The 71,537-nt window shown below is 49.3% G+C and overlaps 4 protein-coding genes across 4 annotated transcripts; 3 read left to right on the top strand and 1 right to left on the bottom strand.

Annotated features, from left to right (window-relative positions):
* Nucleotides 1–465: 465 nt before the first annotated feature.
* On the top strand, nt 466–4,850 carry ETH_00017905 (GTP-binding protein, putative; the record flags this gene model as incomplete). Its single annotated transcript, XM_013373889.1, has 10 exons — nt 466–511; nt 766–889; nt 1,322–1,520; nt 1,773–1,903; nt 2,271–2,526; nt 2,674–2,733; nt 2,947–3,057; nt 3,473–3,670; nt 3,996–4,129; nt 4,700–4,850. The coding sequence occupies 10 exons, from the start codon at nt 466–468 to the stop codon at nt 4,848–4,850; spliced, it is 1,410 nt and encodes a 469-aa protein (XP_013229343.1).
* Nucleotides 4,851–7,178: 2,328 nt separating this feature from the next.
* ETH_00017910 (uncharacterized protein) lies at nt 7,179–9,053 on the top strand (the record flags this gene model as incomplete). Its single annotated transcript, XM_013373890.1, has 1 exon — nt 7,179–9,053. One exon carries the CDS (start codon nt 7,179–7,181, stop codon nt 9,051–9,053), a length of 1,875 nt encoding a protein of 624 aa, XP_013229344.1.
* A 4,827-nt stretch (nt 9,054–13,880) lies between these two features.
* On the bottom strand, nt 13,881–15,221 carry ETH_00017915 (uncharacterized protein; the record flags this gene model as incomplete). The annotated part of the gene is made up of 1 exon (XM_013373891.1): nt 13,881–15,221. One exon carries the CDS (start codon nt 15,219–15,221, stop codon nt 13,881–13,883), a length of 1,341 nt encoding a protein of 446 aa, XP_013229345.1.
* A 9,183-nt stretch (nt 15,222–24,404) lies between these two features.
* Nucleotides 24,405–30,575, top strand: ETH_00017920 (uncharacterized protein; the record flags this gene model as incomplete). Its single annotated transcript, XM_013373892.1, has 6 exons — nt 24,405–25,236; nt 25,670–25,812; nt 26,025–26,117; nt 26,224–27,066; nt 28,046–29,757; nt 29,927–30,575. The coding sequence occupies 6 exons, from the start codon at nt 24,405–24,407 to the stop codon at nt 30,573–30,575; spliced, it is 4,272 nt and encodes a 1,423-aa protein (XP_013229346.1).
* Nucleotides 30,576–71,537: the final 40,962 nt, after the last annotated feature.

The raw sequence follows: 71,537 nt of genomic DNA on the forward strand, positions 1-71,537 counted from the left end.
TGTTTAATCGCTTGATGCAGCAGCAACAGCTTAGAGACTTGCTGCTGCAGTAGCAGTGCAGCTATTTACCTTCAGTCCTATCTAATGCAGCCACAGCAACACCTGTAGAGCTGTGTTGCAGCAGCAGAGGCAGCAGCAAGAGCGCTGTAGAGCGGAGCAACGGAGGCAGCAATGCCATAGACAGCAGCAGCAGCAGCTGAGCCGACTGAATGCTGCAGACGGTGCAGCAGCCGCAGCAGCAGGAGTGGAAACATCTCTGGGACGAACGACTGCATGCAGCAAAGCCTGCAGCTCTACTGGCTGAAACAGCAGCATCAATACTGAAGCAGAAGCGCCTGCAGCAGCAGCCACGGAAGCAGAAACAAAAGCAACTGCATTTACTGCCGCAAAAGGGCAGCTAATAGCAGGACCAGCGACAGCACTAGGAATAGCAGCAGCAGCTGCTGCTGCAAGCAACAAGCAAGCATGGGAGGCGATTTCATAATTGGCTGCGTGGGTAAACCCTCAGCAGGTCCGTCGAGGCAACTAGGGCCAGCGGCTCAGGCTGTAGGGCTGTGGGTACTAGGGTTTGTGGGCTAGGGTTTAGGGTTTAAGGCTTAGGGTTTAGGATTTCCTGAGGCCTGCACACAACTACAGCGCCTACGCACGTCTGAGCAGTCTCTGCTAAGTGCATCTGTCGCTAACTCGAATGAAGACTCTCTCCCGGCTCCAGACTTTAGGGATTAGGGTTTAGGGTTTAGGGTTTAGGGTCTAGGGTTTGTGCAGGCAAGAGCACGTTTTTCAACGCAGCCACAGAGGGCTCAACAGCCAAAGTGGGCAGTTACCCCTTCACTACAATAACTCCGAATGAAGGCATCGGCTACTACATCACAGACTGCCCCTGCAAAAAGTGAGTTGTTGTTGCTGTTGCTGTTGCTGCTGGGTGCTGCTGCTGTTACGGCTCTGGGTACTCTTGTAGCTGCAGCAACCGTTCCTGCTGCTGCTGCTGTTATTGCTTCCCGCATTATCGCTGCTTTTGTAGCTGTTGCTGCTAGATTTAGTTTTCACAGCGGTGTCAATTTTCCTGCCGTTGCTGTTGCCGCTGATGCCCATGTTGGTGCTAGCGTCACTGTTGCTGTTGCTGCTAATGGTCCTGTTGCAGCTGCCGTTGCTGCTGCTGCTGCGGGTGGCGAGAACTACGTTACTGCTGCTGTTGAAACTTTGCAGCGTCTGTTTGCGGCACTGGCAACTTCATCGCAGCCACTGCTTCCCAGCGAGCAGCTGCAGCGCTGCTGCCACTGTGCTGCTGCCGCTGCTGCTGCTGCTGCTGCTGCTGTTGCAGGTACGGCGTGGGCTGCAGTCCCCGCTACGGCCGCTGCGTCTCGGGGCGCCGCTCTGTGCCCATACGGCTGCTGGACGTGGCCGGCCTTATCCCCGGGGCCAGCGAAGGCCGGGGCCTGGGCTGCAAGTTCCTTGACGATTTGCGGGTGGCGGATGTGCTGCTGCACATAATAGACGTCTCGGGCACCACCAATGAAAAGGCACGGATCTGCTGCTGCTGCTGCTGCTGCTGCAGCGGCTTCTGTCGGTCACCAGGCGGAGCTGCAAAGGCTGCTGGGTCGACGCCGCGGCGGCTGCTGCTGCTGCTGCTTTGTTGCTGAGATGCTGCTGCATGGGCTTGTGACGCTCGTGCTGCTCTGGCTGCTGTTGGCGACTGTTGCTGTGGGAGACGCGTTGCTGTTGCTTCTGCTGCTGCGCCGCTGCGGCTGCTGCGGCTGCTGCTGCTGCTTCAGGGAGAAACCACGACGGGCTACGACCCCAGCGCAGACCACGAGTGGCTGCTGAGCGAAGTGGAACTCTGGATCTTCAAGAACATTTGGGGAAAATGGACATCTGTGGCTCGCAGGCACGCGGCAACGAACAGGTGACCCGCTGCTGCTGCTGCTGCTGCTGCCACTGCTGTTGCTGTTGCTGTTGCTGCTGTGGCGTTTGGGGCTGCCCAGCCTTCGCTCAAGTAGATGCTCAGGCGATACGTCAAGACGCTGCGAGAGTTGTTGTTGCTGCTGCTCATCGTGATGCTGCCGCTCTCGTTGCTGGACCTCCTATTGCTGCTGTTGCTGCTGTCGCTGATGCCGTAGATCACCGCGATCTGCAACAGCAGCAGCATCCCTAGCAGCGCAAGCGCCCTGTGGCTTGCCTGCACGTGCTGCAGTGCTCTGTATCCATCCTGGTCATTCCCTACTACTGCTGCTGCTATGCTGCTATTGCTGCTGCTGTTGTTGCTGTTGCAGCTCTCTGCTGGACACCTTTTCGGCACAGTTCAGCGGCTATGGCGCCCCCCAGACGCTTGTGGCTGCGGCGCTTCAGGAGTTGCACCGCAGCAGGAGGTCGCGCAGTCAGGCCCTGCAGGAAGCAGCAGCTCCAGCAGCAGCGGCAGCAGCAGCAGCAGGAGTCTCTGCGGGAGCAGCGGTAGCACGAGGAACAGATGACGCTTCACTTCTGCCTGAAGACCTCACCAAGTGGGCTTCTGAAGACGTCATGGAGCTGGTATGTTAAACTAGAACGCTAAACTGGAAGCTGCAGTAATGGATTTTAAAAGACTCTAGAGCTTAAGAGTTGGTTTCTGACTAAGACTTTAGAACTTAAAATAATTGGTTCTAAGTCTACGGGCTTGTCTTTGCCTGGTGCCTGCAGGTGAAGACTTTTGTGAAGATTCGATTTCCTTTTGTTTTGGTCCTCAACAAATGCGACGCCGTGAGGCAGCCACTGGATCGGGATCGGGATGGGAACAGGTTGTGGGGCGTGGGGATCGGCATCGTGGCGATGTGGGGTCAGTAGAGTACATACTGGGGTCAGGATGAAGTCTTTGGGGGTGATCGGGCTGCTGCTTTTTTTTGAAGCTGGGATCGGGATCGATGTTCGGTGACGAGGATCGGGATGGGGATCGCATGTGTGGGGCGTGCGCAGGGGGGCGATGTGGACAAAAACGTCTTGCGACTGTCTAGCAAGTTTCGGGACAGCCCTCTCGTGTTGACAAGTGCTCTCGCAGAGTGTTTTCTGCAGAAACTCCAGCAGCAGGTGAGGCCGAGTCAAGCACTACAACAGCTGCACGGCAGCAGGTGCCCTGTGCAGCAGCTGCAGCAGCAGCATCAACACCCGGCGAAAGAGCAGAGGCAGCAGCACGCATGCAGCTCTCCCGAAATGGCCAATGGAATACAGTGCTTCAGTGTTTGGCTTCAGGCCCTAAGGTTTTGTTTCTAGGACTTCTTAGGATTTTGCTGCGCAGATGGCAGCATGTCTGGAAACCTTTAATCACAAGCCTTTGGCCCCCCGCTCTCACCAGTTGCAATCAGAGCACTTGTTCTGGATGGCATATGAAATGGGATCTTTTGTGATGGGCTCTTCACGGGTTTCGACTTTGTATATTCTTGATAGTTTCAAGTCAGGGCTGAGTTTTAAGGGCTAAAGGTTTAAGGCTTATGGCTGTGTGTAGAAAATGATAGCATACGACCCGTGCAGCGGCACGGCGTACTGCAGCGAGGACTTGCGGGGCCCGGGAAGCAGCCGCCTGAAGGAGGAGCAGCAGCAGCTAATTAAAAGCCTGAAGCCAATCGACCCTAAGGCGTTCCACAGACTGGAGAAAGTTAGGGATCTCATGCTCTTCAGACACGGAGGGACGGGGGTGGCAGAGGTCTGCTGCTGTTGGTGCTGCTGGCGATGCCGGTGCTTATGCTGTTGGTGCTGCTGGCGATGCCGGTGCTTATGCTGTTGGTGCTGCTTTTGGCTGGTGATGGCGCTGGAAGCGATGACACTGCCACTGCTGCTATTTAGCTGCTGTAGAAGCAGGTGCTGCTGTCGCTGCTTCTTGTCCTGCGGGCACTCGTTTTGCTGCCCCAGCTGATTGTGAGACTACTACTGATGATATTGCTTCTACTGTTGCTGCTACTGCGTTGGCTGTAGCTGGTGCTGCTGGAACTTGACTTTTGCCTACCTTTGCGCCTTCCCTTTGTTTTCAGGCCTTGCGAGTTGCTGTAGAGGTCCTAGGGCAGCGAATGGCGGTGTATCCGGTGAAGACGTTGCAGCTGTCCGCCGTGGACAAGAAGGGAAGGGGGCCGTTTGTGGAGTGTATGCTGGTTAAGAAGGGAACCACGTAGGCGCTAGTATAATGTTTTCTTTTCATATTCTTCCGTATTTTTGTGTACTCCGTCTTCTGCTTTTACTCAATCTGCGTCGTCGGTTTAGGCACAAACCTACATGAACACGCATGCGATATGCGTTTCCATATAGACATGTCCCCGGTAGTATCCACGTTACATGTGCACGTGCATACTGAAGTGCTTATAAGGCTTTACATAGCTAATTTTACAGATGCAATTGAGCCTATGGCGACATTAGCGCGTGTAGGTCAGGGCTCCCGCCCAGGTACAATTGCGTACAGAGGCAGACACAAAAGACTTTTCACACAAATCCGCAAACGCGAATGCATGCGAACTTGCAACGCTAAGCATACAGCAGCATTTAGTGCATGAGTATACGCGTGGCGCTTGCGTGCTTTCGATATTTGTGGCGAACGCGCTTCGCCGCCATTTTTTGTTTCTGCTGCATCCCTGTCGCAGCGCTGGTGCTTTCCTTCATCTCTCTGCGTTAGATTTTGGGTTTGTTTGCCTGCCTATGAAAGCACTTTTATGTTTTTGAATTCATACTTTTGTGTCAACTTCAGCGTCGGCGAGCTCGCTCATTTGTTGCACCCGGCGATTGCCCGCAATTTCCTCTTCGCCGAATTGCCGGACGGCCGACGCGTTGGTGAGAACGAAGTGATGACTCCTGAGAGCAGTATAATTCGCATTACAACAGACAAAGGTGCGCAATGATCACAGTTAGCCACTCGGCTAGTCACGCACCTGGCCTTGAGGACCGCGCAGGTGGTGGGACCTCAAAGCAATTAGCTGCGCTCACTTATCGTAGCTACTCAGGTAGCTCTGTTAGCTGGCGCTACGGGAGCTGTAGGGTCGCTTAGCAAGCGGCGGATGACTGAACAGGTCAACCGTAGCCTACCTCGATTTAGGAGAAACATTATAGCTGACTGCAGCTAGAGGCGAGCCAGCTGCCGCTTGCCCTCGATACTAGAACCAAAAATGTCTAATTTGTGTTTCAAGCGTGTCAGGAAACACATCTAGTCCCAGCATAGAAAGACAAACAGAGGAAAATGCAAGTAGCCTCCAGCTTAGGGATTTGCCGTGCAGTTTGTTGCAACTTCGTCACTTTCGCTTTTTCCACTCTGCCTTTTGCTGATATTGCGGGAGAGACGAGAATGGCCCTGCTCTGAGTTTAGTGATAAACTCGCACTAGGCTTCGTGCATGCTTATGCAGCATGTGCCAAGGCATGAGCACTATAGTTCACCTCTAGCGGGCCTGAAGGCCCGAAAAACTTGGAATTTGCTGTGGCTAGCGCCGCAGCGGGTCTTCCACGGCGGTCCTAGTTGATACCATAACAGTGCCTTTGAGGAAGCTGCCAGCAGTACCTGCCTCTTCGGAGAGGCCAGTTCACTGCCGGAAACAGCTGGTGTTGACGAACAGGTCCAGTTGAGTGACGGTGGCTGTTATTAATATGTTCATTGGGGCATTCTCATGGGGGAAAACTGGGTAAATTCCGCTCTATTGCCATGCATGGCCCTCTAACGACAAGTTAAGGATGAATGCACTCTTCAGAAAACGAGGCCAGATTCTTGAAAGTAGGAGCTTTCACTGCACTCTAGTAAATTGTGGACTTCATACATGGGGGCAGCCTTCTGATGCACTTACAAAACGCAGACACGGCATTCGAAGAAAGTGTCGCAAGCTAGTCAGTTGCATAGCAGACTCCTTAAAAACATGCCTGAGGAACTCAGAGGGCAGTACTGTTGGACAGTCCTATCTATGGGTCTGGTACATGCCGTGGTTTGAGGGTGTTGCCCGTAGAAACGACTAAAAGTAAATTAGAGAGGGGTGCCTTCCAGCGGACGAGCCTCCCATTAAAGCCTAGAGATCACGGCTTGAAATATTGCAGACCAAAACGGCCAGGAAGTGATAATAGATGCTACAGAGAAGGTGACATATCGTCTGGACTAAGGAGCGACGGCTACATCGTGAAGCTCCAACTCGCCAGCATTTCTTCTATGCGAATTGGCGCCCCTATATAGGGGCCACTGAAGAGAGCGATTCTCCCCATAGTGTTGGCGGGCAAGCAGCTGAGGCGCGACGCCTGGGTGACCCTGCTGCTACTCCACCAGATTCACGATCAACCATTGCTCTCTCATAAGTCTCCGACGACGGCCAAAATTGCCTCTCAGTCATAGAGCAGTCTCTATACAGAGAGTAAGGCAACGGCGGGCGCTGGACGGCTTCACGTAGTGCGTTTTTAACTTTTTTCCTTTGTTGCCCGTGTTCGCACGTTCGCGTAATATCTGGTTTCAGTCTTTTCTCCTGGGTCAGCTCGCAACTAGTTTGTTCTGCATTCGTCTGAAACCTACGGGCGATGACCTGGGATGTGGAGCACTACACCGCAAGTTCTTGCTCCGCTACGAGCGAAAAGGTACATCGTTCTCACAAAAGCCACTCAGCTTACCCTCACTATAGTAAATAAATTCATTTCTGGCAGCTGCGCTATCTAGGTTTCGATTTGGCGCATTCGGGCCATTCGGGCCGATGTAACTGCGCTCTCAGAGGACCTCGCGAAAGCATGAGGAGTCAATATTTTCACTACTAAAAATAAAAGCCCAGATGTAAAAAAAAATGTTAAAATGCGCCTAGAAATGGCGAGAGCAAACAGCATCCATCCTCATTGTCCGTCAACTCCTGGGCCTTGTTCCAAGCTGCCGGCGTCCCCTTGTGCGTCCTCTTTCGGGGAACCTACGCGGCCCAAGTTTACAAATGAGTTGCAATATGAAAAAATGATAAAATTTACACGAATAATTAGAGAAATATTGCGTCTCACGCTATATGAAAAGGACCACCTGCATGTGGGGCGGTTTGGCTGCAGCTCTCCTTGTTGAGCCCCTGAAACTCCTCCGGGCTTGATGAAGCCAGATTCTCTCCAGATTGGGATATAGGATTTGCGCACATGGTGAAATGCGCTTTTACATGGCATAGTCCCCAGAGGACCTGCACGGCCTCAGGGGCCCGGGAGAGGGCGCGGAACAGCGCGGCGGCGTCCTTAGACCATGGGACATTCAACTGAGGCGGCGGCACCCTATAAGTCTGAGAGGGGCGCTAGTGGCCTCTACGATAAAGAGCATGGCCTGGGGACTGTGTGGAGGGGCGTGCCCTCCTCCGCCCCCACGACGCACACTGGTTGGCTCTCAGCAGACGAAGAGACACTCCAGTACACAACTCCTTCAGACGATACAAATATTCTTCACGGGAGCCCCCCAAGGGTCCCCAGTATAGTCTACCGGGGCCGCTTGTCGACGCCCTACTGGAGAGTGCCCAACGCGTGGCCTGTCGGCAGCCCCGAGTCAGTCACTGTCACCAACGAAACAGCGTTGCACAGTGGCCAGAAGGCTGGACCGGGGGCCTCCACTGAGCCTGTTAAGGGCAGCGGCAAGAGGCTGAAGGGCCTGCTGCTTCTGGGGATCATTTCTCTATGGGCGTTCCTGGCCGCCTCGTTGGCGAGGAACAGGCTGCTGCAGCGCGAGGACAGGAGCCGCCTCAAAGGCATGGAATTAGTGGAAGCAGCAGCAGGAGCAGAAGATGCAGCCCCCGCGTCACCAACAGCAGCGCCGCTCGAGGCGGAGGAGGCGTCTTCGCTGGGTCTGAAAACGCCCAAGGAGCACAGCAAACCTTCCAAAGCCAAGCCGAAGCTGAAGCTGGCCCTGCAGCCCGGAGTCGAGCCGGCCCCGTCAGGGCCCCTGCGAAAGTTCAAGGGGCTCCAAGGGGGCCCCCGAACCGCTTCTGGAGTCCCTGTTGCCCACGTGGGCCCCATGCCGCACGTCTCCAACTTGGTCACAGAGCCCCCCTCCACAGTGAGGCCAGAGGAATTCCCGCTGGATATAGCCTGTGACGCGTCTAGCCTTGACCACTACGAGAGAGAAGTGGGCAAAAACCTAGACAAGCTGGACAAGATCTGGCGCGGGGTGTCGGAGACCACCCGCATGGCTTTCTCGAGGCACTTCTTGCCAGTGGTCGAGCCTGGGGTGGTGCTGCCTGCCCCAGTGGCTCTGTTCCAGAGGCACGCGGAGGCCCTCAGTGCGATTCGCAGACCCAAGGATGCAGACAGTGCAGCGGAAAAGAAGATGTACGCCTTCAGGCTGCAGCTGCTGGACACTCTCTACACCGCAGCTGGCCGCCGCCTGCTGGCCCTTTCCGCCCTCGAGGCCTTTTGCAAAATGACGGGCGTGGGCTCCGAGCTGCTCGGCCTGGAGGCCGAGCCTCTGATCCGCGGGACCCGCAGCAGCTGGGGCGGCATCAGCAGCAGCAGCAGCAAGGCTGGGGAGGGCGCTGCGGGGGACGAGGCGCCCATCTCTTTCGAAGGATTCGTCAAGCTCCTTGCAGGCCGTCCCACCAGCATGATAGAGAGGGAACCCGAAAGCAAAACAAATGAGGGGCTCAGTGCTTCTGGGGCCGAGGCAGGGGAAACACCAGTGGTGCCGAAACACCTGGCAGTGCGCCTCGCAAACGTGCTGCGGCGCGAGGACCTTCTTGTTGCCCAGGAGCTGATGAACGTGAACATATTCCGGGCTTTGCTTGACAGGCTCGACGAGCGGCTGCTGAGCCAACAAGGAGGCAAAAGGGAGGCCTGGATTGTGCCCATGTCCCCAGGGCGCCGGCCGTTCCATACAGACTTGTTCAGCGACACGGTGTTGTCTTTCGACAAGTGGGCTAGGCAACAGGTGCTGCCCCCAGAGGTGGTGGGCAGCTGGAACGAGAGATGGACCGAGAGCGGGGTGCGGGCGCTGCTGCATTCGTTTGAACAAAAAGAGAGGGAACGGATAGAACAGAGACAAAGCATGAAACATGTGGCAGCGGGCCTCGATACCACCCCAGGCAACGTCGCGCCGCTCTACGACCTCTACACCCTGGCCATATCGCTCCTCTAATTGGTGCTGCGAGCCAGTAGTGTTTCTTGAGCAAAGTAAATTCGGCGCATTTACTTGAACTGGTTGCCCGTTTAGTGGGCTGAGACTGTGCTTGGCCGAGACGTTCCATAGACAACAGAAGGAAAGAAGAAAAGAATAACGAGAATTCGTGCATTGTTGCACGGAGCGCTTGTTCTTCCAGGTGTACGTGCTGCAGGCGCTTGCTAAGGATACTACTTGTTTGTTCCGTCTAGGTGCTTCGTATCCTTCTCGCTTCTTCAGGCGTGCGCCTAGCTCCGGTCTTTGGTACTTGCCGCAGTTGCAGGTCTGTGCTTTTATTACCACCCGCAGAACATGTTAATGAATGTGTTCGTATCTACACATGTATACTCATATGTGCTTAAACAAAGGTGCATGCTATGTCTAGGTATGTTTGCTTATATGTGTATGTGTATGCACGTATATACGACAAAAATGCATATAAACGTACATATATTCTTCGGGCAATGTGCAACATGTATATTTTTATGCATACGTATGTATGGACACACACTAGACACACGTAGCATACCTATATGTTTATGGTATTTCTAACGATGGCTTCAGTAAGTATAAGAATTGGTTGAATGCAATGTAGATGTTCAGATACGTAGAGAACAAACGCATGTGCACCTGTTGCGCTAGAAGCCAATGCTGCTTAAATGGGCAACGATCTAAGGGTTTCTTAGGCCTTCGCCCTTTTTATTTCCCCTTCCTTCCAGAAAAATAACTAGTTTCACTGCTTTATTGCTGTCTTCCCGTCCTTCTGTTGGTATTGTGCTCAGTGTCATTACTACTCTTCGTGTAGTGTTCGGTTCTTTCGGCAGCTGGGTTGACTGTTCATTTTTAGTCCACTTTTCTGAAATTTCATCAGCTGGCAACAGCGCCGAATATAATTTCCTGCTCAAACCTTTTCTAGATGTCCAACATGATCATTGCTCTCTGGTATTTGTTAGTGCTATTTATAGTTCTTGCAGCTCAATAGCTGCGTGGTTCTGCTGCCTCGCTTTTTAACGTGTCAAGATACACTGTGAAGGGGATGTCTAGTCAGGAGACCTCAGGAATTAGGCCACTGCAGCTGTCGGCTCAAGCCAGTTGCGGGTTTAGGTTCTGTGCAACACGTTTGTGTAGGGTCGGGTTGCGGCTTGGAACAACGTTAAGAGATTAAAAATTGGGGGTCGCCCAGCGCTAGTGCAGGTGCATTTTTGTGGATCTGCACCTTCCACTGATTTGCATTTTTGCTGAAACTTGTGAAGACGAAAAATGCTGAGAATTCAGGTGGCAGTAACAAGCACAAACACGATTTATTCTGAAGACACGGAAGAGGTGTTACTTGCTTTGTGTCGGCCAGTGCCACTACTTATATGGCGGCAAGTTTATTCAAACTACTCCTTGTTTCTGTACTTCTGGCTAACCGAATGACGCAAGTGCACAGAGTTCTACAGTGCATTTTTTCGTGTTTTCTGAATAACAGAAGCACGCAATTTCATAGAGTACAATGCTGCAGTCTGAAAACCTTCCTCTCACACATAAATTACTGGCGCCAGACTTGGTGACTTTTTTTCCCTTCATGACTGCCATCCCCATTTATACGTTGCAGTTTTACCGCGCAAGGCGAACCCAGTAGCAGGCAGCAAGTGAGTATGACATGAATGAGAAGCTCCAGGTGGGCGGCTTTCCTGGGCTAGTCAGCCGCGAGACAAACGCTGCTTTGCGCACCTACTCAGCAGAGAAGGGTTATTTAGACTTAGTAAGGAAACAGCATTTTCCCCTAAATATGGCGCGGAAAGATTGTTGCATATTAGAAGCCGACTTGTTTGACACAACCTTATGTTCAAACGCACGCCTGCAAACGCTTGGATGACTTAGTGTAGTCTAGAGTTGTCTGCAGTCACGTCCGGGCTACACCGTGAGGGTGGGGGTCGTCCAAAGGATACAAGAAGTACCTTTGGTGCTCATCATTTGGTCAGCTACAGAGTTAAAACATACGCCCGAGGCTTTCACCGCAGCGAATGGACGGCTGCTGCCACGCGCGTTACAGGTACGATTACACTCTGGAAAAGACGTTTCCAGCAGCCCCCTTTGATTAAAAAGCTGACCCGTGTTGGAGAGCGGATATGTTAAGAAATGGCATGATCGCAATGGGGACGTATGTATGACAGTGGCTGATTTCTCTTCTACATTGCACGCGGAACTCCAGCTTAGTGCGTAATTTGAAAGGCGCAGGCTCGATACCGTCTATTTCAACATACTCGCTGAATGTGATTCACTCACGGTGATGTATCACAAAGCAACTCTGTCACATCAGACAGCTGCTCGCACATCAAAACGAAATATGATAGCTGTAGCTGCAGCCGACGTGTAGTCTGCGTGTTCTTGAAGACTGCGTGTCATAACCAACAGTGCAGCTTCGTCACAAGACTAAAATGCTCAAATAACTCGAATCAAACGTTTTTCATCCTCCTATGAACAAGGGAGATAGTGCTCTGTGGCTATGAGCCACCTTGTACATAAACAAAGCTTTTTTTCAGTACGACCTTGTTGGGACGAGTGTATTGGTCGGGTGTGACGAGCGCGGACATCTGGAGAGTCGTACCGGACACCTTTATCTGGAGTGTCATATTAGCGGTGGTTGATCAGGAACAATTGCACGGAGTTGTGCATTTGATACACTTGCATTTTGCGAACAAGTACTGCGCCTCCTTTCATATTTTTGCGCCTGCAGCACACAACAGCGATCAATGCAACATTGTTTATAAAGCCCTTTCCGTAACAGTGAATGACGAGGCATGAAGCGTTTTTTTTGTGCACCTGACGCTCCAAAATCAATTGAAGAACGTTCACTTGTAAATGCGCACACTGCGGCACACTCGATTTTTTCGGACCAAATAAATCGCCATACACGGTGCAACAAAAAGCAGCATGAGGACACGTTAACCATCAGCATGGGAAGTGTAGGAGTCTCACTGGCGGGAGAAAATGCAGCACTTCCACACCTACGAGCTACCGACAGAATTCGTGTTTCCAACGACGTGGGGCAAGAACACTTCACGACGGCCTAAGCCACCTCGAGCCCTTTTTTCCGGCAGCTACTGTCTGCCAAGCTATTCGCCTAAAATCACCACGCGTCGTACGCGTCCACCGTTTTTGTGAAGGCAGGAGCACCCGTGTATGTTGCCGTATAGCACCTTACAGTGACATCGCAACGGGTCGATGCAGTAACGCAACGAGGGTAACACAAAAAGTTTAAGGCGAGTCCCAAACGTAAAATAAGCGCGCACAGCATGCATCCCAACGCATTCTTGCAGGTGCTTAGCAACCTTTTAAGGCTGCCTTTGGTGACGTTCACCTGGAAATGTGCGCGTGTAGGGCCACCCCAATGTTGTTTGACGAACTTCACCGCTGCATATAAATCACTGGCGCCGAACTGAATGAATGCATTTTTCTCCGTTCTGCGCAGTTGATATGCTCGTTTCAATAACAATCAGAAGAATATAGACAAAATGAGCAGGTCGTATTACACCTTAAGGAGCAAGGAGCTTGCCATTTCCTACTGCTGCAAGCACTATTCTTCACAATGTTTCCCACCGTAACAAGCTCCCTTGGTAAGAAGGCACCGCATGATCACTTTATTTACACACACAAACAGGAAACGCACGCCCATACATTTTCAGCCTGTTCTATACAAAGTAGAGAAATTTACCTATTTATAAGCACTATTTGAGTTAATATGAATATAAAAAAACATGGGCCTTGCATGCAGGGACCATCATAAATGTGCGAATAATGAAACGTATCTATTCACGTATCTCTGTTGTACGCTGGAAGTAATGCTGTAAATTGCGTGCGATAGCCGCAGCTTTTGCAGTGTATGCACCAAAGTAAGTAAATGACTGCGTGGGAGCTGCTGGCCTGCTACTTCAAAAAAAAGAAGCAGAGAATATGTAGTAATGAATTCACATCCAAACCTGAGAGAGCACAAAGGCATGAACATGATCTTACATTAGAACAATAGAGCCTTTAGGGGCCAGATGTGTCCATTTCAACAAAGTTGCCGTCAGCCTTACATCTGCGCAGAGAAGCATTCATGAGGCTCAATAGTACAAGTGAGTGGACGTTCGGGCTGGAATACACAAAAACAAGTAGTGCGCGCAGAATTATCTGCGCGAATATGTGCGAAAATATTTGTGCGAAAATATCTGCCTCTACTCACTAAATACTTTCGTCTGACAGAATAAGTCTAGTTCCCTATTTTTCCGTTCTCTGCCTACGTTGCTTTCTTTGAATTTCCCGCGGCCATTTGTCGTGTGCTATCCTCTATTTCTACCGCCGCAGGACTTTCCCTTGGCTTCCTCTCTGCCAAATTTTGTTTTATGCTATCCTTTACGTCTACCTTTTTCTTTTTTCTGTTGTCCCCTGCAGTTTTCAGATTGTCCGGGTGCATATTGGCCCTTCGTTGCATTCTCCCACACGTATGCCAACACTAAAGCAACAAAAGCTGTATCGAGTTGTACAGCAGATTTATTGACACATGCTACATAGGCTCGGTTCTTCCGAGCTAGCATGAAAGGATACAGATTTCTGCACAGGCGTCTGCTCAGGAGCATATGACAACCTGTAATGTTGTCGTATGTTCCTGAGCAGACACCTGTGCAGAAATCTGCCTTCGCCTATTGGATGCTTGTTCCCTCTCTGCTCCCATAAAAAGCAGCAGTGCCTCATCTGTTATTGTTGCAAACTTTTCACTAGTAATGAGTAGTGCAATGGAAAAGTTGTTGCACTGAACCAGCACTTCTCCGTAAGGCACCCTCAAAGCAACTTTAGTGCTATGAGAAAAAAATCATCTTGTTTTCTTTCGAACCCGTCTATTTCCTTCGCTTTGGCAAGATACTTCTCTGCTAGCTTATCTGCATTCTTGCGCACCAAGGCCTGCCTGTCTTCTAATTCACGTAGTGCAGACAGAGCGCCCTCTATGGTCCACTTCTCTTCCCACGCCTTTATCGTTTCCGGCGGCACGGGCCCCACTGCGTGCTTTTCAGCTTCCCGTAGAGCCTCTAGAAACAGTTCTACAGGAAAAGGAGCCTGACAGGAAGGCAGCGTAACCTCCGTGAGCCCTCTTTCTGCTGCAGCTGCTTCTGCTTCCGTTGCTGTTTTTTGAAACTTTCGGGTTCCCACAGTCGCGGCATCCATTGCATCGTAAAAAGAAGAAAAGATGTATCGTATCATTGTGTCTGCTTGGTTTCTTTGGACATCCTGTCCGATCATATGTCTGAGGCGCTCCGTGATGTCTGTAGGCAGACTGGTTGCTCCTGCAGTTTCTTCCATGTTCCTTAGTGTGTTATTGAGTCCACTGTAGACGGGCCCCAGGCTTGCAACAAATTCTTTGAAGGGCATAACACAAGGCTGCCTTCCGAGCTCGGTGGCATGCAGGGTGGGCGCGTGCAAAGTCAGGTCGCGCACCGGATAAGAACTTCCCTGTTTCAACCAAAGATCAAAGCTGAGCTCCAAGTAATCTAATCGCCGCATCATCGCTTCCACAATGCTGCTAGCCAACGCAAACTTCAGTGTGTAGTCCCTGCGATTCACGTATGAGTCCGTCTCACCGGGAGAGGGGAGTTCCAGCAGGGCTCCAATGTGTTCCATAATCACATCCGTGGGACCACGCCATGAACTCCGATCCGTTGCCTTAGGAAAGAAGGAAGCAGTGAAAGCAGAGTGGATATTGTGGTCGGCTTGGTTCCACCGATAGTGCAGTCGCTCCGTCTCCAGCTGCAGAGTTTCCTCTATTGTCAAGAGGTTCCCTGAGGTCACCTTCGCCGACCCCACACCGCCCGAACTTAATCGATGGCGTTGGGACTTGCGGATCCTTATGCTGCTGATGTTAAAACGTACAGCCATTGCCACCAAAGCAATGAGCAACGCGGTCACAAAGAGCAACCGGAAGCGTGACTTCGGCTGGCTACGGTGCGCTGTTAAGGATGTTCGAGTACTCATAGCGGCACTGTCTTCGACTAGTTCCCCATCCTCTGGATCTGCTGAGCCAGGGTACCTGAAGCTTGCTGATTTTTCAGTGTAAGCTATCTTTTCTTCATCGTTGAGAGTCAGGGTGCTGGCAGCAGCTGTAGCCGCTGCTGGATTTGCAACAAACATCGGCGCTGAAGCCACCAGGTCAAGCGATTATCAAGATTCATATGCAAATTTAATGATTCAAAACACATACATTCAGTAATCAAGAGGGCGTTTTCATTCAGCTACGCCAACAACAGCCCATCAAGTGTGCTCCCTTAGAGGCAGGGATCGATTCTGTCTCTTCACGTCGTAGGGAGGAGGGGATAAGGGCCCGGAAAAAAAACTGAAAATAAAATATCATACATTTATAAAGATATAATTTGCTCCAAAACAGGAAAAAACACCTCGGTGTCCCTTTTCTGCCGTGAAAGGTGGAGCAGCCTCTTGGCCAGCGGCGGCTGCAACCGGGGAAAAAACACACAGCTCCACGAGCAAGTGCTAAGCGTGTTCTTTCAGAATGTCTCAAAACAGCCAGAAAGTTCAATTTTAGCATTAAAATCACGTAAAATTATCTCTGTTTTCTTCTAGATGCACGATTCCCTGATTTCAAGGCCTTCCTATAGAATTGCCAGCGCACTTCGGCTGCACGTTGAGGAATCGCGCGATGTGAATTTAAAAGCGGTCTCTTGACGCTGAGCTAACCTAGCCCTGTATGCATATTATTCCCCCTTTTTCTAGGCTGTGTCGGTATTTGCTTTAACTTCAGTGTGCGTCGCAAGTGTTCTGGCTCGTTGATACACCGCCGCGAATTTCAAGGAGCAAACACTGATTGCCGTTTGGCCTTAAATTTCTCATGCCCTCCCATATGCGCTGTAATTTGTGCGTACTCTGCTCGTGTTGCTGTCTGCGAACCTTTTTGGTGTGGTTCGCGTCTCGCGCGTTCCATCTCCCTTGCGAGTCTTCTTCTACGAGTAATGCAGACTGCAGTTCTTGTTCCTGCTCTTTTGCTATGAAAGCTATGAGTTAGAGCACCTGTCTTGCGTTGCAAAGGCCTGCTGAAACACCTGCGGTTCTTCGCTCTTAGAACTCGCCCACTGCAATATCCTTGCCAGATAGGTATAGAGAAGAACGACAATTGCTTCAAGGCAGCTGAAAGTGTTGTAAAAACAGAAGCACTGTGAAGTGGGAAGGCAGATCTCCGACAGTGCCTAGATGCTGTACGTTCAAGAACAAACCTGACGGCCGTCCCGTGTGCACACAGCGGGGTTGGGCGCTTAGAACAGGGCTCAAGCCTACGTTGGTGACAGTTCGCAGACTCTTCTCCATCAAGACAAATAAGTGCTTTTAGGCCGATGGCACTTTCTCACTGTAGTGTTCCTTCTTCAACCAAAGCAGGGATAGTGTGCGAACCAGGCGAGGCTTAGTTTACTAAGTGTGAAACTGCCTTGAGTGCTTGAGCTTCTTCGTCAGAGGTCAAAAATGTCGTGACTCATCAGAATCGTGACGTGCACGTTGGCAGCCGTCAAGTCACAGAGTGCAAACACGTGGAAATCAAGGATTCCACTAACTAGGCCAAGCGAGGACCGGAATAACGGCTCCATAGATATTCAATAAGGATAAGCCACACTACCTCTCCCACAGCGCCAGGAAGTGGTATATCAGCTCCTAATGTTTTACAGCCAGTTAACTGACAAAAATGCTGAAGGGAAACGCTTGTTCGAAATGTCGAAGAAATTAGAGTCAACGCACGAGCCACACCACGCTCCCCAGAATCACAATGGCGCTGACCTTGTGAGAGTCACCCTGCGCCTCTTTGAGATCTTGCCCCGTACGGTTAGTAGGCGGCTGTCTACTGATTTACCGATATCTTGCGCATACTCCACTGACATCTGTACTAATGAATAAGGCTTAGGAATAAAATTAAGCTGCTGGTCTGTCAATTTGGCAGTGTAGCGCACTCACTCGGGAAGGCCAGCGATATATTTGGCGCTGATTCTCACAAAATTATTCACAGCAATCCAGTCATTTCTCAAAGCAAACCTGACACACAGAAAACGTTCAAAGTTTTGGTACCGAGCAAGTGGCAAGTGCTGTCCCTCAAAGAAGCGACGGTGGTTCTTTAAGAACCGAGCAGCAGTTAAAAGGAGATGGGAACTCCCACTGATTGCTTTGAGGTCGTTTTTCTCAAGCGTAAAGCCAAAAGATGCACGGAATAGAAGAACTTGTTTTGGTCGGTCCAGTGTGGCATTGTAGTTGCTACTACGCTAGGCAAGAAGGCGCGCTATCTGTCCAAGCTATTAGAATGGCGCAAGCAATACAAAAAGCTTAGCGGTTGATTGCCAAGTGCTCGCAAAACTCTTACAGAGCAAGAGTGCATTTAGCTAGAAATTCATGCCGCCAGAATACTAACTCGCTGAATCATTCTTCATCATCGCTTTTCAGTTAAGAGAGTCAATTTTTGTAGAGCTGAAAAGGGCAGCACAGACCGTGTCCATAAGAGTGGTTTGCGCAACAGCACAACGGGCACTTAGTTATATGTAACACTTTTAGTTTCTGGATAAGAACATGAATGCCCCTCTATATATCTTTCACTGTTCTCGTGAGAGGTAAAATTCTTGATATGTGATGCAAAACTTTTAGTTTCTGAATAATAACATGAATGCCCCTCTAAATATCTTTCACTGTTCTCGTGAGAAGTGAAATTCTTGACATTAGACTGTAGGGCCTGCTGACACCCAGCCTATCTCTTGCGCTGTGGTCAATGGAGCTCTATACTTGTTGGTCGGCACCATTTGCTGGACGCTGGCTGTCCACTGTTTCACCCCTCCAGGATAGTTCTTCTCCATAAATTTGAGTCCATCTTTCATGATAGTCTGCCTCACAAAAAAGTTCAGCAGAGGCTCATTCTAATGAACGGTGCAAAGGTATAACTTCACCTGTTTTCGCGAAAGGAAGAGTGTTGAGTGTTGTTTTGCCTGCAAGCAGCACTGCTGCAATTCGTTTTTCGTGGTTTTTCCAAGTGCAGTTGAACATGTGGTCGTAATTGCTTCTAAGAAAACAAGCACACAGCCGAAGCTCCTCGGGGTAGGACTAGGAGTCTGGATTTAAGGATCGTTTGCCGTGAGAAGAAGACTCTAATTTTGGGTTTTAAGTGCATATTTGTTTTTTTTCCGTTTACTCGCGCTATCTTCATATGTGTCCATAAGAAAAGACCAATTAGTCTGCCAGTCCGATGCAGATTTTTTCTCCTTAATAAAGCGTTCCAATCGAACTCTGTCTTGCCGAGTCGTGTGCAGTTGCAGCGCCTTGTCTCTAAAATCTTCAAGCGCCATTTCCTGGCACGTACGTTTCATGTAAAGTGCAAAAGGGAACAAAAAAATTCCAAGCTAACACGTACGAAAGCTTGAAGATTTAGTGTTACGCCATCTTACGGGTTTTTCGGAAAACACAGCGAATTTGTGCCGTTACTATGGCTAGCAAATGTAGCTTCTCGTGCTCCCATACAAGACAACTTAGTTAGGAATTCGCCAGGGATTGGGTATATCCAAAGCAACTGGGTCCTCTTCAATAATTCGTGTTCGTTTGTGATTTACCGAATGTTCTGGTTTTGTTTGCTTCTGTCATGCGATATTTTATGCTGACCAAGCTGACTTTTCCTGTTTTTCATATCAGAATGTGCACTTGTTGTGTTTACTATGCACCTATTGTTGGGCTGTGTGACAATGGTTTTCGAAGCGCATTCTGGGGCTGCGTCTGTGTGTGCACCACGTGCATTCACAGGTAGCATGCCGCACCAAAAAGCCTGCTTCCCCTGAATTCACTCCTGTGGTACGATGTATTAAGCAGGAAAGTGGATGGCGCATGGAGTATTTCATTTAGCTATCCTGATCACGGGTGCAGCGAAGAGGACGGCTTAGCCCCTGCATGTGCTAGTGCTCCCCGTTTGCTTGGATGAAGCTCAAACAAGCAGGACTAACTGCTTTGCATTTGCAAAAAGAATTCGAAAAATTGTTTGACAACTGGGTTTATCGAATACCATCAGGTAAAAGTGGACTCCCATCGCTGCTGCAGTGCCGCTGCTAGCCCAAACTTGGCTTCTCAGCAAGGCGCGCATGACTACGCCGCCGTCACGCGCCGTGTTTTCGACTCATTGTAGCGCTTGATGCTTTAAACGCTTTCAGGTTGTTTCTCTCCGCTTCTAAGGACGGCGCTTATGCATCTTTGTAGTGCTGAGCACTATAATTCTTCGCATCTCCCCACATCTTTCTGGAGCACCGTGTGCAGCTGCTCGCATTTCCTATACTTTTCTTCCGCGCATCTTTGGTGCTCGTTGTGACAGTGCCGCGCTATTTTCTGTGTTGGTTCCAAGTGTTGTCCCTTCCACTGCTTTGTCGGGTTGGCGTTACCAGCACAGCTGGCGTCACCGTGCAGCGGAAACGTCCCACGGCGGTGGGCTGCATAACTGTTCTTTTCTGAGGTGCATTCTGTTGCCCGATTGACTTCGGCTCTCGTTGTTGCCGCCGCATATATTCCATATATGTCTCTGTTGCTTGTGTGCACTCAATGCTCGGGCTACTACATTTGTTCTGCTGACTAATCGGTGGCTGCTGCCGGAGTTGCGTTTACGGATGCATTGTGTTGATTGGATTAGCCGCTGCCACTGCCTTTGCTGCTGTTCTTGTGTCATATCGTTTTTGCGAGTAACATGGCAGCTGCTGTGAATTTTTATGCCGCCAATACCTTGTTCGCTGCGGCTGCTGCAGTGATTCCTGCCGTGGCATTTACGGCAGCTGGGGCACGAGCTGTGGGCGTCACGTTCGCTTTTGATGAGATCGTTGTTGCCGCATCTGTTTCTGCCGCTGAAACTGAAGTTGGGGTGACCTAGTTTACTGCTACTATGCTTGGCTAGGCTTCGTTGTTGAATCACAATTCCGCGCCGAAAACATATTTGCCTTAATACTAGGTTGAGTCTGCGTGTGCCCTTGTCGGCCATTTAGCACGTAAGAAGTGACTAAAATCCAGGTTACTGAACAAGTGAAAAAACATTGCCATGGATGGGCGGTAGAGTGAAGGACCAAAGCACGAGCAATATCCAGGGCAGCTGCTGTAAGGAGGTCCGGTTATTGACTTGAAGGGAGTCAGCTCCTCGGAGGAATTACTTATCACGCTGTATAGTACTAAGAAGGGACAAAACAATCATGCCCATTCATGCTCATTCGATGAAATTGGAGAGCCGAGCAGCTTGTCCTTGAGAGCTTTTGTGGTCAAACACTGCATGAAGGACTTTGTAGTACAGATCCGCATCCCTAGGCAAGCCAAATTTTTGCATGGAAGAAAATTTCCTCCTACCAATGGTGGCCTGCATTCACGTGACGAGAAGGACAAAAGGGCATATCGTGGAGCCAGTCAGGAGAATGTAAGAAACAAGCGGATTACATGCCCAAGAAAACGTCAAAGTACACTTTTTCGAAAGGAGACCAGCCCATGGTTCTGAAGGACCAGCTACGCTGTCATGCCCGATGTTATATCAAGGGCAATGATAAGCTAGCATCTTGCGACGCAGCTGTAGAGGGCTCACGGAAAAGTGGACAACCGTGAGTCATCGAACTAGTTTTTCGCAGGACCAACGGGTGGCAGCTGAAACAAAAAAGAGGACTTCTGGACGCTTCTGCCGTGGAGTCAAGCCTAGCTGATCTTCCGCTTCACTGCGTACACGCGTTCAATAGAAGATATGAGAGAAGCTCATACGACAAGTGCTAGCTCCCCAGGGCCTGTTACTGCAGGCTACTTAGTGTCTTGTTAGCGCATCACCCATCTAACTCTGAATAGCTACTGGACAAAAGCTGCTAAGCTGCCGAAGGTTCCGACCACGTAGGGATTAGCAGCAGTTTAGGCTTATCAGAGCCTGATGGTCAGTGTATAGGAGGCAACTGATTTCTCCTTGCCTGTGCTGAAGTCACTGCAATTGCTACCTACACGTACCAACTCTTTTGCAGATCAAAAGGCCCTGTAGCATGAATGTCACGTACGCGGCTACACTCCTCGTATAGCTTCATGCTGAGCCATTGTGAATATTTGCCGAATAAAAGGACACACACAATCTTTTCGATGAGGCTGACGGGGGTAAGGTTGCACTCAGCAGGAATTTGGCAGTACTTCAGTAAAACAGGGAAAGCTGGAATTGCTAACAACCCAAGGCTGGGATAACGCGTATCTGCCTTGTTTGCTGTTTTCACCCTCCGCTGGCCTAACGTATATCTGCCTTGTTTGCTGCTCTACATCCGTCGCACTAATGGCGTAAGCGAGAAACTTATGTGAGAAAGTACCCTACAGGCGGAAAGACCATCTGTGGGGGGCTTTGAGCAACGGGATCAATGAACTAAGTGACTCACGAGCACGAAACTGTTGGCTCCTAATTTATTGCCGCCCCACTGATCCACCTTCTTCAGCAAAATAACTCTCCAACGAAAGGTCGTTCCCAGAACGCCGCCTTCTGCTTTCCCACGATACAGTACAAGACGCACGATTCTACCATGCGCTAGTCTATAGTGTTGAGGTCCTGGGACCGGACTGAGTTGCTGTTCTTGGAAGCTGAACGGAGAGGCAACCAATCAATGAATCTTCCAATTCCTGGGAGCACGTAACGCACCCATAAATCAGTATCAGCCTGTGGTAAGTGAAATGCAGTTGTACCAGTGTAGCAAAGGGATGTTCTCTAAAGAAGGAGATCCGTCTCGGAGGAGGAATACGGGGGCATTTGTCACTGCTCGGCGCTGGAGAGCCTCTAGCGCCAGCTTTAGGCACATAGCAACTATGGTATGTTTGGTTGTGTATCAATTTTGAACTATGGTAAGTCGAGAAGGCTTATCACAGGCGGGAAGTGTCCGGTACTGAAGGCAGGGCGGTCACACCCGCCCGACCTAATCGTGTACTCCCTGAGACGGCTGATTATGAGATTGAATGACACGCCAGTCCATCTGGAGACTTCCCGGCAGGTCAGTTAAGAGAGAGAAAAGCGGGTTTTCACGATGAACGAGGCGCCTGGGCGCCTCGCCCATTCTGAACCTGGTGGACGCTCCGCCTGAGCTTACGCGAGTGGCCACGCCGGTCTAGGGGATCTTCTGATGTGATTATTTTCAACGCATTGTGGAGCCTAATGGGCGTTCTATGTCAGGCGCCTTCTCAGCCACAGGCGGCGATGTTTGTCCCTTCTCACATCACCTGCGCGGAGACGAACTACCCCCACCAGACGCGGTGCCTTGGATTCTTGCGTGCCGCAAGCACCGAAATTCACCGTATAAATACAAGCTTGTATTGCACAACCCGGAGCAAGGCTGGCCAGTGACAACTGGGCCAGTTAGCCGTCGCACAGTGGGCCACGAGAACCTTCCTTTGCCTCCAGGAGTGACACGCGATTCTGCCCACACGAATAATAGTTCTTGATCCCAAGGAATGATGAGACAAATAGCAAAAATCAATAATCGACGCTTGAAGAAGAGAACCGGGCGCATTGTTTTCTCACTGTTTCACACCTCAACTCATAATTCGTGTCCTGTTCGGCGCAACACAAGGTTCTGCGCAGCTCGAAATATCACTGGATTTTAAACAGCTGGGACTGTGGTGTTCACATTACTTGGTTTGGCCTATGTGGCCTACAGAATAAATCCGTTCTAGGTGTTACAGTGGGCACTTTGTGATACGGCTGCCATTCCGCTCGTACCACAATTAATGTAGTACGAAAACAGGACTGTCTCCGTTCCTCGTCTTATCTGTCCCGTAAACCAGACATACCCTCCTCCGTCTACTGCACTAATACCTACAAAGTGATAGGCCACAAATGGCTATACTCTGTAGTTAGAATCCTTCGCTTGCCCACATCTAGCCAGCGACGGGTCCTTAATGGTGCTGGTCCTGTAGGCCGCGGTACTTTCCGCTAGGGCTATTTATCCTTGGGGCGGCTTGAACAGGCCTCCATATTTCTTAATTGCTTCAAGACAGCATATGCTAGCGTCAAATGGTATGCACGCCCAGGCAGTGAGTTAGCTACGGGCGACGCCAACCCACGATGGCAATCGTTCGACAGTTGGAGAAAAGAATCACCCTTGCTATAGCTGTGCAGCCGGAGCCCTGCTGCTTACAGTGTGGAACTGATAAATTGAAATGAGGAACGCAGCCAACAGCAGAGAAGGCGACCTATCACTGGGTAGGAGGGAGTCCGAGCAGTGCGTTGTTAACTGCACACTTTCCCTTCATTGTAGAGAAGAAAGGAAAAATCAAATGGGAATGTGAGCAGAGGGGCACAATACGATAAGATTTGCCCATGGATTGGCAGATGATGATTAAAAGCGCATTCTTCCAAACACACCACAAGCCCGCAAAACCAAAAACCGGACACGCTAAGCACCAAACCCTAAACCCTCATAGAGGACACGCGCAGACTCAGTCTGAGCTGCACAAAACACCATTGTCAGGGGCGATATCTGAACTGTACAGTATATTCCTGCGGAAAAAATGGCAGTGAGATGAACAGCTGCAGTGGCCGTTGGACCGACAATTTCATGTGTCTGTACACCGCAGGAGGAGCCGACGCAACACCAGCAAGGGGTTTTAGGGCCTCCGATGTGGCCTTTGTGTTTTTGTTGTGTAATTAGGTGTATATTTTTAATTTTTTAGTTGGAGTGTTCCGGTGGTCTCCTGCTCTGCAGCGGCTTCCCTTCATGGGCTGCAGCAGCAGCAAAGCCCCCTGCTGCACTAGCAACAGCAGCAGCAGCAGGAACAGCAGCAGCTACTGTAGTAGAAGCGTTTCCTTCCATTTCAGATCATCAAGGCTGAATTGATCGGGACAGTCAAGAACTGCTTCCAGGCGCAGCTGCATCTTTGTTGGTGTCGTAGCAGCTGCTGCAGCAGCGGTAGCAGCAGCAACAGTAGCAACGGGAAGCGAGCAGCGGAAAGGACTCTGTTGCTGGTGTCGTTCTGCAGAAGACGACCCGTGCCGTCTCACCGTGCTGCTTCTGTCTGCTGCGTATTTTGCTCCCTAAACGCTACAGCAGCAGATCAGGAAGCCAATAAGACTGTTGCCAAACGGCAACAGCAGCATAAGGACTGCGTGCGTCCGCTGGATTGCCCTTGGGTATTGTGTACAAGTTTCCCTTGGCTTGAGTCTCTGGGTCACGGAGGATCGCTGCTGCTGCTGTCGCTGCTGCTGCAGTTGCGGCGGCGCAGTCGCAGCGCAGCACCGGCGAAGCAGCAGCACAGCAGAAGCAGAGCCTGCAGAAAATACCGCAACAGCATGTCTCCGGCTCCCCTCAACTTGCTTAGCTAAAGATGCGGCCCAGGACCGACAACGCCCTTCGCGGCGGGGCCGTGCCCCCAACAAGCAGCTCCAGCAATAGTAGTAGTAGTTGCAGCAGCAGCAGCAGCAGCAGCAGCAGTAGTAGTGGTAGCTTCCTCACAGTCTCTTCGCTGTTCCCCCGCAGCAGCAGATTTTCGACTTACATGCGCATAGAGCGCTGCAGCGGCGTAGGGCGTAACGGCGCTGCGAAGGCGGAACAGCAACAGCAGCAGCAGCAGCAGCCAGTTGTGAATATTCATGTGGCACTGCAACGACGGGGCCTCAGGGACTGTGATGTGGAGGAGTTCGTTCAGTGGCTATCTCAGTGCGTGCAGCAGCATGGCCGCAACCGCAGCAGCAGCAGTAACGGCGACAGCAGCAGCAGCAGCAACGCCGGAGCCAGCGGGGGCCGCATGCCGGCGCTGGTTATTTTGTCCATGGACTTGGCAGAAAATAGCATCAGCGGAGCAGGGGTTTCTTGTTTGCTGTCGTTCTTCACCTGCTTCTGCGCATGCATGCGCCTCACCAAAATTAAGCTGTACAAGAACAACATAGGGGATGCAGGCGCAGCAGCGGTGGCTTCCTACATTACCAAAGCAGCATCAGCAGGTTGTCTGCTTCTCGAGGAACTCCATTTGTCCCACTGCAGCATCAGCAGCAGCGGGGCGCTCCTTGTCATGAACGCGGTTGCTGCTGCTGCTGCTGCTGCTGCTGCTACTGCTGCTGACAACGCGGTGTACGTGTACCCCAGACTTGACGCCCGCAGGAAGGCCTATGTCCCCTTGTGGCTCAGAATGGAATATAATCAAATTGTAGATCCCATGGGTCCGTCTCAGAGCGTTTGTGGCGCTGCTGCTGCTCTTGCTGTTGCTGAGGCTGCTGTCTTCGTAGGGAATTGATTAGGTTACTCCTTGCATGCGCCTTTTGCGCATGCAGTGGCATTATGCTTCTTCTGCTGCAGCTGCATGTTCACTGTTGCCACTGAACTCACTGGGGCAGCAGCGGGTCCGTTACTCGTCGAGTGCAGCAGCCATTGCTTCTGTTGCACTGCAGCAGCTGCAGCTGCTGCTCCATGTGTTGCAGCTATTGCTAAGGGCGGATGGACTGGCGTTGCTGTTGCAGAAGTAGCCGGAACTAGCTGGGGCTTTGTTGCTGCTGCTTCTGTCGCTGCGTATTCTGCCGCTGCCGCATCTAGTGCGGCACAGGCTGCTGCTGCTTCATTCGCTATGCTTGTGCTTCCGCTGCTGTGTCCGATTAGCTCTAGTACGCCAATGGACTTCGACTGCTAAGCAGAAGAGAGGAGCTGCCGCTGCTGTTTGCTTTGCGGACAAGCAGCAGCAGCAGCAACACTGCACCCCGGCGCGGTGCTGGAAAACGACTGCGCATGCAACCACACCAGTAGTGAGGCAGAACATTGTGGCTTTGTTTGTTGCCCCTGGAGCCGCTTCGCTTGGTGGCCCCTTCACCCTTAGGCGGGGGCCTCAGTCTCTGCCGTGCTAAGGCCTTTGTGTTGGCGTGTGGGATCCAGGATTTGGGATAGGGGGCTCACAAGCTGTTGCTAAGGGCGTGGGCTTGAGGGGCTCGAGCTGAGGTTATTATGTCTGTGCCTGCAGCTGCATATGTACATGTTCGCCCACCAAGCTCCTACGGAGAGCAGGCGTGGCCAGACCTGTCGTACCCCAGCGGGGAATAACACGGCAAACGCAGTGAGGCTTTAGGGCATATGGGGTTGGAGTTCAGCGTCTAGAGTTTGGCTTTGTAGACGGATTGCCGCTGCTGCTGCATCTGCCGTCGCTTCTGTGTTTGCTGCAGGCGCCCTCATCTCAGAGCAGCAGCGCTGCCCCTCCAGCTTCTGCGTCAGTCGCTGCAGCACCAGCAGCTGCATCAGCACCAGGCGTACGGACAGGTGCAGCGCCAGCGGCACCAACAACCCAGCGTGTCAAGTGCGCAGCAGCCAACACCTCTCGTCGCTCATCAGATGACCCAGGAGCAAAACAGCAACAGCAGCGAGGCAGCAAGGCGTCGCTTAGTAGCAGTAGCAGCAGCAAACAGCAGCAACAGAATGCATCGGCTAGCGCTGCTGGACCTCGCGGTCGCGACTCAACAGCGGCGACAACCGCAGCGCCAACAGGCGCAGTTGAGCGACGGGGAGTATCCTCTCGGGTATCATACGCAGCTGCAGCAGCTGGCGCACATCCTGCTGCCTGTGCTGCAGCACTCCCGGCTGCAAGGGATGGCAGAGCTGCAGAAGGGACAACATTACCAGCCGCAGTGTCAGCATCACCAGCACCAGCGACAGGTTCCGCTTCGGCAGCTGCAGCACCCGCGGCGCCAGCAGCAGTGACAGCAATGGAAACTCGCCGCAGTTCCAGTACATGTTCAACCGCTGCAGCCGTTGCTGCTGCAGCCAAAGTCGCAGCAGTGGCGGCTGCAGCACCGCCAGCCCCGGGCGCAGCCTCAGGGGAGGCACCAGCAGCCGGAGGGGAGGCTGCAGATACGACAATTGCGGAAGCAGCAACAGCAAAGCCGTCAGCGCCAGCAGCGGCAGGGGCTGCTTGCAGCGCTGACATATTGCACAGCCTACCTCTCTACATTTTTTTGGATTCGTCCGCCGTCACGCAGATGAATGAAGGGACTTGTGCTGCTCACACCCATGTAAGTGTCAATTTTGTGAGTTTTTACTTCAGTGCTGTGTATGTGTTCGATGTACATGCCATAGCATCATGTAAATGCGAATGGAGAGCGTGTTAGTATGTGCATGGGACGTTTTAAATGCAGTGTCCTGGAAATCAGGTACGTGAGATTCTTCTGTACTTGGTTGACGATGCGACACGGTCCTGTCGTATGCGTATTATTCCGTGGTCTAGTGGACACACATACAGACACACACACATACGCACACACACACAAACACACACAACCGCGCACACACACAGGCGCACACACACACACACACACACGCACAAACCATAACGCGTAGCGAGAAGGAATTTGCTGTAGCACTGTGTTGACATCCTTCGCGATGCACTTTTTTCCCAACATTGACTAGTAGGACAGAACATTTCGCACTTAAGCACTGCGTACGGCAATGCATGCTCTGAAGATTGGGCAATAGCTTCTCATAAAATGCATCCGCGTGCATATAGCCTTTCGACCACGCGCCCCCACGCCTTGCGCTAACTTATGGCCCACAACACATTGGGTCGGAGACATCGGACTATAAATTTACATGGATTTTGAAATATATTGGTGAAAGGCGTTTTGTGTTCTTGCAGTAAGCATCCGTTCGCTCTCCGCGTACGTCTGCGATCTGCTGTTTGCGCCGTACAAACGTTTTTAATATTCATGCCACATCACATCGTGTACACCAGTGTCCTTGCGGTGCGTAGCAACGGCATTGAATGTATTTTATTTTGCCCGTCTGCTTGATACCACTGCTGTAGCATGTGAGGTGCTGCTTCTGCTGTCTGTACATATCGCCTGTGCATTTGTGTTGCTGTTGATGCTGTCTGTCTTGCTGTCGCCTCATCAGTCTGTCGAGTCCACGTGAACTAGTTGTGCGGCTGTTGTTGCTGCACTCCGGTGTCGCTGTAGTTGGTGCTGGTGCGGCTGCTCCTGCTGCTGTGTGTTCCAGTGCGAGGAGCCATGCCCAATAAGCCTTGCCGGTTTGCGCCGGTTATACAGCGGGGGACAGTTGGCTTGCAGGGAACGGAAGTCCTCAGCAGGAGTTGCAGCAGACGCATCAGTAGCACAAAACTCGCTGTCGGATAGCGACATTTCAGTATTTCTTGTTACGGACTACGTAGAGCGGGAAGTTGCCCGCATGCAGCAACAGCTGCAGCGGCAACAGCAGCAGCAGCAAGACGCCCTGCAGCAGCTGCGAGAGCTTGCGAGTGATTTTCAAGTCGTCGAATACGTTGAAGGGATGAAAAAGAGCGCGAAGCAGCAGCAGCAGGAGCAACAGTTCTCGCTATTGTCGACACAGGATGTGTCTCTGGGTCGGGCTCTGCAACTCAGCGCAGACACTTTAGAAACAATAGACTTCGGACTGCTGTGGAAAAAGCACCTGGAAAAAGTATGGCTGGGATTCAATAGTAACGGCAGTGGCAGCAGCAGTGGCAGCAAAGCCAGCGATGGACTCGTCTTCATGCTGACGGCAGATCCTGCAGTCAAAGTGTTTCTGCAGCGCGTTGCCGCACCTTCCTCTGCTGCTGCTGCAGCTGCTACGGCAGAGAGAAAGCCTCACGTGCCTTGCATGCTGCTTGAAGAGCTCTGCTGTTGCCTGGGGGCGGCATACCCTCACCTGCTGCAGCAGCAACAGCAGCAACAACAGCAGAGACGGCAGCAGCAGCAGAGACCCCTAACGGCAGGAGACCTGCGCAGCTTGATGCTTGCTGCCCTACAGCATCAGCAGCAGCAGCAGCTAGCAGACGAAGCAGCAGCAGCAGCAGCAGCAGCATCCCCAGCAGCAACAACTGCGGCGTCAGGTGGAGCTGCAGCAGGAGGTGCATGTGCAGCGACAACAGCAGCAATTACAGCGGCGACAACGGCAACAACTGCAGGCACTATATCTACAGCAGCAACGGTCGCAGAAGCAGCTGTAGCAAAAGAAGCGGAGGCACGACTTAACGGCGATGCATACGCTCCATTTTTTTCTCCCCTGGTTGCAGCAGGCTTGACAGATGCAACTTATAGCAGCAGCAGCAGCAGCAGCAGCAGCAGCAGCAGCAACGCCATCAGCAGCCTCTGCGGTGCAACAAGCTTTGCAAATCGCACGGTCGTAACGGTAGAAGAGATAGAGGAGATACAACTACGGCAGCGACAGCAGCAACAGCAGGAACAACAGCAACAGCAGCTTCAGCCGGTGCACTTGCCGCCAAGATTCAGCAGCCCACCTAGCAGCTCCGATGTAGCGGCAGCGGCAGCTGCAGCAGCAACAACGGATTTCCTTTTCGCCTCATATTTAGAAGATGAAAGCAAGCACAACGGCTTACGAGATGGGGGGCAGAAAGACCCAACGCTTGCTGCCGCTGCTGCTGCTGCTGCAACTGCTGAACGAAGCGAGCTGAGTTTTGGCAGCAGCGCAGGAGCAGCTGCATCGGCAGACCCGTATGCTGCTTCAGCGGAGAAAAGGGTAACGGACGACGCAACGCCACTCTCAAAGCGCCTTGCTGCTCCTGCTGCAGCGGTTGTGCCGCCTGTGGAACAGCAACGAGCACAAGCGGTGGAACCGCCAGCTGGTACGCAACTACCGCAGCAACTTTCGCAGCAGCAGGTGCCGCAGCAGCCCCGAAGACCGCTTGGAGACTCCGCGCTTCATCAGCAACAGCACGACTGGGAGCTCAAGTGAGCTGTAAAACTGCCGCTGCTGTTGCTTCTGCTGCTGCCGTGCCAGTGTTCCCGTTATAGGTACTGCCACTGCGATTGCTGCTGTTGTTACTGGCGAGGCCTCGCATTTGTGGTTTCGCTGCTTCTATTTTATGACGCGCCGTTGTTGTTGCTGCTGGCGTGTCAGGGATGAGCTGATAACGGCCATTGCAATGGTTCAGGAGCTGGCGACTCGTGTCCGTTTATCGGATCCAGCAGCAGCAGCAGCAGCAGCAGCAGCAGGAAGCAGCTGCATCGGCGACGGTATTCTTGTCGAGGATCTGTTGCGCCGCGCGCAGCTGTGTGTGTATCGGTGGCGGCGGCTACTCCTGAAGCAGCAGGAGCAGCAGGAGCAGCAACAGCACCACCAGCAGTCGTGGGAGCAGCAGCATCACCCGCAGCAACGGATGGCTGTTCAGCAGCGGAACCTTTCCCCAGTGTGTCTCACTAGCTCTTTGCTGGCCCTTCACGATCAGCAGCAGCAGCAACAGGAACAGCTGCACCAGCAACATGCGTGGGAGCCGCCGCACCAGTATGCACGCTGGCCGACAGCTCTAGAGCAGCAGCATCCTATTCCTGGCGTCTGGCAGCAGCAGCATGGAGAGCTCTTATGGCCAGGGGACGTGGATACGTGGCATCCTCACCACGGTATGCGCCAACATCAGCAGCAGCAACCACAACAAGGAGGATCTGCAGTATGGCCACAACAGCAACAGCCTCTGCAGCCACAACAGCAGCCTCCAGCGGTACAGCAGCAAGCCAATCAGGAGAACTGGACCCCAGCGGTGCTGCTGTAGCGTTGCTGGCTCTAACAGCAGGTGCGGCGTCTCTGGTGCTGTGGTCAGTCATGTGCGCCTTGCTGGAAGGAATTCGGTGCCTGGCGCGGTATGGTAGGGAGCCGCAGCAGCAACAGCAAGAGCAGTTCTGGCAGCAGCAACTCCCGCAACAGTAACAAAAGCAGTATGAGATGTAGCAGCAGTGTCAACCCAACAGCAAGGTCGGGGGAACCGAGATCGAGATTACGGATTTTCGCCGTTGTTGCTGACGCTGCTGCTGCAGCTCTGAGGTCCATGTACACCTCATTTGGCAATTCTTTGCGTCGCGTTTCAGTCTGTGTCATCGTGTCTGTGTGTACAGACTAATGAAAGGAATAGGAGAGGCGACAAATTGTATTTATAAATATTTGTATTTATAAATACTGTCTACATTTATAGTTGTTTGTAATTTAAGCTTTTACGTTTTGTTTTGGCTACCAAGTGGAGACCGCTGCATGCGCCTGCCCATACACCTCAACAGGAAGCATAAGTGTGACTGTGTTATTTACATATTTTGCTTTATTGTTCATTGTATTTTTCTACTGCTTATACGTTTAGCAGGACTGGTACTGCATGTACATTTTCTCTCTATTTCTTGTCTTTAGTTTTAGTGCGGTTCGTTTCGTCTTTTGATTTAATCTTAACGTAACGAAGAAAGAGGTTGCGCTGAAACCGAAGGGGCAACAAAAATTACAGCGACAGGAAGAGACAACTACACGTGCTGAACAGGACAACCCAAAAGGCAAACCAGTGAGGCAGCAAATTCACGTGAGAAAAATCGAAACAGGGACGGAATCCGATTAATTAAGACACGCGGCGAGGGATCGAATGAGATAACGAAGCCATAGAACCAGTCACGGCACACAGAAAAAGCAAGTGCAGATGGAGGGGGTGGAGGTAGAGACCAGTGCAAGCCAATGAGGCCATGAATGAAAACGACGCAAAAGCAAAGGCGACTGCAGAACGAACGACAAAGGCAGATGCAGAACGGAGAGCAATGCAAAAGGACGCCGGAGGAAACAACAGAACAGAGACAACGGAAAGCAAAATAGAAAACCTGCTCCGGGAAACTGTCCTAGCTGCTACTTATTTAAGCTCGTTTTTGAGGAGCTTTCTGGAAGAAGCTTAGGGGTCGCACTGGGGAAAGGGTAAGTGTATGAAGCCTACGCCACAAGGGTAGCTGGCTTGCGGTAGCAAAAGGCTCGCAGAACGGAGGCAAACTCAGGAGTTACAGCTAAACGCCCCAAATTAAGATAGAATGCACAATTCCTGTGTGGATCAAAGCACATTAATGCAACCACTGCAGGCTGAAAAGAGGGCAAATTGGCGGGGCTTGTTTGCATGTGCTCGAAGAACTGCCGAAGATGAATGCTACCAAACGACAAAGTACGCAAGGTAGCCAAATATTTGTAAGATGGAGGTAAATTGAAAAGCTACGTCTGAATGCGTCAAAGCAAATTAAAAGATCTGTTTTCTGCGTGCGAAGCAGTGTACTGCAGCCTATGGAGGCCTAAAAGAGGGCTTGCAAGTTATTTGTTTGCGTGTGCCCAAAAAGCTGCCGAAAAAGAATGCTTTCATGCAACAAACTACGCATAACAACAACACCAAGCTCCTTTTAGAGCTGTAGTGCGACAAACTGGGTAAGACTAAGGAGCAAAGATGATGTAAATGCTGGCGTTTAGTGTATAGCGACCCTGCTCACAGAGGAGCATGGACCAACCACGGGAGAAAACAGTCTCATTCACGAAAAGTGGAGCATGGATCGACAACGGGAGAAAACAGTCTCATTCACGACTGAAACCCGCAGAACAAAAACTCACTCACTGCATTGGAGTGAATGCAAACTACCTACACACCCCGTTGAAGAGACACGGGTTAAATTGCACTGCGAAGACACGAAAATGCACGGAGCGGCGCGAATCCGTCGTGCATCTTGGGGGAAAAGATGCACGACGGGAAACACGCTCCGAAGCACTCCCGAATGAGTGAGGTTGTGGGAGGGGAGGCGAAGGGTAGATTTGTAGCGAAGACGCAGCTCTGCACACATGCATTGGAGCCGCTTCATCGTAGACATAAGGATATGGCAGCAAACGAGACACACTTCGGGAAACATCGAAGTTCGGAAGCACTCGTGCGCACATAAGCAGCTTTTCAAGGCCCCCAGCTTGCCACCTCAGATCCCAAATCTTCGAGAGTAAAATGCGAGGATGAATACAGTCGCAGTCGATATGAACCACAAAAGCGTGTCATTGGAGTTGTGCTGTTTCCAAAGTGATTCTGCGCCGGAGCCCTCCACCCCTTTCCACAGGCTGACATCGTGAGCTACTCATCTGGGGATTTCGTTTCCAAATCTGAACAGGGCGTAAAAAGAAACAAAATGTGCATAGCTTCACTTACTGACACCACAGTGAACTTAAGAACGGCCACCATCCTCGGAGAAGCCCCTAGAAACTCGGGACGGCAGCGCGCAGTCTCTAACACTGCTAAACCATTGAGACGAATGCTACGCGCTTTGTGAGTGAGCAGGCGAAGCAGTGAGCATGATAAGATCAACTGCAGTTTTAGCCTATGCAGGTAGGCCCCATAGCGTCAGCCTGAATGCAATGCGAAGGCGCGACGACAACTGGAATGTGTATTGTGAGTGAGCAGGCGAGCCACTGAGTATGACTAGACCGACTGGAGTTTCACGGTATGCAACCTGGCGCATAGGATCAGCCTGGATGCAATGCGAAGTCGCAACAACGACTGGAATGTGCTTTGTGAGTGAGCAGGCAAGGCACTGAGCATGACCAGACCAACTGCAGTTCTTGGCTATGCAAGGTGGCGCGTAGGCTCAGCCAGAATGCAATGCGAAGGCGCGGAGACGAATGCAATGAGCTTCGTGAGTGAACAGGCGAGGCACTGAGCGTGAGAAGACCAATTGCAGTTTAAGGCCATGCACGCTAGCGTACAGGCTCAGCCTGAATGCAATGCGAAGGCGCGACGACAACTGGAATGTGCTTTGTGAGTGAGCAGGCGAGGCAGTGAGCATGACTAGACCGACTGGAGTTTCAGGGTATGCAAGGTGGCGCGTAGGCGTAGCCTGAATGCAATGCGAAATCGCGAAGACGAATGGAATGGGCTTCGTGAGTGAGCAGGCAAGGCACTGAGCATGACCAGACCAATTGCAGTTTTTGGCTATGCAAGGTGGCGCGTAGGCGTAGCCTGAATGCAATGCGAAGTCGCGAAGACGAATGGAATGGGCTTCGTGAGTGAGCATGCGAGGCACTGAGCATGAGAAGACCAATTGCAGTTTTTGACCATGCACGCTAGCGTACAGGCTCAGCCTGAATGCAATGCGAAGGCGCGACGACAACTGGAATGTGCTTTGTGAGTGAGCAGGCGAGGCAGTGAGCATGACTAGACCGACTGGAGTTTCAGGGTATGCAAGGTGGCGCGTAGGCGTAGCCTGAATGCAATGCGAAATCGCGAAGAGGAATGGAATGGGCTTCGTGAGTGAGCAGGCAAGGCACTGAGCATGACCAGACCAATTGCAGTTTTTGGCTATGCAAGGTGGCGCGTAGGCGTAGCCTGAATGCAATGCGAAGTCGCGAAGACGAATGGAATGGGCTTCGTGAGTGAGCATGCGAGGCACTGAGCATGAGAAGACCAATTGCAGTTTTTGACCATGCACGCTAGCGTACAGGCTCAGCCTGAATGCAATGCGAAGGCGCGACGACAACTGGAATGTGCTTTGTGAGTGAGCAGGCGAGGCAGTGAGCATGACTAGACCGACTGGAGTTTCAGGGTATGCAAGGTGGCGCACAGGCTCAGCCTGAATGCAATGCAAAGTCGCGAAGATGAATGGAATGAGCTTTGTGAGTGAACAGGCGAGGCACTGAGCATGACTAGACCAACTGCAGTTCTTGGCTATGCAAGGTGGCGCGTAGGCGTAGCCTGAATGCAATGCGAAGTCGCGAAGACGAATGGAATGGGCTTCGTGAGTGAGCATGCGAGGCACTGAGCATGAGAAGACCAATTGCAGTTTTAGACCATGCACGCTAGCGTACAGGCTCAGCCTGAATGCAATGCGAAGTCGCAAAGATGAATGGAATGAGCTTTGTGAGTGAACAGGCAAGGCACTGAGCATGACTAGACCAACTGCAGTTTTTGGCTATGCAAGGTGGCGCGTAGGCGTAGCCTGAATGCAATGCGAAGTCGCGAAGACGAATGGAATGGGCTTCGTGAGTGAGCATGCGAGACACTGAGCATGAGAAGACCAATTGCAGTTTTTGACCATGCACGCTAGCGTACAGGCTCAGCCTGAATGCAATGCGAAGGCGCGACGACAACTGGAATGTGCTTTGTGAGTGAGCAGGCGAGGCAGTGAGCATGACTAGACCGACTGGAGTTTCAGGGTATGCAAGGTGGCGCACAGGCTCAGCCTGAATGCAATGCGAAGGCGCCGAGACGAATGCAATGGGCTTCGTGAGCGAACAGACGAGGCACTGAGCATGACTAGACCAACTGCAGTTCTTGGCTATGCAAGGTGGCGCATAGGCGTAGCCTGAATGCAATGCGAAGGCGCGAAGACGAATGGAATGAGCTTTGTGAGTGCGCAGGCGAGGCACTGAGCATGAGAAGACCAATTGCAGTTTTGGACCTTGCATCGAAGCGTACAGGCTCAGCCTGAATGCAATGCGAAGGCGCGACGACAACTGGAATGTGCTTTGTGAGTGAGCAGGCGAGGCAGTGAGCATGACTAGACCGACTGGAGTTTCAGGGTATGCAAGGTGGCGCACAGGCTCAGCCTGAATACAATGCGAAGGCGCCGAGACGAATGCAATGGGCTTCGTGAGCGAACAGGTGAGGCACTGAGCATGACTAGACCAACTGCAGTTCTTGGCTATGCAAGGTGGCGCGTAGGCGTAGCCTGAATGCAATGCGAAGGCACGAAAACGAGTGGAATGAGCTTTGTGAGTGCGCAGGCGAGGCACTGAGCATGAGAAGACCAATTGCAGTTTTGGACCTTGCATCGAAGCGTACAGGCTCAGCCTGAACGCAATGGGAAGGCGCGAAGACGAGTGGGATGTGCTTTGTGAGTGAGCAGGCGAGGCAGTGAGCATGACTAGACCGCCTGGGGTTTTAGGCTATGCAAGGTGATCCACAGGCTCAGGCTGAATGCAATGCGAAGGCGCGGAGACGAATGCAATGAGCTTCGTGAGTGAACAGGCGAGGCACTGAGCGTGAGAAGACCAATTGCAGTTTAAGGCCATACACGCTAGCGTACAGGCTCAGCCTGAATGCAATGCGAAGGCGCGACGACAACTGGAATGTGCTTTGTGAGTGAGCAGGCGAGGCAGTGAGCATGACTAGACCGACTGGAGTTTCAGGGTATGCAAGGTGGCGCGTAGGCGTAGCCTGAATGCAATGCGAAGGCGCGAAGACGAATGGAATGGGCTTCGTGAGTGAGCAGGCAAGGCACTGAGCATGACCAGACCAATTGCAGTTTTTGGCTATGCAAGGTGGCGCGTAGGCTCAGCGTGAATGCAATGAGAAGGCGCGGAGACGAATGCAATGAGCTTCGTGAGTGAACAGGCGAGGCACTGAGCGTGAGAAGACCAATTGCAGTTTTGGACCTTGCATCGAAGCGTACAGGCTCAGCCTGAATGCAATGCGAAGGCGCGACGACAACTGGAATGTGCTTTGTGAGTGAGCAGGCGAGGCAGTGAGCATGACTAGACCGACTGGAGTTTCAGGGTATGCAAGGTGGCGCGTAGGCGTAGCCTGAATGCAATGCGAAATCGCGAAGACGAATGGAATGGGCTTCGTGAGTGAGCAGGCAAGGCACTGAGCATGACCAGACCAATTGCAGTTTTTGGCTATGCAAGGTGGCGCGTAGGCTCAGCGTGAATGCAATGCGAAGGCGCGGAGACGAATGGGATGAGCTTCGTGAGTGAACAGGCGAGGCACTGAGCGTGAGAAGACCAATTGCAGTTTTGGACCTTGCATCGAAGCGTACAGGCTCAGCCTGAATGCAATGCGAAGGCGCGACGACAACTGGAATGTGCTTTGTGAGTGAGCAGGCGAGGCAGTGAGCATGACTAGACCGACTGGAGTTTCAGGGTATGCAAGGTGGCGCACAGGCTCAGCCTGAATGCAATGCGAAGTCGCGAAGACGAATGGAATGGGCTTCGTGAGTGAGCAGGCAAGGCACTGAGCATGACCAGACCAATTGCAGTTTTTGGCTATGCAAGGTGGCGCGTAGGCGTAGCCTGAATGCAATGCGAAGTCGCGAAGACGAATGGAATGGGCTTCGTGAGTGAGCGTGCGAGGCACTGAGCATGAGAAGACCAAATGCAGTTTTTGACCATGCACGCTAGCGTACAGGCTCAGCCTGAATGCAATGCGAAGGCGCGACGACAACTGGAATGTGCTTTGTGAGTGAGCAGGCGAGGCAGTGAGCATGACTAGACCGACTGGAGTTTCAGGGTATGCAAGGTGGCGCACAGGCTCAGCCTGAATGCAATGCGAAGTCGCGAAGATGAATGGAATGAGCTTTGTGAGTGCGCAGGCGAGGCACTGAGCATGACTAGACCAGCTGCAGTTCTTGGCTATGCAAGGTGGCGCGTAGGCGTAGCCTGAATGCAATGCGAAGTCGCGAAGACGAATGGAATGGGCTTCGTGAGTGAGCATGCGAGGCACTGAGCATGAGAAGACCAATTGCAGTTTTTGACCATGCACACTAGCGTACAGGCTCAGCCTGAATGCAATGCGAAGGCGCGACGACAACTGGAATGTGCTTTGTGAGTGAGCAGGCGAGGCAGTGAGCATGACTAGACCGACTGGGGTTTTAGGCTATGCAAGGGTACCCACAGGCTCAGGCTGAATACAATGCGAAGGCGCGAAGACGAATGGAATGAGCTTTGTGAGTGAACAGGCGAGGCACTGAGCATGACTAGACCAACTGCAGTTCTTGGCTATGCAAGATGGCGCGTAGGCTCAGCGTGAATGCAATGCGAAGGCGCGACGACGAATGGAATGAGCTTTGTGGGTGAGCAGGTTAGGCACTGAGCATGACTAGACCGCCTGGGGTTTTAGGCTGTGGAAGGTGACGCACAGGCTCAGCCTGAATGCAACGCGAAGGCCGAAGGCAAGTGGAATGAGTATTGTGAATAAGCAGGCGAGGCAGAGAGCGTGACTAGGCCATGTAGAGATTTGTAAATGCATGGAAGCATCGCCACTGCATTGAACCGATGTTTAATGTGCGCATACAGTGTTGGTGCGAAAATAGAGACGATGACAGATTGAGGCAACCATATTGCAGCAGAATGCCTGGACTAATCAGTGTTGCATTTGCAAAGTTATCCCGTCAGCATCCTAGCTGTCGCCGCACGAAGAACCGACGAGCTTGAGCTGGCTATTTGCAGTGCCTTTGATTCATGTGCTTCAACGAGCAGCCTGAAGTTACACAAAGTGAGATGCTGTGTGCATAAACAGCATGGTAGTCCGGAACCGCTAAGAGGACAATTCATGCAAGCATATTAATCGCCTTCTTTGACAGTTTGGGATTGAACATACATTCTGCATTTAAAGGAATGCATCTAGAGAGTTCATGAGGAAACACGAGCGGTGGCACATTGAAGGAGAGCCAAAGATTTATGGGAAGCCAGCAAAGACACCTTCTGCGTATTTGCTGCACAGTGGTGTGCTATGCAAAACAATGGCATAATAAACCCGAATCACAAATGTTCTGCAATTATGACGAAGTGCTCACGCATGCGTATCTGGCGCTCCGCAAGCTTAACGCACGAGCTGAATTTGCACAGAAAGATATTCTGGTTTAAGCATTGCGCCTTCGCAAAACTGTGAGATCGCGTAGCTAGGAATTAGCCGCCTCTATTATACGTCAGCTGCAATGAAAGGAGGAAACGCTGTGCAGCAAGTGATGAGACGAATGCACCCGAAATGAGGAGTCAACGAGATTTTAGAAAAGCATAGGTGCATCTGCTCACTCTCTCGATCTATATAAAACATAGTATTGCAGCAGCAAATGGCAAGAGCTTTTAAAATCATCGTGGTGTGGCAAATGCTATGAACACAACAGCATTTGTTTCTTCCAGGTTGCTCTACCCGGACTGGCATCAGGTATTCAGGTCCGGAAAAGAGATCCATTATCGTTCTTGAATTATTTATGATTGTGAATATATATGTGCTTCCGGAATTGGCGGCTCGACGCAATTTCTTAACGAGCAAAGAACGACAAATCGCACAGCTGTATGGCCACAGCATTTGCAAGGAGTAAGATATGGCGGCCGAACGTCGCAGCGCTGGAGTTCCAGTTTGTGAACGGTGACAAGGACAGGCTCCGACCGTATATTGCAAGGAAATATCAGCTTGACGTTGCTAATAAGCAGATGAGGAGATAGAGATGAGGCACAGCAATACCTGAGGAAGGCGGAAGCGGTCTTGATGTGAGAAGCTGCAGAAGCGACTATTAACGACCGTCTGGGGTTACTAAAAGCTCGCTATTGCAGTAAAGCGCTTTTACGTGTGCATGCAGTATTAGTACGGAAATTGACATTACGACAGATTGAGGCAAGCATATTGCAGCAGAATGCAAGGACTAACCAGTGTTGCAATTGTTCCTTCATCCCATCAACATACTAGCTGTCGCCGCATGAAGAACAACTGCTTAGTCCAAAGTCGCATAATTATCTCGGGTAGTCCTGCCGTACCGAGTTGAGCTGGCAATTTGCAGCGCCTCTGATTCATGTGCTCCAACGGACAGCCTGAAGTTACAAAGTGAGACGTCCCATGCATAAACAGCATGCTAGCCTGAGCACGACAGTCGGAGGTCGCTAGGAGGACAATTCATGCAAGCATATTAATCGCCTTTGTTGACAGTCTGTCTGTATATGTATGTTAACATACATCCTGCATTTAAAGGAATGCATCTAGAGAGTTCATGAGGGAACGCATGCGGTGGCACATTGAAGGAGAGGCAACGACATATGGGAAGCCGGCAAAGACGCTTTCTGCGTATTTGCTGCACAGTGGTGTGCTATGCAAAACAATGATATAATAAACCCGAATTACAAACGTTGGGCAATCGGAACGAAGTGGTCACGCATGCGTATTTGGCACTCCGCAAGCTTAACGCACGAACTGAATTTGAACGGAAAGATAGTCTGTTTCAAACACTGCGCCTTCATTGCGATTGCAAAACTGTGAGATCGGGTAGCTAGTCATTAGCGGCCTCTATCATATGACAGGTGGGATGAAACGAGGAAACGCTGTGCAGCAAGTGCTGAGAAGAATGCACCTGAAATGAGAAGCTAACAAGGTTTTGAAAAAGCATAGGTGCATCTGCTCACATGCTTGATCTATATATAACATAGTGCCGCGACGGCGAATGAAATCAACGTGTTGGGGCAAGGGCTATGAACGTCGGTGGAGGGCCACCAGCGAAGAGTTGGCTTTGGACAAAGTGTCACACTGCGAATCTGCGTGATATAATTGCTTTGAACCACCAGGCCACGGCATTTGCTTCTGTGAGATCGGTTGTCTCCCAAGCCGCAGGTGCATGAGCGCATTGATGAGCTGTACAGAAAGAGCATCTTTCAGTTGACCCACGCGCTCAATTTGCATACAGTGCCGTTGCTCGAAAACATGCAACGCACGTGCTTAGAGCCAACGTAATGCGAAGGCCCGTATAAACACTGGTCCTTTGAACTTCTGGGTGTCTGAGAGTATGCGTGATAGTGCAAGCGTCAACGCACCTGCTGCGTTTGCACAACATGATCACAAATCGAATGAGGGTCTAGATGCATGACGCTGTGACGCGCACAGTGAAGCGATGCATCGCGCGACTGGGGTGCAAATGCATCAGCGCGTCGTCTGAATGTAACTTAGACGGCTGCCTACAAGAGCGACAGGGTCGCGAAGTAGTGACAGGCCTAGGTCCCTCGTGTGTCGGCGCACATCCTGCTCCTGGAAAACGTGAGACTCTGCTATGAAGAAAACCGTGCCTCTTTGGAGTCACCAAGCGGTGACAGATACTGAGGACAAAAAACGTCCCATTTCCGAGGTGCTAGTGGGAGCATCCCGAGAACGACTCGTCTGTCTGAAGTGAATCTTTCAGTATGGGATAAGAGCGCGGTAGCACGCATGTGGGTAACCTATTCTCAGTTTTGCTGTGCCTTTCCGGAGCGCACTCCAGCATCTCCCACGTTAAGATGGCAGCATCATTTTAGACCACTTCGCTGTGGCAGATCGTTGGAACGGATCAATTGCAATTCTCTGCATCCGATGTAACAAAAAACTTCATACGTATGCACAAGAGTGATGCATGGAGTGCAAAAATGCCGTAGGCACGCGGAGTCACTAAGTGTTGGCAACTGCTGTGGGCAAGTCAGCTGCACGTGTTTGCGGCCAATGGACCAACGCACTCTCTATATGCCCACAGGAAAAAGGTTTAAACAAACACATGGGACAGTCATTTTAACCCGTCTAAAAATGGAATAAAAAGGCATCCGCGCCTGCAGTCCAGGTATCTTTTCGTGTCAACGCACGACCTGCACTTACTCGCAATCGCACGCGCCAAGTGAATGTGCTTTCGCTTTTGGTCTCCTTTTTTGTATCTTTGCACTTCATTACTCCGCAAAAAATTCCTTTCACCCCTAACAGACACGCAAGATGCTCCAGTTGCATGTAGGAATCTAAATTTCCAACCGGAAGACACCTCTCGAATAATATGTTGTACACTGGCAAAGGCATAGATCCTGCATTAGGAATTTGGTAGATTAAATACCAAATTCCTACTTTAACACAGTATTACAAATTAATTAATTTAGCATTAATGTGGCTTATTAAGCAATAATAATTAGAGGATGAAAACCTTTTTGAATATTTAAGTTTATAGCTTCTTCTTTAGAATTTTTAAATAATTGGTTAGCAATACTATAGAAAAATAAAACAAACAAGGGTGGCATTTCAACACAAACAAAATAATTAATTTCCCACAAATATTACATGTAGTGTTTTACCACCTTAATTATGTAGTAGGTAACAACTGCGCCTCACCGCATTTCGAGAAGAGCCAGCTAGCTCCGAATTCGATAAGCATTTCACCACATTTAATTTTCTTGTTAAAATTTAAATTGTATTTTTAATTTCTTTATCTCTACCTATTATATTGGAATTTTTATTCCTTTGGACCGTCAGTTTACAGCCGCCGTTTACCCTAGTTTTTATGTCATGTTGAGTTATCTCTTTCAAGAATATCTATTTCATTTCATTTCATTTCTATCCTCACAGGAACCTTTCCACGCTCTACCAATATTCGTTATAGTTTGTGAATCTGATGCATTTTGAGTAAAGACACTAGCTGTATAACTGAATGTATAACCGAATATAGACTCTTGAAAGTAGAAGAATCCACAGATTAATCCAATAAACGCACCAAGAAATAGTACGAAATGGAAGTCGGCAGTTACATGTATCACGTAGAGCAACATCTAAAGCAGTATTACCTAATAGTACTCCAGTGGTGCCTCCTAGAGTAAATAGGAAAATAAAGCTTAGAGCATACCAAATATCTAGTAATACTGTACTTAGTGGATTTCCCATATAAGTACTTAAAACCAGTTAAACATTTTGGGGGGTGCCGCAAACCATGAAGAATTAGGTATTTACTATGTATGGTTTGCTTTCCTTTTCTCGATTGTAGGCACACTACTATCAGTCTTAATAAGACTTGAACTAAGCTCTTCTGGTTTACGTGTTGTTGCATTAGAGGATCAAAATTTCTTTTATTACTGTTGGAGCTCAATTACCTCAAGAAGTATTTATTTCATATAGTAGATGAAATATTATAACGAATATTGGCAGAGCGTGGAAAGGTTCCCATGAGGACAGAAAGGAAATAGACATTGTTGAAAGAGATAACTCGAGTAGTATTAGGTAATGCTGCTTTAGATGTTGCTCTACATGATACATACTATGTAATTGCCCGCTTCTATTTCGTATTATCTCTTGGCGCAGTTATTGGATTAATCTGAGTCCTGGTCACTGATCCATGAGCGTGTCACATTTCAAATAGAACGGTCCCTGGTTGAATTTTATGATCCTAGGCTGGTCCAAAAAGCCAAATATTAACCAAAAGCTCTGGAGAAAACAATAAATTTCTTTATTATAAGAAAAAGTATATAAACTATAATTTTATTAATAATTTAGTGTATTTTCTTCATGAAAAAGATATATTTGTTGAAATATTTAATTTTTGAGGTGTAAAATATATTAGGTAACATTTTAGCTTCAAAAGTAGTTTCTATAAGAAATACCAGATAAAGCTGAACCAAATACAATTAAAGCTACTGAGGTTAGGGATAATGACATTAATGATGTACTCATTTTGTAGAAGCTATCTGGCTAGTAATTCACTTTACTTTCTATACTCTAGCATAATATTTATTAGATTTTAAAATAAGTCGCTTTTGTTTTTCCATCCAGTTAAATATGTTACGCTTTATTTTTATTGATTCTTTATGTCTAATACTCTAAAAAATAGAAAATAGCACATTTTTGGGAATATACAATTCAAAAAAAATTTATCTTTTCCAAAATTATAAATATTAATAAATTGGGCATTGTATTTAAACTTCTTACGTTATTATATTTTAATTTGAGGTACTAAAGACACAGATATATTAGATCTTTTTTTTATAATTATTTTTAATGAGTAAATTAGTTTAAAAAAATATCTTAACCAATTATATATATTTAATATTTTTTAAAAGGTCGATTTGAAAATATTCCAGAATAAATATTACCATATACACAATAATTAGAAGCAAAAGATGTAGTTAATTTTAATATAAATATATATTGAATATAATCAGTAGATAACAATATTTTTTGCATCAGTGGAGCACAAAGTTTCACTTGGGAGTAAACGCTAAAGCTTACCGTGCAAACAACACGTATTTTATAAAAGCTTTTCTAAAAATTATTTGAAATACAATTATATATAAATTCTATAAATTTTCTTGCAAAACCCTGAATAAGCCAAGCCAGCTTGCCAACGCACTTGCTGAGTTTGCTCATGGTTGTAGTTTTCAAGAGAAGTTAGTGCAATCTCCGGAAAGCAGTGGCAAGTGATAGGCACTCCGGTTGTGCCTGTTCACGTTGTGTCGTTGTGTCAACGCACTGCCTCTAACTTCGGTCAGTAGCATCTTGTTAAAGCAAGAAATAATCTAAATCAAAAACACAAGATATATCAGCGAATTAAAACAGAGCGAGCCGATTTCGAAGGGTCGGTGCAAAAAGCTGGACAATGTCGTAAGTACCTCAAACAACAAGAAACATCAATTTGGTGAGGCGCTTGCCAATGAGACATTCCTGTGTCTGATATGCCCTTCCCTGAGCAAACGTTTTCAAGAAGACGTTTTTAATGTGGAAATGTCATCATCTAGCGTCACCTCGTTATGCCAGAGCTCTTGAGCAGATCAATTGCATGCTCGGGGGTGCCAAGACACGTCCAACGCATGGGCAATCAAAGTAATTTACAGCAGCAGACGCTACTATTATTTAAAGCCACTTTGCTGTGTCATGGACTGTGGGATCAGCCGCACGCACAGGCGATCATCAGGCCAACTCACCTCCTAAACCTCCACAGAATTGGAAGGTATGGGAAGCAAGTAGAGCTCTTAGTTTGGCTTTATTCCAAAATCCATAGCAGAACGTATTAATACGCACTAACAGCTGCGCTGGCGGTGCCTGCCTGCGTCAACAGACTTTCTGAAGTTGGAAGAATATGCACATAAACGGGTAATATGGCATATTAATCAGAAAATACCGAGTTGCCGCTGCCCGACTAAATCAACGCTCTGCGCGTCTAAAACGCCAGCTCGCCAACGCACCACCTGCGTTTGCAAAAAACAGCGTCCTGTGGAAACAAGCGATGCCTTCGTCGGGAATGACGCTTTTGGAAATGGCATGCAGTAACTCCTCGCCATCATTAGTTGCCGGAGCAGCAGCATGATTTCTGAAACAACAGGAAATGGCAACGTGTAGAGTTCCAAGGCACTATCATTTGTAATTACAGACAAGTGCGTAGAGGGCGGTGGCTTGCCCACCTAGGAAAATCATGGTGTAACTCACATGAGCACTACATCAACGAGTTTGTTTCAGTACTGCATCGGCAAACAGCGAACGATACAAATAAACATCCCCTCCGGAGTTCGCTAAACATTGCTATCTGGAGTCACCAGGGTCTTTTCTGTAGAAAGTAGTAAATGAGTGGATGAAGGTACGCAGACAAAGAAAGGGGCAGGCTGAGGAAGGACCAAGCACTGAAACTCAACAAACTAGAAACAGAGTACTAAACATTCAAGTCTGCGCTTTTTTTGCTGCTGCGTGAGCATGCCTGCAAAAATTGCTTATATGTTTTTCGAATCAAGATTGCATAAACATTGTGAGCCACCCTGCACTAACTAATTGTCTGAAGAAATCAACTGCGTCTGCGAGTCCAATATGCTAACTCACTTCCTAAATATCTACGCAGTGCCCTCATGCAGGCACAAATGACAGCCAAGAAGAATTTAAAACGCGCGCAAAAAATTATTTGTAGATGTAAACGCTAGTACTTATTAAAAACACTTTGTTGTCCTATGGACCGTAAAGTCACCTGCACGCACGGCGGACAAGGGAGATAGCGCACTGCCTAACCCTCCGTTAAATTAAAGAAATCGAAACAACGAGTAAAGTCTCAGTATGAAATGCACAGCAAAATCGAGCGATCTGCAGTAAGAGTTCTGCTAGCGGCATCTCCCTGCATCGACAGACGTTCTGAAGTTACGCGGAGTCGCAAATATAAGGGTATTATGGCATATTAGTCAGACGATACCGAGCTGCCGCAGCCTAACTAAATCAATGCTTTGCGTGTCTAAAGTGTCAGTCCTCCAACTCACGAGCTGCATTCGCAAAAGAGGTCTTGTGGAAACAAGCGATGCAATTGTTGGGAACGACGACCTTTCTGGAAATGTCGTGCACTAGCTCCTCGTCAGCATTGGTTGCGGAGCAGCAAGGAAGTTTCTCAAACGACAGGGAGTGGCAACGAGATGCACCACATCGTCATTCGGAATCATTAAGTTGCTGCAGCTAGTTTCGAAGAACTAGAGGAAAAAAGAGAGCAACTAAGCGTTAGAAAATCATTTAAGAAGCCCAGCATGGCAGACGTCACAACATCACATCGGCAGTGAATTGAAACTGCCACTGCATTCTTCGACAGCAAGCGTATGCGCACAGCAAGCGCATCTAAAGCCGGCAAACGTTGCCAGCGGCAATCACTCAAGTGTTTGCAACCATATGAAAACGTTTATTATGTAAAGAGACAAGCATTTACAGCGGCCATCACTTAAGCTTCCGCAATCGCATGAAATAATGAGTGAAAATGGTGTTCATGAAGTGCCAGTGTAGAACTGGGACAATGGACTGGCTAAGAAATATTTGAGATTACAAAACTTAACACGCATGCATAAACTACAAGCAAAACCAGCGCTAACATTCCTCATGTTCCTTAGGCACATATCCAGCAGTTGCTCGAAACCAAGTCTTGCATGCCAGGACCGCATGAATCCCCCAAAACACCTTGCTGCGGCATACTGCCTGAACAAATCAAGTGCATATCTGTGGTCCCGATATGATAACGCACTTGCAAAGCACCCACATTATGCCATATTGCAGATACAAGACCCTCTCTATCATATGGGATCACTTTGTTCTGTGGAGAGCTGTAAAAGATCAGTTACAAGTGCAAGCCGCCAACGGGTCAGCGCACATCCTAAATTTTTGCAGAGTAAAACCTTGCAAATACAAGAGCACCGTATGATTGGAAACGCCCAAACAAGCCATTTTTATGCACTTGATATTGTGCGTCGGGCTTTTACAGGTGCATCGACGGACTGTCTGGACTTCCACGGAATCAAACATTCCAAGGAAAGAAGCCACATGCGTATATGCGATAGGAACTGCCAAAATGTGCAGCTTGCATGAGCTGTTGAGCTGCGCGTCGTCCAATGTAGTTCACCCACGCACCAGCTAGATTCCCAGAGGACAGTGGCTCGCAAGAAAATAAATTATTAACCGAGGACTAAAAGGTTGCGACAAGGGGTGCGCATCCATTCGTCGTGGGCATCGGTTGCCGCTGCCTTGGCACAGTTTCTTGGACGACAGGCAGTGCCAGCTTGCCGAAATAAAAGTCACTGTCAGTATAGTTCAAAACCCTGCGGCAGCTAGTAAGAAGAGTGTACTCTCATTTTTCAAGCGCTAGGATGAGCAAGTTGAAGCATGATGTGTCCGGACCACTTGAAAAAATAGCAGGGCAGAACCCACCATATCACATCAGTAGCAAAACAAAAGCACAGCATTGTTGCCAAGCAGAAAATGAATGCACTGACCAAGATCCATAGGCAAAAAGTGTCGTCAACTGCATTAAGTAAATGTTTGGCAAACATACGGAGATAAACGTCTTGCAGTCTGCGACTGGATTGCCGGTGCATATGCGCAAAAAATGATGCAAGGAGGCAATCTTAGACATCAGGAAAGCCCTAAACTGATTCGACAAGTGGAAGGTTCGGGAAATAGGTATCCTGAGAGACAGGAGTGAATAATCCTCCCAACACACCCTGATACGGAAAACCGCTTGGAAGAAGCCACGTATTCTGCTCTGATGCCCCGGCGCACTTCCTAGCCATGCATGGAGTGGAATGAGCCCATATTAATGCAATTTTTATGTGGAATCAATCGATTGTGTCGACGGTTGTGGGCACGTCAGTTGCATGTGCACGCGCTGGCGTCGCACTTGCTGAATACCCATAGGATGATAAAGCCATGCAGAGGCAAAACAAATGGCCCCTTAAAGACTTCTCAAAAAAGAATAATACGCACTTGCATTTACGCTTCGGGCATTGCGTTTGTCGAACGCACGTACTGAAATCGCACAGTTAGCCGTACCGCAATGAGAAATCGCACAATCAGCCACCAACATGAAGTTACTCGCACGAGCGGTTGCATTGCGTACCTAGCATGACCATTCGCTAGCGTACTGCCTTATTGTGCAAATCACTGCCGATCGTAGTAATACGAATCGGTTCAGTCATTGGGAATCAAAAATTGTCGCAAATGCTACACACGCAGTTGTTCGTCGGTCGCGCGTGTTGGTGCTATAACGCACTTTCTCTAGCTTCAGCAGATATCACTATGCGAAAAGCAAAGCACTGCCAAATGGGATCACCAACATATGGCAGTCATCAAGTATAAAGCCTCAGCAGTTTTGGGGTGTCAGTATGCACATTGGGAGAATATGTGTGGTCTGTCGAAAATATTGATTCAACTGGAAATGGATGAGACTGCCGCACTGACGGGGCATGAGCGCACGCATACACCGAGTTTTTATAAATGGGCACGCATAATGAGGTACAAAGTGTTTAGATTTACGGATTCTGTGCTCTTCCGCCGCATATCCAGAAGGTTCTCGAGACCAAATCATGCATGCCAGGACCGCATGAACCCCCCAAAACACCTTGCTGCGGCATACTGCCTGAATAAATCGAGTACACATAGGACAGCGCACTTGCGAAGCACCCATATCGTGGCGTATTGCAGATACTAGACCTTACATCATGTGGGATCACTTTGTTCTGTGGAGAGCCGTAAAAGATCAGTTACAAGTGCAAGCCGCCAACGGGTCAGCGCACATCCTAAATTTTTGCAGAGTAAAACCTTGCAAATACAAGAGCACCGTATGATTGGAAACGCCCAAACAAGCCATTTTTATGCACTTGATATTGTGCGTCGGGCTTTTACAGATGCATCGACGCACTGCCTGGAATTCCACGGAATCAAACATTCCAAGGAAAGAAGCCACATGCGTATATGCGACGGGAACCACCAAAATGTGCAACTTGCATGAGCTGCTGAGCTGCGCGTCGACCACGCTAGTTCACCCACGCACCAGCTAGATTCCCAGAGGACAGTGACTCGCAAGAAAATAAATTGCTGGCTGGACCACTTAAAAAAAGTTAGCAGGGCAAAACCCACCATATCACATCAGTAGCAAAGCAAAACAAATGAACAGCATTGTTGCCAAGCAGAAAACGAATGCACTGACCAAGATCCATTGGAAAAAGACATCGTCAATACATGCAATCTGCAGGCGGTTTGCCAGTGCAGATTAGCAAAGAATGATGCAAGGAGGCAGGCTTACGCACCAGGAGCGCTCCCGCTGCATGCACTTGTTGCAAGCCGTGGTTGTCACTTTGTTGACATAGTTGCTTGGGCTGCAGGCATCGGCAACTTCCACAGATAAGAACGCTGCCACTTGAAGTAACCAGGTCTCGGCAGGCACTGGGATCGGGTAAGTCGCAATTTCGAACAACTGACGTAAACACAAGAACGTGGGCACGAAGAAGGCGGCTGGGTCCGCTGAAGATGTCAACCTGGCAGAGGTCGAAAGACTTCATAAGCAAAGAGTCGACAGCACTGTTGAATAAGAGAACATGGTGTCTATCTTTGGAAGAAAACCCTGCAAAAGCGACAAGCAAAGAAGCTTTGAATGCGTGTCAAGCATGAGATTTAGTGTGTCGTGTACGTGTTAAATGCCAGCGCCAGGATGGAGAGATTGCTGGATGCAGGATTCAGTTCCGGGACTAAAAAGACCTCATCGAGGAATATAAAAGGACCATTTCTGAATGTGGCGTGGCGTTTCTTGAACGTGAGCTCAAAAGCTTCCTCGAATGGGACACTTCAAGAGAGTACCACGATATCCTCCCGAAATACGTTTGTACGGCAGATTGCATGGACACAACGACTGCACATCTGCAATTTTGATGCTCCATCACAATTCCTTAGAAATCCACGAAATGCTCACTTCAAGGCTTTATATAGTACGTCCCTGGCTGCGAGCAGCCTAGTGTAACGAGTTCGTTCGCAGCCAGAGAACCATGGAAAAGTGTAAACAAAACACCCGGCATGGGCTTGCTATTGCGGTGTTTGCATCTTCTCGCTTCAACGCATAGCCTTGAATAGAACATGACAAACGCAATAAGATATAATGCTCTAGAACCACTGTGCTTTTGCAACCTGTACAAATGAACAAATGAAGTGATGTCTTGCGCAACTAGTGTGCCAGCTTGTCAAGGCGTCTACAGTACTTGCAGAAGACAGCACCGCGAGAAGAACGCCATAGATTTCCATTAAGCAGCATGAAAAGAATCGCCCGTTACTTTTGCGGCGTCTCTTCAACACAAAGCCAGAAGACACGTATAGTCTACTTTTGGATGTTAGGTTCTTGTGAGTCTCGTATGAAACATTACTGTGGTAAACTGACTTAACAAATCAACCGCATGTCTGCGTTTCTGGTTCGCCAACTTACTTCCTGAAGATAAGCCAACTAACAGGAACAGTAAAGAGTACTATTAGAGAAGGATTACTTGTGACCGCCGTGAATAAAGCAGCTGCACCTATTGGCAGCCAGCGGGCTAACACATTGCACGGACGTCCGCATAGAAAAATCTCAAGTATGTTAGAAACATACTTGAGTTGTCTCAAAACAGTTGATACGAACACGTTTTTGTGCACTCGGCGTCTGCACCTTTCGGAGGTGAAAGCGCTGCCACTTAAAGTCACCAAGATGCAGGGGCCAACGAAGACAGAGCAATCAGAATTTCAAGGGATCAGCGAGAGCATGAAGCCACGGGCACGAAGAAGGTGGCCGGGACAGCTGTTGACACGTATTGAGTAGAAGCCAAGAGAGCTCATAAACAAAACAGCAATGTTGGGTTGCACAAGTGCATAAATATGCACAGACGGAAACATGCGAATGCTGGGGGTTGAGCACTGCTGGCCTGAATCAACGAATGTTTGTCCAACAAATGACTACATCGAGCCCATACACATCGCGTGCTGTGTCTCTCCAGCAACTGTAAAACTGACAAGTAGAGCAAGTAAAATGGAAGCTCGGATCGCGTGCAGATAAGTGGAGCTATGGGCGATTAGCTCGCTAAATTCTCGGATCGCATGTTCTACATGAAGCATTCAACTGCAGCAAATCGCGTGGACCAAGCACGATTCTAATATGCCGAGCCAAAGAATACGCCTTTACACAGTATGTTAACCTCCACAGATATTTGGCAGCACCACGTGCTAGAGCTTAATTGAAACGAGCGAGGGTTAGAAAAAACAATTGATGCTGTGGGCGATTAGCGCGCGAACACTCGCTTAAACAGAAGCCAGTAGAAGCATGCACAGTGAATCAAAGAATACGTAACTTAGCAACGCCTTCGTTGTCTCTTTGTCTCCACAAGCATCAAAGTGTGCGCGAAGTGCAAGCCTGAAACTTCGGATCGCATGTTCTGGCTAGAACACCTACCCGCAGCAAATTGCGTGCACCGAGCCGCCACATACATGTGTTTATGGCTTGTCCAACACTGTACTATTATAACATGCTGACCTCCCAAGGTATCTGGCATCACCACGTGCTAGAGCTTATTTGTATCAAGACATGTGGGGAGATAGTTGATACTCCGCGCGATTAGCAGGCCAACGCACTCGCTAAAATTTCGAACGGTGGAGCGCTGCACAGTGAGTGGAAGAATATATGGATGAGCTAAGCCGTTGCTGTCCCTTTGATTGCACAATCATCGAAGTGTGCGCGAAATGCAAGCGTGGAACGTTGGAACGCATTGTCTAGCTAGAGCACCTAGCTGCAGCAAATTGCTTGCACCGAGCACCTACATGTATGTGATTCTGATGTGGCGCGTCCAACAATGCGCCTGCAACATATGTTAAACTCCCAAGATATATGGCATCACCACGTGCTAGAGCTTAGTTATAACAAGAGCTATGGGAAGACAGTTGCTGCTGTGGGCGATTAGCCGGCTAACGCACTTCCTAAAGTTCCAAACAGTGGAACGTTGCACTGTGAGCAGAATATATGAAAGACCTATGCCGTCGATGTCCCTTTGTCTGAGCAACCATCAATCTGTTCGCTTGGAACTTGGGATCGCATGTCCTAGCTAGAACACGTAGCTGCAGCAACTTGCGTCCACCGAGCAGCTACGTACATGCGATTCTGACATGTCAAACGAAGCAATGCCCTGCACAACATGTTACCCTCCCAGCGTCTAAGGCATCACCGTTTGCTAGAATTTAGTTGTATCATCAGCTATATGGAGACAATTGTTGCTGCAAAGGATTAGTATGCTGGCGCACTCGCTAAAAGTTCATATGGTGGAACCATGCACGGTTAGTGCATGAGTATGTGAATGAGCTAAGACCTCGCTGTCCCTTTGACTGTACAAGCATCAAAGTGTGCGCAAAATGCAAGCTCGCAATTCCGCAGCGCGCGTTTTACCTGGAACGCTCAAGTGCAGCTGATCATGTGTAGCGAGCAACTACATATGTGCGATTCTGAAAAACGAAACAATGCACCTGCAAAACATGATATGCTCCCAGCGTATAGGGCATCTCCGTTTGCTAGAAATTAGTTGTATCGTCGCTTGTACAAAGACACTTGTTGCAATGGGTGAACGGCGGGCCGACGCACTTGCTAAAATTTCAAACAGTGGAACGTCGCACAGGGGGTAGAAATATGTGTAAATGAGCCAAGCCGTCCCTCTCCCCTTTCCTGCGCAAGCATCAGAGTGTGCACGGAATGCAAGCTCGCAACGTCGCAGCGAGCGTCTTACCTGAAACGCTCACTGCAACTAGTTGCGTGCACCGACCAACTACGTCTCTACACGTCTCCCTTGCTAAACGAAGTAGCACGCTTGCATAATATGTTAAATTCCAAAAGTATTTGGCATCACCACGTGCTAGAGCTTAGTTGTATCAAGAGGTATGGAAGGAGAGTTGTTGGTGTGGACGGTTAGCGGGCTAACGCACTTGCTGAAATTTCAAACAGTGGAACGTTGCACAGTGAGCAGAAGAATACATGAATGAGCTGAGCCGTCGCTGTCCCTTTGTCTGTCTAAGCATCAATGTGTGCGCGGAATGCAAGCCCTCAGCTTCCGATCGCATGTGCTAGCTAGAACACCTAGCTGCAGAATGTTGCGTGCACCGAGCAACTACACATATGCGAATCTGCAATGTCGAACGAAGCAGTGCCCTGCACAGCATGTTACCCTCCCAGCGTATAGGGCATCTCCGTTTGCTAGAAATTAGTTGTATCGTCAGTTATATGGAGGCTGTTGATGCTATGGGCGATTGGCGGGCCGACGCACTTGCTGAAATTTCAAACAGTGGAACGTCGCACAGGGGGTAGAAATATGTGTAAATGAGCCAAGCCATCCCTCTCCCCTTTCCTGCGCAAGCATCAGAGTGTGCGCGGAATGCAAGCTCGCAACGTCGCAGCGAGCGTCTTACCTGAAACGCTCACTGCAACTAGTTGCGTGCACCGACCAACTACGTCTCTACACGTCTCCCTTGCTAAACGAAGTAGCACGCTTGCATAATATGTTAAATTCCAAAAGTATTTGGCATCACCACGTGCTAGAGCTTAGTTGTATCAAGAGGTATGGAAGGAGAGTTGTTGGTGTGGACGGTTAGCGGGCTAACGCACTTGCTGAAATTTCAAACAGTGGAACGTTGCACAGTGAGCAGAAGAATACATGAATGAGCTGAGCCGTCGCTGTCCCTTTGTCTGTACAAGCATCAATGTGTGCGCGGAATGCAAGCCCTCAGCTTCGGATCGCATGTGCTAGCTAGAATACTCAGCTGCAGAATGTTGCGTGCACCGAGCAACTACACATATGCGAATCTGCAATGTCGAACGAAGCAGTGCCCTGCACAGCATGTTACCCTCCCAGCGTATAGGGCATCTCCGTTTGCTAGAAATTAGTTGTATCGTCAGTTATATGGAGGCTGTTGATGCTATGGGCGATTGGCGGGCCGACGCACTTGCTGAAATTTCAAACAGTGGAACGTCGCACAGGGGGTAGAAATATGTGTAAATGAGCCAAGCCGTCCCTCTCCCCTTTCCTGCGCAAGCATCAGAGTGTGCGCGGAATGCAAGCTCGCAACGTCGCAGCGAGCGTCTTACCTGAAACGCTCACTGCAACTAGTTGCGTGCACCGACCAACTGCGTCTCTACACGTCTCCCTTGCTAAACGAAGTAGCACGCTTGCATAATATGTTAAATTCCAAAAGTATTTGGCATCACCACGTGCTAGAGCTTAGTTGTATCAAGAGGTATGGAAGGAGAGTTGTTGGTGTGGACGGTTAGCGGGCTAACGCACTTGCTGAAATTTCAAACAGTGGAACGTTGCACAGTGAGCAGAAGAATACATGAATGAGCTGAGCCGTCGCTGTCCCTTTGTCTGTCTAAGCATCAATGTGTGCCCGGAATGCAAGCCCTCAGCTTCGGATCGCATGTGCTAGCTAGAATACTCAGCTGCAGAATGTTGCGTGCACCGAGCAACTACACATATGCGAATCTGCAATGTCGAACGAAGCAGTGCCCTGCACAGCATGTTACCCTCCCAGCGTATAGGGCATCTCCGTTTGCTAGAAATTAGTTGTATCGTCAGTTATATGGAGGCTGTTGATGCTATGGGCGATTGGCGGGCCGACGCACTTGCTGAAATTTCAAACAGTGGAACGTCGCACAGGGGGTAGAAATATGTGTAAATGAGCCAAGCCGTCCTTCTCCTGAACGTGCTAAAGTATAAAACAGTGGAACGCTGCGCAATGAGTAGAAATATGTGTAAGTGAGCCGAGCTGTCCCTCTCCTGTTTTCTGCGTAAGCGTCGAAGTGTGCGCGGAATGCAGCCTTGCGAATTCGCAGCGCGTGTTTTACCTGGAACGCTGAACTGCAGCTAATCGCGTGCACCGCCCAACCACGTCTCTACACGTCTACTATGTAACACTAAGTAGCACGCTTGTGCAATATGTTAATCTCCAAAAGTATTTGGCATCACCGCGTGCTAGAGCGTAGGTTTGTCAAGAGGTATGGAGGGAGAGCTGTTGGGGTGGGCGATTAGCTGGCTAACGTACTTGGTAAAGTAGGAAACAATGGAACGGTGCACAGTGTGTAGAAGTATGTGTATGAGCTAAGGTGTCGCTGACGCTTTGTCTGCGCAACCATCAAAATGTTTGCGAAACGTAAGCTTGGAACGTCGGATCGAATTGTCTAGGTGGAACACCTAGCTGCAGCAAATTGCGTGCACTGAGCAACTACATGTATTCGATTCTGCTATGTCGAATGAACCTGCACAACATGTTACCCTTCCAGCGTGTACGGCATCACCGTTTGCTAGAATTTAGTTGTATCGTCAGCTATATGGAGACAATTATTGCTGCGGAGGGTTAGTAGGCTAACGCACTACCTAAAAGTTCATATGGTGGAACCCCCCACAGTTAGTGGAAGAATACGTGAATGAGCTATGCGGCCGCTATCCCTTCGTCTGCGCAAACATCGAAGTTGGCTTGAAGTGCAGCCTCGCAACTTCGTAGCCGGCGTTTTACCTGAAACGCTCTACTGCAGCTAATTGAGTGCACCGGTCAATTATATGTCGCTGCACAACATGCACAACATTCACGCCAAACGAAACAATATGCCTGTACGATATGTGAACTTTCCAAGACATATGGCATCGCCACGTGCTAGAGTTTAGTTGTTTCAAGATCTCTGGGGAGACAGTTGCTGCTGTGGGCGATTAGCGGGCTAACGCACTCGCTTCTAGTTTCAAACAGTGGAACGCAGCACAATTAGTAGAAATATGTGTATGAGCTAAGCTGCCGCTGTCCCTTTGTCTGTACAAGCAACAAACAGTGCGCGAAATGCAAGCTTGCAACTTCGCAGCGCGCGCTCTATCTGAAACGCTCAACTGCAGCTAATCGCGCGCACCGACTAACTACGCCTCTTCACGTCTAATATGAGAAACGAAACAATGTGCCTGAACAACATGTCAAACCCCCACGACACTCAGCATCACCACGTGCTAGAACTTAGTTGTATCAAGAGTTACGGGGAGACAGTTGCTGTTGTGGGCGATTAGCTGGCTAACGCATTAGCTTATAATTTCAGACAGTGTAACGTTGCACAGTGAGTGGGAGATTATGTGAATGAGCTAATCCGTCGCTGTCCCTTTGTCTGCGCAAGCATCAATGTGTGCAGGGAATGCAAGCCCGCAACTTCGGATCGCATGTGCTAGCTAGAACACCTAACTGCAGCAAATTGCGTGCACCGAGCAACTACATATACGCGATTCTGATATGTCGAGCAAAGCAATGCCCTGCACAACATGTTACCCTCCCAGCGAATAGGGCATCTCCGTTTGCTAGAGCTTAGTTGTATCTTCAGCTATATGGAGACAATTGCTGCTCCGAGGGATTAGTAGGCCAACGCACTCGCTTATAATTTCAAACAGTGGAACGTTGCACAGTGCGTGAAAGAATATGTTAGTGGGCTAAGCCGTCGCTATCTTTTTGTCTGCGCAAACATCAAAGTGTGCGCGGAATGCAAGCTTGCAACTTCGCAGCGCGCGTTTTACCTGAAACGCTCAACTGCGGCTAATCGCGTGCACCAACCAACTACGTCTCTGCAAGTTTACTATGTAAAACGAGGTAGGACGCCTACACAAGATGTTAATCTCCAAAAGTATTTGGCAGCACCGCGTGCTAGAGCTCAGTTGTACCAAGAGCTACGGAAGGAGAGCTGTTGGTATGGGCGATTAGCTGCGCAGCGCAGTTGCTAAAATTTCAAACAGTGGAACCTTGCGCAGTGAGCAGAAGAATAGATGAATGAGCTAAGGCGTCGCTGTCCCTTTGTCTGCGCAACCATCGAAATGTTCGCGAAATGGATGCGTGGAATTTGGGATCGCATTATCTAGCTGGAACACCTAGCTGCAGCAAGTTGCGTGCACAAAGCAACTACATGTATGCGATTCTGATATGTCGAACGAAGCAATGGGCCTGCACAACATGTTTCCCTCCCAGAGTATAGGGCGTCACTGTTTGCTAGAATTTAGTCGTATCGTCTGTTATATGGAGGCTGTTGTTGCTATGGGCAGTTGGCAGGCTAACGAACTTGCTAAAGTTTCAAACAGTGGAGCGTTGCGCAGTGAGTAGAAATATGTGCAGGTGAGCCAAGCCGTCCCTCTCCTGTTTTCTGTGCAAGCATCAAAGTGTGCGCGGAATGCAAGGTTGCAAATTCGCAGCACGTATCTTACCTGAAACGCTCAGCTGCAGCTAATCGCGTTCACCGACCAACTACGCCTCTTCACGTCTAATATGAGAAACGAAACAATGTGCCTGAACAACATGTCAAACCCCCACGACACTCAGCATCACCACGTGCTAGAACTTAGTTGTATCAAGAGTTACGGGGAGACAGTTGCTGTTGTGGGCGATTAGCTGGCTAACGCATTAGCTTATAATTACACACAGTGTAACGTTGCACAGTGAGTGGGAGATTATGTGAATGAGCTAATCCGTCGCTGTCCCTTTGTCTGCGCAAGCATCAATGTGTGCAGGGAATGCAAGCCCGCAACTTCGGATCGCATGTGCTAGCTAGAACACCTAACTGCAGCAAATTGCGTGCACCGAGCAACTACATATACGCGATTCTGATATGTCGAGCAAAGCAATGCCCTGCACAACATGTTACCCTCCCAGCGAATAGGGCATCTCCGTTTGCTAGAGCTTAGTTGTATCTTCAGCTATATGGAGACAATTGCTGCTCCGAGGGATTAGTAGGCCAACGCACTCGCTTATAATTTCAAACAGTGGAACGTTGCACAGTGCGTGAAAGAATATGTTAGTGGGCTAAGCCGTCGCTATCTTTTTGTCTGCGCAAACATCAAAGTGTGCGCGGAATGCAAGCTTGCAACTTCGCAGCGCGCGTTTTACCTGAAACGCTCAACTGCAGCTAATCGCGTGCACCGACCAACTACGTCTCTGCAAGTTTACTATGTAAAACGAGGTAGGACGCCTACACAAGATGTTAATCTCCAAAGGTTTTTGGCAGCACCGCGTGCTAGAGCTTAGTTGTACCAAGAGCTACGGAAGGAGAGCTGTTGGTGTGGGCGATTAGCTGCGCAGCGCACTTGCTAAAATTTCAAACAGTGGAACCTTGCGCAGTGAGCAGAAGAATAGATGAATGAGCTAAGGCGTCGCTGTCCCTTTGTCTGCGCAATCATCGAAATGTTCGCGAAATGCATGCTTGGAATTTGGGATCGCATTGTCTAGCTGGAACACCTAGCTGCAGCAAGTTGTGTGCACAAAGCAACTACATGTATGCGATTCTGATATGTCGAACGAAGCAATGGGCCTGCACAACATGTTTCCCTCCCAGCGTATAGAGCGTCACCGTTTGCTAGAGTTTAGTCATGTCGTCTGTTATATGGAGGCTGTTGTTGCTATGGGCGATTGACGGGCCAACGCACTTGCTAAAGTTTCAAACAGTGGAGCGCTGCGCAGTGAGTAGAAATATGTGCAAGTGAGCCAAGCCGTCCCTCTCCTGTATTCTGTGCAAGCGTCGAAGTGTGCGCGGAATGCAGGCTCGCAAATTCGCGGCGCGGGTCTTACCTGCAACGCTGAACTGCAGCTAATCGCGTGCACCGCCCAACCACGTCTCTACACGTCTACTATGTAACACGAAGTAGCACGCTTGGACAATATGTTAATCTCTAAAAGTATTTGGCATCACCGCGTGCTAGAGCTTAGTTGTTCCAAGAGCTACTAAGGGAGAGCTGTTGGTGTGGGCGATTAGCTGGCCAACGCACGTGCTAAAATTTCAAACAGTGGAACGTTGCAGAGTGAGCAGAAGAGTATATGAATGAGCTAAGGCGTCGCTGTCCCTTTGTCTGCACAACCACTGAAATGTTCGCGAAATGCATGCTTGGAATTCGTTATCGCATATCCTAGCTAGAACACCTGGCCGCATCAAGTTGCGTGAACCGAGCAACTACGTATACGCGATCCTGCTATGTCAAATGAAACAAGACTTCGCACAATATGTCACGCTCCCAGCGAGTAGGGCATCACCGTTTGCGAGAGCTTAGTTGTACCGTCAGTTAAATGGAGACAATTACTGCTCCGGGGGATTAGTCGGCTAGCGCACCCGCTTATAATTTCAAGCAGTGGAACACTGCACAGTGCGTGAAAGAAAATGTTGATGAGCTAAGCCTTTGCTACCCATTTGTCTGCGCAAGCATCAAAGTGTTCGGAAATGCAAGCTCGCAACTTCGCTGCGCGTGTTTTACCTGAAACGCTCAACTGCAGCTAATCGCGTGCACCGACCAACTACGCCTCTATACGTCTAATATGAGAAGCGAAACAATGCGCCTAGACAACACGTAAAGCTCCCACGATACTTGGCATCACCACGTGCTAGAACTTAGTTGTGTCGAGAGTTATGGGGAGACAGTTGCTGTTGTGGGCGATTAGCGGGCTAACGCACTAGCTTATAATTTCAGACAGTGTAACGTTGCACAGGGAGTGGGAGATTATGTGAATAAGCTAAGCCGTCGCTGTCCCTTTGTCTGCACAAGCATCAATGTGTGCGGGGAATGCAAGCCCGCAACTTCGGATCGCATGTGCTAGCTAGAACACCTAACTGCAGCAAATTGCGTGCACCGAGCAACTACATATACGCGATTCTGATATGTCCAACGAAGCAATGCGCTCGCACAGCATGTTATCCCTCCAACGTATAAGGCATCACCGTTTGCTAGAGCTTCAGTTGTATCGTCAGTTATATGGAGGCTGTTGTTGCTGTGGGCGATTAGTAGGAAAGCGGACTTGCTGGAATTTTGAAAAAGGGGGAGCGTTTCACAGTGAATGGAGGAGAATGTTAGTGGGCTGAGCCATCGCTGTCCCTTTGTCTGCGCGAGCAGTAAAATATGTTTGCAAAATGCGCAAGCTTGCAACTTCGCACTGCATGTTCTAGCTGAAACACACAACTGTAGCTAATTGCCTGCACCGACCAACTAGGTCTCTTCAAATCTATTATGCTGAACCTCACAAGGCGTGCCTGCACAGTGTGTTAACGTCCAAAGATATGGCATCATTACTCGCCAGAGCCTAGTTGTATCAAGACCTATGGGGAGACAGCTGCTGCTGTGGGCGATTAGCGGGCTAACGCACTTGCTAGAATTTTAAACAGTGGAACATTGTAAAATGAGTGGAAAAATATGCCAATGAGCTAAGCAGTCGCTGCTCCTTTGTCTGCACAAACATCCAAATGTTCATGAAACGCAAGCTTTCAGCTTCGCAGTGCCTGAAACAGTCAACTACAGCAAATCGCGTGGACCACGCAACTACTCGCCTACGGTTCTAATATGTCGAGCCCAATAACATGCGCTCGCACAGAATGTTAACCTGACGAAATATGACATCCCTTTTTGCTAGAGCTTAGGTGTATCAAGAGCTACAGGGACACAGTTGCAGCTATGGCGGATTCGCGGGCGCAGCCATTCGCTGAACGTTTGGATAATGAAAACTTGTACAGTGGGGGAAAGTGAGTGTAAACCAGCTGAGCGTCTGCTGTCCTTTCGCTTGCACAAGCATTCAAAGTGTGTGAGGAATCGAAGCATGCAGCGCTACTGCACCGTGGGTTTGTTCTGCCAATATATACGGCATAATAATTTGCTAGATCTCAATTGTAATAAGGGCCATAAGGACATCAGTTGCAACTGTGGGCTTTTGGCGGGCTAACGCACTTGCCAAATTATTGGCAAGCACGTTATATACGGGAATTGATACAATCGGTAGAAGGGTATGGAAATTTGCTGAACGTCTGCTGTGTCCTTCTCTAAACACGTATTCAGAGTGCTCATGAGATGCAACCTTCCAGCTTCGGATCACATGTTCTACGCGTAACCTGGAACTGCAGCAACTCACGTGAATAGATCAACTACGTGTCTGGGATTCAAATGTGCCGAAAACAAGACTGCAGTTGTTTAAATTTTCAGCCTGCCGCCATAGAGCAGTGGCAACCTGTATCGCATGATACAGTGCACGGCCAGCGTGGTCAATCGCCTGCGTACCAGCTAAATTTGTCAAACAAAACTGCACCTTGCAAGGAAAATTGGTATGATAATCGGAAATTACCGACCGGTTTCAATTAGCGTGCGTTCACTTTTTGTGCGCCTTCGCTGCGTCAGCAGGCGATGAACGCTTCCAGAAATAAAAGGCACTGGCATTTGTAATCTTCAAGAAGCTGTAACCAATTAGAGAATTGCAATTATACAATATGATTTAATTGAAGATGAGATCAAGGAAAAATGAATCGTGTTTTTTAGACTTGCAAGGACGCATCAGCAACCACTCGAGAGCACCGCTGGATCAGCGAATGGGAAGAGTCCTCAGTTAAAACCCTGGCAAAAGCGGCGCGTATCACCAGATGGACTCATTAAATGTCTTTCACTCATATTAAGAGATACAGTATGCAGTCTGTTTGCGGACGTTCGACGCAGAACCCGAAAGAAGTCGACAGTATCGCGAGCCACAAACCAGCATCGAACACTAGAAATCAGTCAGTCCTGTCTGCAGCATGCCTTCATTTGAACACAAATGCAGAAGTTTTACAAAAGGAGACGGTGCAATTCAGCATCATCAAAGCCTCCGAAAACATAGTACTTCGTCGAATCTCTTGAAAAGATCAAGAGTTTGTTCGCCATTTTAATGGTCCGACTTACTTCCTGGAAGTGCACGAAATTCCATATTAGTCTCACGTACGGAAGTGTTATTAATAATGACGTAGCTGACACAGCAACTCTGGGCAGATCAGTTGCAAGTGCTTGCAACCAGCCGACCAACGTACTCTCTAAATTTTCATAAAATGGAAGCTTGAGCGGACGAACAATTTAGGGGTTTCGAAAGACAACGATCGACATTGTCGTTGTTGTATTGAAGGCATTTCCCTGCTCCGACTCACCGCCTACACTTGAACGGAACTGCACTTGACAAAGAAAGATGGCATAATCCGCCAGATTCGCTGAGGTGTGGCGAACTGCATAATGTATTAAGCACCTAGTCAAGCAGGTGTCCAACGTACCAACTAAAGTGTCCGAAGATTGTGACACTCAGAAGAAACTGAAGCAAATTTTGGGAACCGCAAGGTGGTGGCAAAACATATGCACTCACTGGTTGGGCGCCTCGGTTACCGCCGTGTCGACACGCACATTCTCAAACTTAGGTCAGTGGCACCTTGCAAGAGGAAAAGGAAAGTCAATTGAAAGAAACAATTTGTGGCGCTGAGTGCCCCCGATTCTGAAAACTCATTGAGGCCATGGAAAAAGCGACACATGGGGGGCAGCTGAAGGCATAAACTAGGTAGGGCGAATGTTGGTAGAATTCTGAAAGCATAAACTAGGTGGAGCGAATATTGGTAGAATTATGTCGTCTGCTATGCCCTTTCATGAGCGCACGTTTAAAACAGTCGTCAAATGGAATTTCGAAGGTGAGGATGACGTCATCTTGTCCGGTCACCTAGTTGTGCCAAGAGGTTTTCTTAACGTGCACAACAAAGACATCTTGCAGACACAAATGCCAGCACCACTTGTTATTACATACTTGTATCAAGAACTCTGATGCCAGTTCCATGTGCGGCCGTCCAAGGAGAAAACGATCAGCCTAACCAGGTAAAAATAAAAAGAAATACACAGATGCGTTTGGAGCGTCGTTGCAAAGAGGGATAAAATGACATGCGGAAGAAGGTTAGAGCACTAGCGAAATAGCATGCCTGCATTAAAAGTGTGAAATAACTATTTGACGCAGCTACTGATCAGTGGCGACACGAAATTGAGTCGCGGAAGTCGAAACAGCCTAGGGCTTCCCAGACATCCGGCAAGTACTTCAAGCACATCAACACCCTGCCAGCGATTTTATATGCCAACGCACTTTCTAGCCAATCAAAAGCCTTCATTCTGTGGGCAAAAATGAATTTTCGCTATTGTTATTCCACTAGTCTTCAAAAACACTGTGTTGTCTCAACGACTATGAGCAGAGAACTGACATTCATGGGCGGATAGAACGCCAGCGCACTTCCTAAATTTTCATAGTTTGAAACATTTTACTAGCAAGTAAAACATGTTCTTGTAAGCGTCCAAACAAAAGAATGATACGCCGTTGCATTTGTATTCAGGAAAGTTTCTGCATCGACACACTCTCTGAGCGTGCACGTGCACAATAAACCGACACGACCAAAATGCGGCAATCTTTACCAGCTAGTCCAGTGCAAATCTATTTTTCAATTCTCGAACATACCAACTGAATTTGCAAAGTGCGGCAAACGTGAAAGAAGCAAAGGCAAAATTATCTGAAATTGTCATTGTGTGGCATGAGATATGCACTCACTCGTTCTGCGCCTCGGCTACTAGGTTGCCAACGGACTTTCTTGCTCTGCAACGAATGGCATCCTGCAATAGAGCAGGATTCCATTTCGTCGCTGCTGCAGCCAATGAGGATAAAGCAGCAGCAATTCCGACGACTAGATAGGGTTAACACACGTCGAGGACATGGGAGAGGTGGCTCGGTTAGTTGGCAATATCCAATTGGTAGAAAGGAAGACGGATTCATCTTATCATCATTAATCACAGGCATCTACAGCATATGTGGTTGATGGCTTCTGCTGTCCTCTCCTGGCAGCGGCAATAAACAACAATCGTCAGCGCATCCATTATAGTAGGAGACAATTGCTTTAAACCATTCATGCACCGGCGGAAGTGCAACTGAGCATGTATTGCCTGCTCTCCACACCTATCGCATTCCCAAAAAACCCTTATACCAGTGGTACAAAGTTTTGAGTCTTCCCAAAACAATAAACGCTTCACATAAATTTTTGCCTGCACACTTTTGCACAGCTGACGATGATCGTCTTATCCGTCCCAGAATGGCTTGGTTGCGGTACTATTTTCTGCAGAGTAAACGTGCGCGCTCATTCTTCATGAATTACAATCTTGCTGCATATGCGTATGTGTCAGCAAACTGACTGAATTTGGGCGAAATAATCCCTGGCGCTTAAGTTGAAAAGCCTCGACCCCACTCCTGAATCTGGTGAGTAAAAAACCTAAGATAACGTGTCGCTGACAACATGATTTGAGTTGAGAACAGCAGTCAGCATGAACTGAGCACTAGTGCGCTCCATCTGTGCTTCAACACAGTGATTGAATTTGCACATAATGGCCCCTCTCACTCGCAAATGGAATAGCTCTTTACTTCTGACGTACTGCGGTTGATATAGAGAGAATAATAATCTTGCCCTAAACATGACAATGCGCCACCTGGATGTGGAAAGGGGCTGTACGACTCTTTAAGGACACCTGGAATACGCTGATCAGCTCTGCCCTTGGTGCTTCGATGCGTTAACACACTTTCTAAGCTCAAAGATTCACAGAAAAGAGCCAATAATGATGAGCCGTCGGCAATGAGCAGAGCTTCGAAGCCGCCAAGCTGAACTAGCACTTCTACAGAGAGTAGCTATCCTGCTGAAGCGTCATTGCGTTAGCGCGCGAGGGTCATTTACAGGTGATGGCTCTCTGCAGTTAATATTGGTTATGCTCCATCGAATGAAGCGACGCATTAATAAACGAAGCATGGTTTCATCAGCCGAACTGGGGCAGCTTAAATTAGCAGTTTAGTAGCTAGCTTAGATCATTGTTGCGTGGGCGGACACAGGACTGTACAAAAAGCGACATTTTACTGAGACAAGTGCCTCTACAATCTGGCGCCGTAAAAGTGGAGACACTGCTATGAACATATCACTCGCTTAGCTACAGCGTTAGCGCTGCAGTGCAGGTAAAATCATTCAGGGATTTTGCTCTGTCACATCTTGAGCGAGCTATGACAGTGCATCAACGTAAGCAGCTCAGCTACCTTTCTAGAAATAGCGTGAGCACAAGGACACGTAAAGCACGAAATGGCAACCATTAGGCTGCACAACCATTCCAAAGCATCTCAATATGACACCCTGTTTAAACAGAACTGTTGTGTCAGTAGGCGATAAACGTATTAGCTCTCAAATTCATTCACATGCCTAGCACTTGGCTGTCAATCTCTTGCATGCCAACGCACCTCCTGACCCCGAGGGAATGCGATTATTCGGAAACGCGTAGCGCATTGATGTACACGTTTTTAGAGGCCGAAAACTCAGGTAAGCAGAACACCTAGTCAAGTGACCTGCTTACCTTTATCTCAGTTGTCAAGCACAGCTGGTCTAATTCCTTAGAAAGATGAACCTCCGGCAAGACATTCAAAACGGTACAGTGAGTACAAATGGTGTCGGTAAGCTAGTAAGACCGAACGCTTCAGCTAATCAAATATTGCAAGCGTGAACAAGAAAAAACAATGGCCTAGGCGCAAATTGATGTCTCGCGTGCCTCGGTAATAGGTGCGTCCACAAAGTTCCCATCCGATGAAATTAGCTTACGAGACATGAATAACACAACCATTGGGAGCGCCAAATTTAGTGCAAGGCGACTGCACGATGATGGTGCCAGAGCGAGCATAGTAGCAAAAAGAGTGTAACATCAATATATGGGTGAACTTTTCAACTTAGTACAGGTAGTATACAGATCTGCATGCCAAACTAAGGCAAGGCTCCTTTGGTGGACTGCAGAAGCACGCATGAAGTGAGACCCAATAGAAACAACTGTTTGCGGATACGCAGGACTCCTGGGCACATGTCGTTACCAAGTTTGGGGCGTGCCTGAGGAGACGGTGCAGGGCTGCATAGAATGGCAGATCGACGTTGAGGTGGGTAAGCATGCTCAACGGAAACCACCAACGGAAATCTCCTGTTGCTCCATTCTATCAAAAGCACAGCTAATGTTGGACGAAAAAGTATCCCACAAATCAAAATTGCCTAAATACCACAAAGCCCCCGTAGCGTTTCAACAGCTGTGGGCACGTTATCTGCGTTTCTCGGATTTATGTGGTCTGGCGCACTTCCTGGGGCTGCAAAAAGTGAGATTCTGAAATTAAAAGTCAAACAGTCTTTGGAAATCGCCCATCCTGAGGAGTATAGCAATGCCGGTTGGATGTGCTGGCCGCTTGCAGGAAAGCGCACTCCCTGTATTCACACAAATGCAGCCAAGGTACTTGTGAGAAGCCGCATGGCGTAGCCACCCAATTACACTGAAGCTGTGGCAATAACTGATCGCATATGCATCTGGGTTGAGTCTACGCCAGCGCATGAGCTGAATGCTCTCGCCCTGAAGGCTTTAAAAAGCAAATGACACTATTGCTGCATTCACAAAATTGCGGTGGTCAGAAGCACGCAGTCAGCAGCTTGTCTTGAACCTCAGTTTGGATATTCGAGAAACACTGATTGAATAATTGCTAATGCACCCAAGATAAGAAGAGCAGAGGCCCACTAGATGCCACTGTGACAAGTGCCACAAGTGCGGCAATATCGCGCCCTCTACGCAATTTTATCAAGCTGCTGCAGCCGCTACACTCAAATCCTAGCAATATTGACGGGGCTGTTCCAATCGTTTATCTCCGTCTGGTGATGATTACGATCTAACACGTTGTACTAATGAATGCCCTGCAGCTAAGCGCAAATCCTAGATTTGTACGTAGTTGCACACTGTGAATTTGCTTGTCACAGTGACAAGGAATAAGTTAGCTGCTGCCGTCGGTAATAGAGCGCATCCAACCACTGAACTGTGGGTGCCACTACGAGCACGTGATGCGTATGCCTGGTCTGCCGGAGCCCAGCTACCATGATGAAATGGCAAAGCTCATCAAAGCCTTTAGCCTACAGCTGCCAGAATAAGCAAAATTTCTGCGCCTTTCAGCCTAGTGCGAGTTAAAAGACCAAATGAATTAGCAGGGAGTGAAATGCTCCGAAACAAACAGCAGAGCCACCCTGAATCACAGTAACGAAGCGATGTGATGGAAACTTCGGCTTTGCACCTTCCAGATTATCTGTTTAATAGGACGCGCCACAGTTGCTCAGTGCATTGACATTATCAAGATTCTAACTGAAGATGTAATCAGCTATGATTGCCGCAATGAGGCAATCCACACTACATGAGCGCAAACGCCTCTTGCTCTTATTTGCTTTAGCGCACTAATTGAATACTCATATCGAGCAAAGGAGCGTGGAGCGTACGCGTGAATGACCCATTTGGAACTGGCAACCAGTGGCAGACTGTTCGAGGAGTCAAGCTTTGGTTTTTTAGCACACGTACAATTCGCATTTCCCAAGTCCTTGATAGCACATGGCAACCGACGAAGAGTATTCACTTATCGAGCTCTTCACGCAGTCCCTAATTTATGGTTAGATAGAACAACATTATTCGAGTCTGCAGCAAATATTGTGCTCAAATACGGTATGGAGCCAACAGGCTGCAGCAGGCATTTTGTGTATGAGCAGGTCAGTTGTGTGCTAGCGTGAGAACGCACCTTCTCAGTCTGTACGGAGAGACGTTGTCAGGAGCAAATCTTCCAAACGCCAGATATTTGGTCACCCATACAAACAGGCAAGTCAGTTGTGTGCTAGCGTGAGAACGCACGTTCTCAGTCTGTACAGAGCGACATTGTCAGGAGCAAATCTTTCAATCGCCAGATATTTGGTCACCCATACAAACAGGGAAGTTGCTTTTCCGGCATATCAAACCAGCTATGAGAGCTGAAAGGCCTCATCACCTTGATCACTCAACTGCAGCAGCCCGCACGAACACGACGGCACCGAATCTATGCGCTGCGTTAGCTCACAACAGAATGGCGGACACCGTCACATCTTTCCGGCATAGTAAGACAGAAAACTGAAAACGGAAGATTTCAATAATCCATACGTTCAGACTTCCTACGCCTTCGGAGCTTCGGAGCGTTGGCGCCGAAATACGTAAATTGAAATGAAGACACAAACAACGAAAAATACCAATATGCGACAAATAGAATCAGCAAATCACTCTGGACTTTGAAAGTTATTCAAACGGAGACACGTAGGGCGTTCTCGGCAAGACATTTAGAGAAGCTGCAAAAGGTGAAAGCTTGCATGCGTGGATAATCTACGCATCCGAAATTGCCGCATTGTGCAAATGGTTTGAACTTGGCAGCGCCGTCACTATGTTTCTGTCGGATTAACGCACATCGTTAATTGGCAACAATGACTGCTTTTGGAAGTACAGGTGGGCGACAATATCTAGTCAAGCAGTTTTGGCCAGGGCAAATGTACGTTTTGGCAGCTTGAGACTACACGCACATCCTCGGTCTGCATGAATTGAGGCCCTGCAGTAAAAAGCTGTATTGCCATCCTCAAGAGGTGTTTTATACGTATTGGCAGCTCCAACCAGCCTTCGGTGTGTCTGAGCCGTTGACAGTGAAGCATAGAGGAAACGTAAGGGAGGATGGTATATTCAAGGAGGATTGTTGAGCCGTGGGGGCTGGTATGGAACTTTTGCACTTCCTGACAACTGGTACGAAGTGGCATGTGCGCTCGGCATGCTGTTAGGGCAGCGCAATAATTGAATGTGCAAGCAGTGCGACCTTGCGTGAGTGGAAGAGTTCCTGTTTGCAGTTATAGGACTGAACAAACTTAATGTGGGAACCAGCAAAAATAGTAATCACTTGGGTAACTAGATGCGCACAATTACTGAAGCATGTGAGAGCAGACACTTCACCACAGGCTCCAAATTTACCCGAAATAACCACTTGGAAGCACAGATATGCGGCTTCAGGCGTGAGGCTGCGTGAGACGCAACGTAAGCCGGCGCATCACTGTTGTGCATTGTGCGTGGCGTGCCAGTACAGAGACACACAGAATGACACTAGGAGGAAAACGTAAACGTTTGGAGTCACTTGGCTGCATCAAAGGATGTAGAAACACCAGCTCAGCACTGCATACGCCGTCCCCAAATCATGCATACGAAAAGCGTGGGCCCGCGAGCAGTAGTATCACACAGTTATCTAAAACAGTCTTAATGTGCCCAAGGCTTCAAGAGTTATACAGAACAACTGCACGATAGCAGTTTGGGTGCATCAACGCACTTTGCAAAGTTCACAAACTAGCAGGTATAGACGGCAACTTGATTGGAAATTACTGACAGCTAAGTTTGGAGCAGTCCAACGAAAACAAAAGGCTCTTGCAGTTGTGATACCCGCATCCCTTGGAGTCTCCACATTGCCCAGACTCGTAGAGGTTCACACACTTCAAGCACTGACAAGGTGATACTCACTCAACCTAGCAAATACACGCGACAAGGCTTGTACGGCTAACTGTTCATAGTTGATAGCGTCTCTGGTTTTCACCAAGCTGCGGCTCTGGATGCTTTATCCGCCAGCTCCGCATGCTTCATGCATTTGGCACATTGCTACCGAATACGCACTGTTTGGCACCCAAGCACCCTACAAGGACGACATAGCCTAGTGCGAGTTAAGCGAAATTCTCATTACCTCTGCAACACCGCAGGTGCCACAAACTGCTGCGGCGGCGCAACTGTGCTGTGATTCCAACGACAGCGTCGCCAGCTCAACGAACGCTTCAGTGACGCAACGTACTGGCTCAGTCTGGACGAAACAAACCCTTGCAAAGACAAACAGCATATGCTCCTGAAAGCACCACAGTGCCTTGAAAGCTTTGAATGCAGCATCGCTGCATTTGTTTGCACCGAGTGGCGGCTCTGCATGCTTCATGCATTTGGCACATTGCTACCGAATACGCACTGTTTGGCGTCTAAGCGCCTTACAAGGACGACATAGCCTAGTGCTAGTTAAGCGAAATTCTCATTATCTCTGCAACACCGCAGGTGCCACAAAACTGCTGCGGCGGCGCACCTGTGCTGTGATTCCAACGACAGCGTCGCGAGCTCAACGAATGCTTCAGTGACGCAACGTACTGGCTCAGTCTGGACGAAACAAACCCTTGCAAAGACAAACAGCATATGCTCCTGAAAGCACCACAGTGCCTTGAAAGCTTTGAATGCAGCATCGCTGCATTTGTTTGCGCCGAGTGGCGGCTCTGCATGCTTCATGCATTTGGCACATTGCTACCGAATACGCACTGTTTGGCGTCTAAGCGCCTTACAAGGACGACATATCCTAGTGCTAGTTAAGTGAAATTCTCATCATCTCTGCAACACCGCAGGTGCCACAAAACTGCTGCGGCGGCGCACCTGTGCTGTGATTCCAACGACAGCGTCGCCAGCTCAACGAACGCTTCAGTGACGCAACGTACTGGCTCAGTCTGGACGAAACAAACCCTTGCAAAGACAAACAGCATATGCTCCTGAAGGCACCACAGTGCCTTGAAAGCTTTGAATGCAGCATCGCTGCATTTGTTTGCACCGAGTGGCGGCTCTGCATGCTTCATGCATTTGGCACATTGCTACCGAATACGCACTGTTTGGCGTCTAAGCGCCTTACAAGGACGACATATCCTAGTGCGAGTTAAGTGAAATTCTCATCATCTCTGCAACACCGCAGGTGCCACAAAACTGCTGCGGCGGCGCACCTGTGCTGTGATTCCAACGACAGCGTCGCCAGCTCAACGAACGCTTCAGTGACGCAACGTACTGGCTCAGTCTGGACGAAACAAACCCTTGCAAAGACAAACAGCATATGCTCCTGAAAGCACCACAGTGCCTTGAAAGCTTTGAATGCAGCATCGCTGCATTTGTTTGCACCGAGTGGCGGCTCTGCATGCTTCATGCATTTGGCACATTGCTACCGAATACGCACTGTTTGGCGTCTAAGCGCCTTACAAGGACGACATAGCCTAGTGCTAGTTAAGCGAAATTCTCATTATCTCTGCAACACCGCAGGTGCCACAAAACTGCTGCGGCGGCGCACCTGTGCTGTGATTCCAACGACAGCGTCGCGAGCTCAACGAATGCTTCAGTGACGCAACGTACTGGCTCAGTCTGGACGAAACAAACCCTTGCAAAGACAAACAGCATATGCTCCTGAAAGCACCACAGTGCCTTGAAAGCTTTGAATGCAGCATCGCTGCATTTGTTTGCGCCGAGTGGCGGCTCTGCATGCTTCATGCATTTGGCACATTGCTACCGAATACGCACTGTTTGGCGTCTAAGCGCCTTACAAGGACGACATATCCTAGTGCTAGTTAAGTGAAATTCTCATCATCTCTGCAACACCGCAGGTGCCACAAAACTGCTGCGGCGGCGCACCTGTGCTGTGATTCCAACGACAGCGTCGCCAGCTCAACGAACGCTTCAGTGACGCAACGTACTGGCTCAGTCTGGACGAAACAAACCCTTGCAAAGACAAACAGCATATGCTCCTGAAAGCACCACAGTGCCTTGAAAGCTTTGAATGCAGCATCGCTGCATTTGTTTGCACCGAGTGGCAGCTCTGCATGCTTCATGCATTTGGCACATTGCTACCGAATACGCACTGTTTGGCGTCTAAGCGCCTAACAAGGACGACATATCCTAGTGCTAGTTAAGCGAAATTCTCATCATCTCTGCAACACCGCAGGTGCCACAAAACTGCTGCGGCGGCGCACCTGTGCTGTGATTCCAACGACAGCGTCGCCAGCTCAACGAACGCTTCAGTGACGCAACGTACTGGCTCAGTCTGGACGAAACAAACCCTTGCAAAGACAAACAGCATATGCTCCTGAAAGCACCACAGTGCCTTGAAAGCTTTGAATGCAGCATCGCTGCATTTGTTTGCACCGAGTGGCGGCTCTGCATGCTTCATGCATTTGGCACATTGCTACCGAATACGCACTGTTTGGCGTCTAAGCGCCTTACAAGGACGACATATCCTAGTGCTAGTTAAGTGAAATTCTCATCATCTCTGCAACACCGCAGGTGCCACAAAACTGCTGCGGCGGCGCACCTGTGCTGTGATTCCAACGACAGCGTCGCCAGCTCAACGAACGCTTCAGTGACGCAACGTACTGGCTCAGTCTGGACGAAACAAACCTTGCAAAGACAAACAGCATATGCTCCTGAAAGCACCACAGTGCCTTGAAAGCTTTGAATGCAG

The sequence above is a fragment of the Eimeria tenella genome, genomic scaffold (genome assembly GCF_000499545.2).
Source record: "Eimeria tenella Houghton genomic scaffold, Eth_scaff18, whole genome shotgun sequence".
Classification (NCBI taxonomy): domain Eukaryota; phylum Apicomplexa; class Conoidasida; order Eucoccidiorida; family Eimeriidae; genus Eimeria; species Eimeria tenella.